Below are 72,089 nucleotides of genomic sequence, written 5' to 3'. Positions count from 1 at the left end.
CAAATGTTCCACATAAATATTCTGCGGTTGGTGTTTTTTGTAATGATTTAAGTGACCATTGCGCTGTTGTTGCTGTTAGAAATACGAAGGTTCATAAGACAAACCCACGTTTTATTCATAAGAGAAATTTGAAGTGTTTTAATGAGCAGGCTTTCCTTCATGATTTGTTTTATTTTGACTGGAGCAAGATTGATCTTATCGCTGATGTGGAAACTGCCTGGAAATTCTTTCATGATGGTTTCTTCCAAATAGTAAACAAACATGCCCCATTCCACAGGTTCAGAGTTAAAGGGCAGGAAAATCCATGGTTTTCTTCTGAGCTGTCTTGTATTATTCACAAACGTAATCTAGCCTGGGCTAAAGCAAGGAAATCATGTTCTGATTCTGATTGGCTTATTTTTAGGCAGTTACGAAACAAGTGTTATTTTCTTCTCAGGAAGGCCAAGTCTGAATATTTTATGTCTCTTACCACTGATAACCTGAATGACCCTAGAAAGTTTTGGAAGGCTATTAAGTCTATGTCTGGAAACAGTGATGTTAACGAATTACCGTCATGTGTATTGAAGGACTTTGTTGCTGTATATGACAAAACTGAAATGCTGAATTGTTTCAATGAGCACTTTGTATCGTCTGGTAGGCTGTTTGATTCAGTGTCCTCTGTCTTTGTACAACCCTGTGTGGTTGAACCAGTGAGAGCTGGTCAAACTTTTAGCTTTTTGCCATTCTCAGTGCAGGTGGTACATAAAGCCCTGAAATCCTTAGATTAGAGAAAGCCTGCAGGTCCTGATCTTCTGGATCCCTGCTTTTTAAATCTGGCAGCTGATTTCATAGCTGAACCACTTACATATTTGTTCAATCTAATCCTGGAATGTAATGAAATTCCAAAGATATGGAAATCAGCATTTGTCCTACCACTTTTAAAAGGGGGAGATCCAACTCTTTTAAATAATTATAGGCCAATCTCAAAGCTGTCACACCTGATAAAAATACTTGAAACCCTTGTGAGTGAACAGCTAAAAGAGTTTTTATTTACTAACTCTATTTCAACAATGTACCAATTGGGCTTCAGGAACAAGCACAGCACAATTACAGCAGCCATGAAGGTTTTAAATGATATCACTGAAGCCCTTGACAAAAAACAGCACTGTGTCTCACTTTTTATTGATCTCTCTAAGGCTTTTGATACAGTTGATCATGCTATACTAAGGCAGAGATTGTCGAGTGTAGGTCTTTCGGAGCATGCAGTTGCATGGTTTGCTAACTATCTGTCTGATAGAACTCAGTGCACTCAATTTGATGGGCTCATGTCTGTTAAATTGTCTGTCTGTAATAGTGTGCCCCAAGGCTCTGTACTTGGTCCTCTCTTATTCACTATTTATATAAATAATTTAGTCAAAAATGTCAAAAATGTGCAACTTCATTTTTATGCTGATGATACTGTTATTTACTGTTGTGCCTCGTCTCTTACAAAAGCTTTCCAGTACCTGCAAACTGCTTTTTATACTGTTCAACATACCTTGTGTCAATTGAAGCTTATCCTCAATACTGACAAAACTAAACTAATGGTGTTTTCTAACGCAGGAAATAGACCTCTGAACTTTTCACCTATTATTACCTGTCAGGGCAATGAGATTGAGACTGTAACCTCTGTCACGCCTTGACCATAGAGAACCTTTTTATTCTCTATTTTGGTTAGGTCGGGGTGTCACTAGGGTGAGTGATTTAGTGTGTTTATTTCTATGTTGGCCTGGTATGGTTCCCAATCAGAGGCAGCTGTTTATCGTTGTCTCTGATTGGGGATCATATTTAGGCAGCCATTTCTCCACTGTGTTTTGTGGGATCTTATTTTGAGTTAGTGCATGCTGCACCTCTTATGTTACGGTTCGTTGTTTGTTTCCTTTTTGTTTTGTAAGTTTCACAAAAATAAAGATGTGGAACTCAGAGCACGCTGCACCTTGGTCCGTCTCTCCACACAACCGAGACAGAAGATCGCACCACAACAGGACCAAGCAGCATGCCCAGGAGGAGATGGCCTCCTGGACTTGGGAGGAAAACTTGGCAAGATACGAAAGCCTGCCGTTGAAGCCAACGCAAGGAGAGAAGGGAGGAAAGAGACGACGCCGGGGTTCGCGGCCACAAAGACAGCCCAAAAGACAGCCCACATGTTTTTGGGGGGGGGGGCACACGGGGTGGTCGGCGGAGCCGAGGAATGAGCCAGAGACCGTCAGGGAGTCGAAGGAGGAACTCGACGAAAGATTCCGGAGAGAGGTGGTGGCAATGAGAGAGCTGCAGCGCGGGCATGCTGAGGACCGTGACACCAGTCCGGTGTCATCTGCACCGGTTTCACGCATCTGGCCTCCAGTGCGCCTCCCCAGTCTGGTACGTCCTGTGTCTCCTCCACGCACTCGCCCTGAAGTGTGTGTCACCGTTCCGGTGCAATTTGTGCCGGCTCTACGCACCAGGTCTCTAGTGCGCCTCCACAGTCGGATACGTCCTGTACCAGCTCTCCGCACTAGCCCTGAAGAGCGTTGTCACCAGTCCGGTGCAACCTGTGCCGGCCCCACGCATCAGGCCTCCAGTGCGCCTCCCCAGTCCGGTACGTCCTGTGCCTGCTCCTCGCACTCGCCCTGAAGAGGGTGTCACCAGTCCGGTGCAACCTGTGCCGGCTCCACGCATCAGGCCTCCAGTGGACCTCCCCAGTCCGGTACGTCCTGTGCCTGCTCCTCGCACTCGTCCTGAAGAGCGTGTCACCAGTCCGGTGCAACCTGTACCGGCCCCACGCATCAGGCCTCCAGTGCGCCTCCCCAGTCCGGTACGTCCTGTGCCTGCTCCCCGCACTCGCCCTGAAGAGCGTGTTACCAGTCCAGTGCAACCTGTGCCGGCTCCACGCATCAGGCCTCCAGTGTGCCTCCCCAGCTCAGTACGTCCTGTGCCTGCTCCTCGCACTCGCCCTGAAGTGCGTGTCACCAGTCCAGAGCCTCCGGCGCCGGTCCCCAGTCCAGAGCCTCCGGCCCCGGTCCCCATTCCAGATCTTCCGGCGACGGTCCCCAGTCCAGAGCTTCCGGCGACGGTCCACAGTCCAGAGCTTCCGGCGACGGTCCACAGTCCAGAGCTTCCGGCGACGGTCCACAGTCCAGAGCCTTCGGCGACAATCCACAGTCCGGAACCTCCTACGACAATCCACAGTCCGGAACCTCCTGCGACGGTCAACATTCCGGAGCTTCCAGGCAAGGCGTCCAGTCCCACTCCATGGCAGGAGTCTTCTTCTGCACCGGTGCCCAGTCCAGGCACAGCATCCAGTCCCGCTCCATGGCAGGAGCCTTCCTCTGCGCCGATACCCAGTCCAGGCACGGTGTCCAATCCAGCTCCAAGGCCTGAGCCTTCCTCTGCGCCTATGCCCAGTCCAGGCACAGCGTCCAGTCCTGCTCCATGGCAGGAGCCTTCCTCTGCGCCGATGTCCAGTCCAGGCACGGCGTCCAGTCCTGCTCCATGGCCGGAGCCTTCCTCTGCGCCGGTGCCCAGTCCTGGCACGGCGGCAAACTCAGCTCCATGGCCAGAGCCTTCCTCGGCGCCGGTGCCCAGTCCGGCTACGGTGTCCAACCGAGCTCCATGGCCGGACCCGTGGTCTGGGTGGGGGAAAAGTCCTGCACCAGAGCCGCCACCGATGCTGGCGGATCCGCGAGCGGAGTGGGTACTTTGCCCTGCACCGGAGCCGCCATCGACGCTAGACACCCACCCAGACCCTCCCCTATTGAGTCAGGTTTTGCGGCCTGAGTCCGCACCTTTGGGGGGGGGGGGGGGGGGGGTACTGTCACGCCTTGACCATAGAGAGCCTTTTTATTCTCTATTTTGGTTAGGTCGGGTTGTGACTAGGGTGGGAGATCTAGTGTGTTTATTTCTATGTTGGCCTGGTATTGTTCCCAATCAGTTGTTTATTGTTGTCTCTGATTGGGGATCATATTTAGGCAGCCATTTCCCCACTGTCACGTCCTGACCCTTGTAACAGGGGGGTGTTTTGGGTGTGTTTTTGGGTTTCTGTTTCATTGTGGGATTTCTAGATTTCTATTTCTATGTTTTCCTTTTCTATGCGTTGGCCAGGTATGGTTTCCAATCAGAGGCAGCTGTCTATCGTTGTCTCTGATTGGAAGCCATACTTAGGTAGCCTGTTTTCCATGTGTGGGTGTGGGTTGTTCATTTTTGAGTAGTGTTTGCCTGCTCTGCGTTACGGCTTTGTTGTTTTGTTGTTTAAAGTGGTTGGTGTATTACATCCAGTTTCACAATTAACCTCTCTAGGGTATGTGGGACAAAATAGTCCCACCTACTCAACAGCCAGTGGAATCCCGTGGCGCGATTGTCAAATACCTTAGAAATGCTATTACTTCAATTTCTCAAACATATGACTATTTTACACCATTTTAAAGACAAGACTCTCGTTAATCTAACCACACTGTCCGATTTCAAAAAGGCTTTACAACAAAAGCAAAACATTAGATTATGTCAGCAGAGTACCCAGCCAGAAATAATCAGACACCCATTTTTCAAGCTAGCATATAATGTCACATAAACCCAAACCACAGCTAAATGCAGCACTAACCTTTGATGATCTTCATCAGATGACACTCCTAGGACATTATGTTATACAATACATGCATGTTTTGTTCAATCAAGTTCATATTTATATCAAAAACCAGCTTTTTACATTAGCATGTGATGTTCAGAACTAGCATACCCACCGCAAACTTCCGGGTGAATTTACTAAATTACTCACGATAAACGTTCACAAAAAACATAACAATTATTTTAAGAATTATAGATACAGAACTCCTTTATGCAATCGCTATGTCCGATTTTAAAATAGCTTTTCGGTGAAAGCACATTTTGCAATATTCTGAGTAGATAGCCCGCCATCACGGGCTAGCTATTTTGACACCCACCAAGTTTGGCCCTCACCAAATTCAGATTTACTATAAGAAAAATTTGATTACCTTTGCTGTTCTTCGTCAGAATGCACTCCCAGGACTTCTACTTCAATAACAAATGTTGGTTTGGTTCAAAATAATCCATAGTTATGTTCAAATATCCTCTGTTTTGTTCGTGCGTTCAAGACACTATCCGAAGGGTGACGAAGGGTGACGCGCCCGACGCGTTTCGTGACGAAAAAATTCAAAATATTCCATTACCGTACTTCGAAGCATGTCAGCCGCTGTTTAAAATCAATTTTTATGCAATTTTTCTCGTAAAAAAGCGATAATATTCCGACCGGGAAACCCTGTTTTCGTTCAAAGACTAAAAAATAAAAACATGGTGTCGGCTTGTGCACGCACCCCCAGTCTCATTGTTCTCTGATCGACCACTATCCAAATGCGCTACTGTTTTTCAGCCTTGGCCTGCAAAGTCATCATTCACCGTTCTGCTGCCTTTTGAGAGCCTATGGGAGCCGTAGGAAGTGTTACGTTACAGCAGAGATCCTCAGTTTTCAATAAAGAGAGTGTAGAAGGCCAAGAAATGGTCAGAGAGGGCACTTCCTGTAAGGAATCTTCTCAGGTTTTTGCCTGCCATATGAGTTCTGTTATACTCACAGACACCATTCAAACAGTTTTAGAAACTTTAGGGTGTTTTCTATCCAAATCAAACAATTATATGCATATTCTAGTTTCTGGGCAGTAGTAATAACCATTTTAAATCGGGTACGTTTTTTATACGGCCGTGCAAATACTGCCCCCTACCCTAGAGAGGTTAATAAAAAGATGTGGAACTACAAACACGCTGCATTTTGGTCAGATCCTTTCGAGAGCCGTGACAGAACACCCCACCAAAAAAGGACCAAGCAGCGTGGGAGGAAGTATCTGGAGTCATGGACTTGGGAGGAAATCCTGGATGGGAAAGGACCCTGGAGCCAGGCTGGGGAGTATCGTTGCCCGAGGGAGGAAATATTCTCCATGAGGCAAGGTGGAGAGGCAGCCCCCCAAAAAATGTTGGGGGGGGCATACGGGGAGTTTGTCGATGTCAGGGGGGAGCCCTGATCTAACTTCCCGTGCTTATCGGAGAGAGCCGTGGAGTAAACCGGAGCCAGTCAGGGAGTCAAGTGCGGAGCTCGACGCAATATTCCGGAGAGAGGTACTGGCGGAAAGGGCACTGCGGAGCGGGCGTGCTGAGGGGCGAGCAATGGGTTATGGTGTGATGTGCACTATATCGCCCATACGCACTCACAGCCCGGTGCTCCTCACCGGTGTAGGGCAAAGATGGTCATTGAGCCAGGAAGGAGTAGGCCTGCTCAGCATGCCCGGTCTCCAGTTCGCCTCCATCATCCGATATGTCCTGTGCCTCCTTCCCGCACTCGCCTTGAGGTGCGTGCTACCAGTCTGGCGCCACCTAGGCCAGTTCCACGCATCAGACCTCTAGTGCGCATGCCCAGTCCGGAGTGTCCTGTTCCTGCTCCCTGCACTGGTCCTGAGGTGAGCATTACCAGTCTGGCGCCACTTAGGCCAGTTCCACGCACCAGACCTCCAGTGACGCTCCCCAGTCCGGAGCCTCCAGCGACGCCTCCCAGTCTGGAGCCTCCAGCGACGCTCCCTAGTCCAGAGCCTCCAGTGGCGGTCTGCAGCCCAGAGCCTTCAGTGGCGGTCTGCATCCCCGAGCCTTCAGCGGCGGTCTGCATCCCCGAGCCTTCAGCGGCGGTCTGCATCCCCGAGCCTTCAGCGGCGGTCTGCAGCCCAGAGCCTTCAGCGGCGGCCTGCAGCCCAAATCCTCCAGCGGCGGCCAGTAGGTCGGAACCTCCAGCGGTGGTCGGCAGCGCAGTGCCTCCGGTACTGAGCTACAGTCCGATTTCTCCGATAATGATCCACAGGTCGGTAATACGGAAGTGGAGGGATCTGCGGGCGGAACGGAGGTTACGCCCTGAGCCGGAGCCACTTCCGTTGCTGGAGGATCGGAGGGAGAGGATGGTTCTGGGTGTAGTACTAGAGCCGCCATAGACTTTTGTCACCCTCCCTACCCTCCCTTTGTGTTTGGGGTTGTTTTGTTGGGTTTTGTTTGTGTGCAGTCGGGGTCTGCACCTTTGGGGGTGGGGGGGTACTGTCACATCCTGACCCTTGTAAGAGGTCCTTTTCCATAGTAGAGTGGTCAGGGCGTGACAGGGGGGTGTTTTGGGTGTGTTTTGGGGTTTCTGTTTCATTGTGGGGTTCCTAGATTTCTATTTCTATGTTTTCCTTTTCTATGCGTTGGCCAGGTATGGTTTCCAATCAGAGGCAGCTGTCTATCGTTGTCTCTGATTGGAAGCCATACTTAGGTAGCCTGTTTTCCATGTGTGGGTGTGGGTTGTTCATTTTTGAGTAGTGTTTGCCTGCCCTGCGTTACGGCTTTGTTGTTTTGTTGTTTATTAAAGTGGTTGGTGTATTGCATCTAGTTTCACGATAAATAAAAAGATGTGGAACTACGAACACGCTGCGTTTTGGTCCGATCCTTTCGACAGCCGTGACACCCACTGTGTTTTGTGGGATCTTATTTTGAGTTAGTGCATGCTGCACCTCTTATGTTACGGTTTGTTGTTTGTTTCCTTTTTGTTTTGTAAGTTTCACAAAAATAAAGATGTGGAACTCAGAGCACGCTGCGCCTTGGTCCGTCTCTCCACACAACCGTGACAACCTCATATAAATATCTTGGGATTTTAATAGATGACGGCCTCTGTTTTAAATTGCATATTCAACAACTTACAAAAAAATTGAGCCTGAAATTGACATTTTATTTTAGGAATAAGGCCTGTTTTTCTTTTGAAGCCAGATGGAGGCTAGTATCAGCTACATTTTTGCCTTTACTAGACTATGGGGATATTTTATATATAAATGCTTCCGCTCAGTGTTTGAGATCAATTGACACCCTTTACCATGGCACTTTGAGATTTATTTTAAACTGCAAAACCCTTACGCACCACTGCACTTTGTATACCAGGTTTGGCTGGCCTTCTCTATTCACTCGTAGGCTCCGTCACTGGTATACTTTTATTTACAAAGCCATTTTGGGTTTACTACCTTTTTATTTGGCCATTTTTATTGTTCAGAAATGTGGTGGGTACTCTCTTCGTTCGCTGGTAAAAGGGCTTTGGTAAAAGGGCTTTTATGTACACATCTTGGAACGCTTTACGCTGTCCCGATTTGGTATTTTTAAATCACTGATGAATGATTTTGAGACTGATTCCCTGACCTGTCAATGTTTTTCATTTGCTGTTTTTGATTTTGTTATACTCTTTGAATTCTATAGTTTTTACTAGATTACTTGTAGTTTTTCATGTTTGTCTGTAATTTTTGTAATGACTTAGGCTGCACTATCTTGGCCAGGACGCTCTTGAAAAAGAGATTTTAAATCTCAATGAGCCCTTCCTGGTTAAATAAAGGTTAAATAAAATAAATAAATAAAAGAATTACACCAGATATAACAGACTGACCCTAGCCCACCGGCACATAGCCTATTGCAGCACAGATACTGGAGGCTGAGACCGGGTGGGTTGGATCACAATGGCCTCGTCCAACGATACCCCAGGACAGGGCCAAACGGGCAGGATATAACCCCACCCACTTTGTCAAAGCCCCGCCCCACACCACTAGAGGGATGTCAACAGACCACCAACATACTACCCTGAGACACGGCTGAGTATAGCCCACGAAGATGTCCTCCACAGCACGAGCCCGAGGGGGCGCAAAACCAGACGGGAAGATCACGTCTGTGACTCAAACCCACTCAAGTGACGAACCCCTCCTAGGGACGGCATGGAAGAGCACTAATAAGCCAGTCACTCAGCCCCTATAATAGGGTCAGAGGCAGAGAATCCAGCTGTTTGCTTTGAAGTTCTAGGGACAATAAGGAGGCCTGCATCTTGTGACCGTAGCGTACGTGTAGGTATGTATGGCAGGACCAAATTGGAGAGATAGGTAGGTGCAAGCCCATGTAATGCTTTGTAGGTTAGCAGTAAAATGTAGGTTACTTGTCATGGTGGCAGGCCGGGAATGGCAGCATGGCGTCACTGGGGAGTCTTGCACCACTGCTGCTGCCCTAATTTATTATTCTTGTGCACCTACACTATTCAGGCAAATGAAGTAAAAGCTGTTACAAATGTGTTTTGAGTACTGTTTTCAGAGCTGCAACTATTTTGATTATAAATCTGTCAGTTATTACTTTGATTATTCAATTTGTTAGAATTTTGTTTTTAAACTGTTTTGCTGCCTGAATATAGGCTGAGAGTTTTATCAAATATTGAAATGTTTACAGTGCATTACAGTGCAAATATCAACAACAGACAAACTCAAACTTGGTTATTTTGTGACAACTTCCATTAAAGTGTATTTCCACATGAGACAGGAGCAGTGTCAGCTCAAGACGATTTGGAACCCGAAGTGAGATTTGATTTTGGTGCCCCTCCGATAGAAGTTGATGGCCATGCTTCCCTGGGACACTCAAGTCTTCTCATATCACTAACATTTGTCTTACCTCTCATTATTGAAGGTCTGCAACAAAGCCCTGATGAGGGGGTTCAAAAGGTGGAAGGGTTTCCAAATTGGATCAAATTCTCCACGGAGATTGGTGGTGATAGATGAAACCTTTCTCGCACAAGAGAGAGGTATAAAATTTGCCATTTTGTAGTAGTAACATTCATTATCTGGGCTTGGGAACTGAGAGATAATTTGTTGATATATTTCACTTATGGTAATCAGTTGCCTTTTTACATTACTCCTCAGTAGATACACTGATATGGATAAAAATAGAGAGCTTACCCATTTCATATACTGAATTATTTTGTAAATACATCTCTGTATCTCTCGTCATTTCCGGTCACAACTTGTAGACTTGTTTACGTGCTGCTGTGCGTTTTGGTGCTAACCTTACTTTGCTACCTGCCAACTTTACGGTTTTTACTTTTTTATTTACTATTTATATTTTTAGTTTTTCCCTCACTCAACTTTTTTCATTCAACTTTTTCACTCCGGATGCTTTATCTGGACGTGGTTTGTCAGGACCTCCACCAGCCGAAGCTAAGTAGTAACATTAACCTCTATGGGCTAGGTGGGACGCAAGCGTCCCACCCGTGGTGCACTCCATCAACAGCAGGTGCATTTCAAGAGCGGCAAATTTGAATCCAAATAAATGTCAAAATTCAAATTTTTCAAACATACAACTATTTTACACCCTTTGAAAGATAAACATCTCCTTAATCTAACCACGTTTTCCGATTTCAAAAAGGTTTTACGGCGAAAGCATAAATTTAGAGTATGTTAGGACAGTACATTTACAAGAGTTGTGTGTAATGTTGTGCCAATTCAAAGACAGGCGTCACCAAAACCATAAAATCAGCTAAAATTATGCACTAACCTTTTACAATCTCCAACAGATGACACTCCTAGGACATTATGTTAGACAATGCATGCATTTTTAGTTCTATCAAGTTCATATTTATATCCAAAAACAGCGTTTTACTGTGGCGTTGATGTTCAGGAAATCGTTTCCCTCCAATAACCGGCATTCAAGTCAGCACCACAAATTAAATAATTAAAATTAGAAAACATTGGTAAAATATTATATTGTCATTTAAAGAATTATAGATTTACATCTCTTGAACGCAATCAACTTGCCAGATTTAAAAATAACCTTACTGGGAAATCACACTTTGCAATAATCTGAGCACTGCGCCCAGAAAAATACGCGTTGCGATACAGACTAGCCGCCATGTTGGGGAGTTCTAAAATCGAAAATACTATGTAAATAATCCATTACCTTTGATTCTCTTCATCAGATGTCACTTCCAGGTATCACAGGTCCATAACGAATGTAGTTTTGTTCAAAAAAGCTCATCATTTATGTCCAAAAATCTTCGTCTTGTTAGCACATGATCTAAGCCCGCCGGACTTCACTTCATGAACGAGGGGAAAAAATATATTTACGTTCGTTCAAACATGTCAAACGTTGTATAGCATAAATCATTAGGGCCTTTTTTAACCAGAACATGAATAAAATTCAAGGCGGACGAATGCAAAATCTTTTAAAACGTATTGGAACGAGGGTACCCAGCATGACCTAGCGCGCCAGGTGTCTAATGGGCCATCATCATTCCATGGCTCTTGTTCGGTCAGATCTCCCTCCAGAAGACTCAAAACACTTTGTAAAGGCTGGTGACATCTAGTGGAAGCAATAGGAAGTGCCAAAATATTCCTCAGCCCCTGTGTTTTTCAATGGCATAGGTTTAAAGGTAATACAACACATCAGGTATCCACTTCCTGTCAGAATCTGTCTCAGGGTTTTGCCTGCCAAATGAGTTCTGTTATACTCACAGACACCATTCAAACAGTTTTAGAAACTTTAGGGTGTTTTCTATCCATATATAATAAGTATATGCATATTCTAGTTACTGGGTAGGATTAGTAACCAGATTAAATCGGGTACATTTTTTTATCCAGCCGTGCAAATACTTCCCCCTAGCCCTAACAGGTTAACATGATGCCTTCTAATTGCAGTCGCTGTACTCATAATATACAGGAGAACGATCGCCTTACGGCGAGGATAGCTGTGCTGCAAGCCCAGCTTCAGACGCAATCGTTAGGCAAGGGTCATTTAAGTGTAAGGAAAGGATGAAACAGAGTCTGTGCCACACAGTAAGTACAGATAGTAGTATAAATCCCCTTGCACAATCCCCGCAGCCAGACAACTTTCTCATGGCTTCAGAAAGGAAATGCTGTAGGAATGCTTAACCGGTGTCGCTTATTCAGCCGCCAGAAACGTTCAACCGGTTCTCCCCATCAAGCAGTGAGTTGGAGTCAGAGGCCGAGCCTTCTCTGGTCTCTACTCCTCCCGTTACGGGGTCTGAGACACTGAAGCCTCCCACCATTAGCTCTGACAAATTGAAAACCCTAGTCATTGGCGACTCCATTACTCGCAGTATTAGACTTAAAACGAATCATCCAGCGATCATACACTGTTTACCAGGGGGCAAGGCTACCGACATTAAGGCTAATCTGAAGATGGTGCTGGCTAAAGCTAAAACTGGCGAGTGTAGGGATATTGTTATCCACGTCGGCACCAACGATGTTAGGATGAAACAGTCAGAGGTCACCAAGCGCAACATAGCTTCAGCGTGTAAATCAGCTAGAAAGATGTGTCGGCATCGAGTAATTGTCTCTGGCCCCCTCCCAAATAGGGGGAGTGATGAGCTCTACAGCAGAGTCTGCCCCTCCCAAAAGATAGAATTTGTAGATAATTGGCCCTCTTTCTGGGACTCACGCACAAACAGGACAAAGCCTGGCCTGTTCAGGAGTGACGGACTCCATCCTAGCTGGAGGGGTACTCTCATCTTATCTACGAACATAGACAGGGCTCTAACTCCCCTAGCTCCACAATGAAATAGGGTGCAGGCCAGGCAGCAGGCTGTTAGCCAGCCTGCCAGCTTAGTGGAGTCTGCCACTAGCACAGTCAGTGTAGTCAGCTCAGCTATCCCCATTGAGATCGTGTCTGTGCCTCAACCTAGGTTGGGTAAAACTAAACATGGCGGTGTTCGCCTTAGCAATCTCACTAGAATAAAGACCTCCTCCATTCCTGCCATTATTGAAAGAGATCGTGATACCTCACATCTCAAAATAGGGCTACTTAATGTTAGATCCCTCACTTCAAAGGCAGTTATAGTCAATGAACTAATCACTGATCATAATCATGATGTGATTGGCCTGAAAGAAACATGGCTTAAGCCTGATGAATTTATTGTGTTAAATGAGGCCTCACCTCCTGGTTACACTAGTGACCATATCCCCCGTGCATCCCGCAAAGGCGGAGGTGTTGCTAACATTTACGATAGCAAATAAAAAATAAAAAAATAATGACATTTTCGTCTTTTGAGTTTCTAGTCATGAAATCTATGCAGCCTACTCAATCACTTTTTATAGCTACTGTTTACAGGCCTCCTGGGCCATATACAGAGTTCCTCACTGAGTTCCCTGAATTCCTATCGGACATTGTAGTCATTGCAAATAATATTTACATTTTTGCTGACTTTAATATTCACATGGAAAAGTCCACAGACCCACTCCAAAAGGCTTTCGGAGCCATCATCGACTCAGTGGGTTTTGTCCAACATGTCTCTGGACCTACTCACTGCCACAGTCATACTCTGGACCTAGTTTTGTCCCATGGAATAAATGTTGTGGATCTTAATGTTTTTCCTCATAATCCTGGACTATCGGACCACCATTTTATTTAGTTTGCAATCGCAACAAATAATCTGCTCAGACCCCAACCAAGGAGCATCAAAAGTCGTGCTATAAATTCTCAGACAACCCAAAGATTCCTTGATGCCCTTCGACTCCCTCTGCCTACCCAAGGACATCAGAGGACAAAAATCAGTTAACCACCTAACTGAGGAACTCAATTGAACCTTGTGCAATACCCTAGATGCAGTTGCACCCCTAAAAACGAAAAACATTTGTCATAAGAAACTAGTTCCCTGGTATACAGAAAATACACAAGCTCTGAAGCAGGCTTCAAGAAAATTGGAATGGAAATGGCGCCACACCAAACTGGAAGTCTTCCGACTAACTTGGAAAGACAGTACCGTGCGTATCGATGAGCCCTCACTGCTGCTCGATCATCCTATTTTTCCAACTTAATTGAGGAAAATAAGAACAATCCGAAATTTATTTTTGATACTGTCGCAAAGCTAACTAAAAAGCAGCATTCACCAAGAGAGGATGGCTTTCACTTCAGCAGTAATAAATTCATGAACTTCTTTGAGGAAAAGATCATGATCATTAGAAAGCAAATTACGGATTCCTCCAAAGCTCCATTGTCTTGAGTCTGCACAACTCTGCCAGGACCTAGGATCAAGGGAGACACTAAAGTGTTTTAGTACTATATCTCTTGACACAATGATGAAAATAATCATGGCCTCTAAACCTTCAAGCTGCATACTGGACCCTATTCCAACTAAACTACTGAAAGAGCTGCTTCCTGTGCTTGGCCCTCCTATGTTGAACATAATAAACGGCTCTCTATCCACCGGATGTGTTCCAAACTCACTAAAAGTGGCAGTAATAAATCCTCTCTTGAAAAAGCCTAACCTTGACCCAGAAGATATAAAAAAATATCGGCCTATATCGAATCTCCCATTCCTCTCAAATTGTTTTTTGAAAAGCTGTTGCGCAGCAACTCACTGCCTTCCTGAAGACAAACAATATATACGTAACGCTTCAGTCTGGTTTTAGACCCCATCATAGCACTGAGACTGCACTTGTGAAGGTGGTAAATGACCTTTTAATGGCGTCAGACTGAGGCTCTGCATCTGTCCTCGTGCTCCTAGACCTTAGTGCTAGTTTTGATACCATTGACCACCACATTCTTTTGGAGAGATTGGAAACCCAAATTGGTCTACACAGACAAGTTCTGGCCTGGTTTAGATCTTATCTGTCGGAAAAATATCATTTTGTCTCTGTGGATAGTTTGTCCTCTGACAAATCAACTGTACATTTCGGTGTTCCTCGAGGTTCCGTTTTAGGACCACCATTGTTTTCACTATATATTTTACCTCTTGGTGATGTCATTCGGAAACATAATGTTAACTTTCACTGCTATGCGGACGACAGACTGTACATTTTGATGAAACATGGTGAGGTCCCAAAATTGCCCTCCCTGGAAGCCTTTGTTTCAGACATAAGGAAGTGGATGGCTGCAAATGTTCTACTTTTAAACTCAGACAAAACAGAGATGCTTGTTCTAGGTACCAAGAAACAAAGAGATCTTCTGTTGAATCTGACAATTAATCTTGATGGTTGTACAGTCGTCTCAAATAAAACTGTGAAGGACCTCGGCGTTACTCTGGAACCTGATCTCTCTTTTGACAATCATATCAAGACTGTTTCAAGGACAGCTTTTTTCTATCTACATAACATTGCAAAAATCACAAACTTTCTGTCCAAAAATGATAAATGAATCCATGCTTTTGTCACTTCTAGGTTAGACTACTGAAATGCTCTACTTTCCGGCTACCCGGAGAAATCACAAAATCACCGCCTGGTACGGCAACTGCTCCGCCCACAACCGTAAGGCTCTCCAGAGGGTAGTGAGGTCTGCACAACGCATCACCTGCCCTCCAGGACACCTACACCTCCCGATGTCACAGGAAGGCCAAAAAGATCATCAAGGACAACAACCACCCGAGCCACTGCCTGTTCACCCCGCTATCATCCAGAAGGCGAGGTCAGTACAGGTGCATCAAAGCTGGGACCGAGAGAGTGAAAAACATCTTGGCCATGTTCTGTTATAATCTCCACCCGGCACAGCCAGAAGAGGACTGGCCACCCCACATAGCCTGGTTCCTCTCTAGGTTTCTTCCTTGCTGGCTGTTTGGGGTTTTAGGCTGTGTTTCTGTACAGCACTTTGTGACATCAGCTGATGTAAGAAGGGCTTTATAAATACATTTGATTCGATTTGTGCTCTTCGACACATCCTCAGTGATGTTTCCTAGGTCATGTTTCAGGTCTTTCAACATTATACAGCTTATCCCATCAGACCTTAGCTTATGTCATAAGTGACATTATGCTCGTTCCCATGGATTTACTGATCCCTGCTATTTCAAGGCACGACTAACCACTGGCCAACTTCCTGTCACAAATAAACAATATGCACTTGTTCCTATCTTTCAGTGCAATCGTGGAATGATGAGGCCAACGTGGAGAAGACAGGGTTGGGTGTTTGGGATGTTGGAGGTCAAACACAACAGACGGCGCCAGTTCTTAAAATGGTGGAAAACCGTACACAGGAAACTTTAATCCCTTTCATCAGACGACATGTGCGAAGAGGTTCCACCATTCTGAGTGACTGCTGGAAAGCGTATGTCAGGTCTCTGAATAGTCTGGGTTACAATCACCAAACAGTCAACCACACAAACAACTTTGTGGATCCTCACACAAGATGTCACACACAACACATTGAAAGAGCGTGCCAGACAATAAAGGGACAGGTCTGGAGGCTAAGAGGGAATCGGACCAAAAAAAGTTTAAACAAGCATCTCCATTTTATTGAGTGGATGTACTGGTTGGGTAAAGAAAATAATAAAGGAGTACTCTCTCAACTCTTCAAACACATCCGATAAGTATATCAGCTGTAGGATTTTCACTCGTAGTATGCACCCCCTAGAGGAAATGTATTGTCAAGACCATTCCAAGCTGTAAGATCAGACATTGTTTGTCACATAAGTGTTATCTTTCAAAAAAAGAGCTTAATGGGTCCCGTGTGGCTCAGTTGGTAGAGCATGGTGTTTGCAACGCCAGGGTTGTGGGTTCGATTACCACGGGGGACCAGTACGGGGAAAAAATTTATGAAATGTATGCATTCACTACTGTAAGTTGCTCTGGATAAGAGTGTCTGCTAAATGACGTAAATGTAAATGTGATGAACTATCCGAGTTGTAACTGAGACCTTTCCATTTCAATGTGAATAGAATACTTACAGATGAGTTGTTTGTTGCACAGTGCCTCAAAAAGGACATTCAGTTCCAAATATTTTGTGATTTTTATAAAATAATACATATAAACATCCAACCATCACTAATTTCAAGTGGGGTTGCATTTGTAAAAACATGCCAAATACTTGCCAGAAGGAGCCGGGAGTACCCGGTGCCGGGAACTTTGCTGCGTCAATTTAAATAGCGGTCAATACCGGCCCTTTAAATGCACGTAACCCCTGCAAGCTCTATTTTACTGAAAACAACAGAATCTAAACTTTTCATTTATATCAACCAATACGATGTCTTTGGAACTACGATACTACAGCAAATTAATGTGTTTCATTCTTTTGACAGAGTTATAAGCATGTTTTGTTGCTTCTGTGTTTTTTGGGGTCATTGTTCGATCAACAGGCTATGCACCAAGCCTCAAGAAAGTGTATTACCAAACATCACCTACTATAATCAAAAACACGTTGTAACGTAGTAACTACATATTAATTACATGAGTAAATAAAGTGTTTCACTTTACACTAAGTTGCTTGTTCCTGTGTAGAAACATTGTAGTTATGACACTTTTCTTTAAAATTACATAGTAATAACAAATGTTGATATACCCTGCAAAATGCTTAATAGTATTGAAAGAACATAATAATTACACTTAAGGTTGCTGTAACAACATTTTTCCTAGATTGAGATGGATTCACATTGATCACAACTACAAGTACTGTATTGGGTGTCTGCCTAAGTTGTAGTAGAGTAAGTACATAGTAATTACATGAGAAATTCACTTTACATTAAGTTGCTTGTTCCTGTGTAGAAACATTGTAGCTACGATACTATTCTCTAAACAGCATAATAATAACTGACATTTGGATATATCCTGTGAAATATGTGATTGCATTGAAAGTACAGTGTAATTACACTTACAGGTGCTGTAACAACATTTACTCTACATTGACGTGTATTTTCCCATTGATTGTAATAAAAAGGTTTACCCTACTGTGTTTCATTTGACTTAAAGCTGCTTGCTTATGAGTAGATTAACATTATACATTACATTATTTTGAACAACATTAAATTTACATTACACCTTTGAAGCCAGGGAAATAAACCATAAATCCTTTTTCAAAGGCAGGTACATAGTATTTACAGAATACTATGTATTCTCTTATTTACACCTACTCATTCAAGCCTTTGAGCCAATCAGTTGTTTTGTGACAAGGTATTTACATTTTTTTATTTAACCTTTATTTAACTAGGCAAGTCAGTTAAGAACAAAGTCTTATTTACAATAATGGCCTACACCGGCCAAACCCAAACCCGGATGACCCTGGGTCAATTGTGCGCCGCCATATGCGACTCCCAATCACGGCCGGGTGTGATACAGTCTGGAATCGAATCAGGGTCTGTAGTGATGCCTCTAGCACTGAGACGCAGTGCCTTAGGCTGCTTCGCCACTCCGGAGCAGTAGTATACGGACGATAGCCCTATTTGGTAAAAGACCAAGTCCATATTATGGCAAGAACAGCTCAAATAAGCAAAGAAAAACAACAGTCCATCATTACTTTAAGACATAAACGTCAGTCAATCAGAAAAAAAAGTTTCTTCAAGTGGAGTCTCAAAAACCATGAAGCGCTATGATGAAACTGGTTCTCACGAGGACCGCCACAGGAAAGGAAGACCCAGAGTTACCTCTGCTGCAGAGGATAAGTTCATTAGAGTTACCAGCCTCAGAAACTGCAGCCCAAATAAATGCGTTTTAGAGTTCAAGTCACAGACACATCTCAACATTAACTGTTCAGAGGAATCAGGCCTTCATGGTCAAATTGCTGCAAAGAAACCACTACTAAAGGACACCAATAAGAAGAAGAGACTTGCTTTGGCAAAAGACAAGAGCCATGAGCAATGGACATTAGACCGGTGGAAGTCTGTCCTTTAGTCTGATGAGTCCATATTTTTGATTTTTGGTTCCAACCACCGTATCTTTGTGAGACGTAGAGTAGGTGAACAGATGATCTCCGCATGTGTGGTTCCCACTATTAAGCATGGAAGAGGAGGTGTGATGGTCTGGGGGTGCTTTGCTGGTGACACTGTCTGTGATTTATTTTGAATTCAAGGCACACTTAACCAGCATGGCTACCACAGCATTCTGCAGCGATACGCCATCCCATCTGGTTTGCGCTTAGTGGGACTATCATTTGTTTTTCAACAGGACAATGATCCAACACACTTCCAGGCTGTGTAAGGGCTATTTGACCAAGAAGGAGAGTGATGGGGTGCTGCATCAGATGACCTGGCCTCTACAATCACCTGACCTCAACCCAATTGAGATGGTTTGGGATGAGTTTTGTATTTGTATTTATTATGCCAAGGCAGCAGCTCCTCTTCCTGGGGTCCAGCATAACTAAAGCAGTTTATACAATTCTAAAAACATTACAATACATTCACAGATTTCACAACACACTGTGTGCCCTCAGGCCCTAACTCCACCACCACCACATATCTACAGTACTAAATCCATGTGTATGTGTGTGTATTGTACGTATGCTATCGTGTGTGTGTGTGTGTGTGTGTGTGTGTCTGTGCCTATGTTTCTGTTGCTTCACAGTCACCACTGTTCCATAAGGTGTTTTTTTTTAATCTGTTTTTTTAAATCTAATTTTACCGCTTGCATCAGTTACTTGAAGTGGAATAGAGTTCCATGTAGCCATGGTTCTATGCAGTACTGTTCGCCTCCCATAGTCTGTTCTGGACTTGGGGACTGTGAAGAGACCTTTTGTGGCATGTCTTGTGGGGTATGTATGGGTGTCCGAGCTGTGTGCCAGTAGTTTAGATAGACAGCTCGGTGCATTCAACATGCCAATACCTCTCATAAATACAAGTAGTGATGTAGTCAGTCTCTCCTCTACTTTGAGCCAGGAGAGATTGACATGCATATTATTAATATTAGCTCTCTGTGTACTTCCCAGGACCATTTGGAAATTGCTCCCAAGGATGAACCAGACATGTGAAGGTCTACAATTTATTTTCTGAGGTCTTGGCTGATTTCTTTTGATTTCCCCATGATGTCAAGCAAAGATGCACTGAAAAAAAGGTAGGAGGACCAAGGCACTCATCATATAATTAATTAAAATGCCTTTATTTGTATGGCATGTTCAATAGAAACAAGGTTTTAAAAATCCGACGCGTTTCGGCTACATGGCCTTTGTGAGGGAGTACAAAGAAATAATACAATGTCCTCTTTTGAACAGCTTTTCAATCAATTTTGTAACCACTCCCTCTTCAAATTAGGGCTAATTGGAAAAGCTGTTCAAAAGAGGACATTGTATTATTTATTTGAACTCCCTGACAAAGGCCATGCAGCCGAAACGCGTCGGATTTTTAAAACCTTGTTTCTATTGAACATGCCATACAAATAAAGGCATTTTAATTAATTATATGAAGAGTGCCTTGGTCCTCCTTTCTTTTTGATGACCAATTCACCCCTTTACCAAAGAGCACCTTCTGTCTACCAAAATGTACTATTGTGTACCTTAGTAGCGCTTCCCTTCCTCCTCTTTCTACAAAGATGCACTGAGTTTGAAGGTAGGCCTTGAAATACATCCACAGGTACACCTCCAATTGACAAAAATGATGTCCATTAGCCTATCAGAAGCTTCTAAAGCCATTACATCATTTTCTAGAATTTTCCAAGCTGTTTAAAGGCACAGTCAACTTAGTGTATGTAAACTTCTGACCCACTGGAATTGTGATACAGTGAATTATAAGTGAAATAATCTGTCTGTAAACAATTGTTGGAAAAATTACTTGTGTCATGCACAAAGTAGATGTCCTAACCGACTTGCCAAAACTATAGTTTGTTAGCAAGAAATGTGTGGAGTGGTTGAAAACAAGTTTTAATGACTCCAACCTAAGTGTAATTGCAAAAGGGTTATCTAATGATCAATTAGCCTTTTAAAATGATAAACCTGTATTAGCTAACACAACGTGCCATTTGAACACAGGAGTGAAGGTTGCTGATAATGGGCCTCTGTACGCCTATGTAGATATTCCATAAAAAAATCTGCCGTTTCCAGCTGCAATAGTCATTTACAACATTCTGATCAATTTGATGATATTTTAATGGACAAAACATTTACTTTTCTTTGAAAAACAAGGACATTTCTAAGTGACCCCAAACTTTTGAACGGTAGTGTATATCCAGACAAAGGTGTTTGAGTGTATATGGTGGGCATATTGGATTCCTTACATAGTTAAAGTAAACAAAAATGGTGTTGAGTACAGGTCATAAGTACAGTACACAAATCTGAAACATTTCTCATTAAAAATGTGTACGTATACAGTTGATTAAACCACCATTTAGTGGTAATATGGCAGTCATATTGGATTTTGAATGTCATATTGGATTTGGAGTGAAATCTAGGGGGCCCCTAACGTAATTGCATGAGTAGGGGTTAAACATATAAAATCCACAGAGGAACATTTGGCTGGAAAAATGAGTTTTCAGTGTCTGAGCCCACTTGTCTTATAGATGAATACAATAGCCACAACATTTTTTTTAAATGTACTTGGAAAGTTGTCTATTGGACAGTTACCGTACCAAAAAGTGAAGTTCATCATCATAATTCATCATAAATATGAATAGTTGATATTTCTACCTATTGTATCTGTGTGTTTACAGGTCTATATTTCCAAGCTGTATTAACATATCCTAATGTTGTTTATCTGTGTATGTAGGGCAGCTAACCGACGACTTGTATTCCACATTCTAGCAATATCAGAGCCTGGCAATACTCTGCACTGTTTTAGTTTAGGGGGTGCTTTAGAGCAAATTACAATAGCCACTCATCAAAAAACATGTTACTGCATTTATTTTTGTCAGGCATGACCATACAGAACTGATTTAGATCACAGATGACTTAAAAGTTACCAAAAGGAAAACCTGGTAAATATTTTTATACAACCCTCTATTTCGTATATAGGAGACCTTAGAGATATGTTAAAATATGGTTGTGCTTTGTTATACCTCGGGTAGGGATATCTCAAAAACTAAAGCCCTGTTTGAGGATTGGTCACTAGCCTAGCAAACTGGAATACAACCAGATGAGGTTTGAGGAAGTGAAAACGAAATAGAGCTGTCGATTGCAGAGGCGTAGCCGTAGACCAATGAGCACGACTTCCGTGCTCCAGAACCCCTTACGTACAACGCCATCTATGTCCAGGGAACGTGAAACGAATATATCGGGAGGGGATTTCCACGCAAAGCACTTCCTTTACTTGTTTTGCTTTCGATCTGGACACTGAAATAGGCTAATAGTTTTCATTTTGGTACACAAAATCACACACTACACGGGGATAACTTTGCGACTGGCAAGAGGACCTGAAGTTGAATAGAACACTTTATCGCAGGTAACGTTTCCGCATGTTGTTTTTGCTGAAGAGTTATGTATCCATAGAATCATGAAGCGACAACGTAAACCCTAATCGAAAGTAATAGAACGTTGATCCGATCACGGGCAACCGACAATCCGACATGGAATGAAGTTTATTTTCACTTTTGGGTTGACATGTCAGCCAGCTTTCTGGTAAACTTGAACAGCTGTCAGTTTTGGCCACAGCGTGACTTTGCGAGACGGGTGCAATGCATATTTGTTGCCAACTGTGGCGCATAGCGCACCAGAATGTCGACAAACCATTGAAGTAACCATTTATCGGTAGTTGTCTTTTACATTGTGTATTTTATTATCAGCCTCAGAAAGAAATTGGAACAAGCTTGGTTCTGGTAAATTACATGACTACTAGGCTACAACTGCAGGGTTGACTAAATAATCACTACAAGTTCGTTATTTTATTGGCTTAATGTTATTAATAGAATATGTATGATAAACCTAAATTGCAAATATATTAATGTAACATTCTCATAACCTGTTACAGTTTATTGGTTTAGGAGTTTGTTGCGTTTTGTTGGAGTGGACCTTGATCAGTAACGTGATTACTCTACTTGCAGCACTAACTAGAGGTCATGGTCATCACAAGCCTTATGTGCACCGTTAACCTATTTTCAAGATTCATTAACACCTTATTACACATCAACAGAGTACAGTTCGACATGTGATATAACACATCTGAACCAATTATTGTGTGTTGTTGTGGCCCCTCTGTATTAGATGTGTTTTGGCACTGGGTTCTGCTCTGTATGAGATCAGATGTTGCTGATAAGCTCAGGGAGTTGTCATCCCCCAAATGGGCCAATTGGTCTCAGATGTTTTCTGATCTGTTGCTGCCTTCAGGAAGTGAAATGAAGGGTTCATTCATTCAATTGACTGTTTATCTCCTCCTTGCTCTGTGTCTGCAGGCCACCATGCCAGTGGAGAGGATGCGAATGCGGCCATGGTTGGAGGAACAGATCAACTCTTGCCTAATTCCTGGGCTGAAATGGGTTAATAGAGTAAGTGAAATGTATCTTTATTGAGACACTGAGTTTGCCTTAGTATGGAAGTTCACCACATTCTAAGTTTATACTGCACCTGGTTTTCAAGCTTTGCTGAAGCAACAATTGTTACCAAACCCACCAACAAAGCCCCTCCGTCATATAGGAACACAAACAGGTATGCACACATCTAAACAGCTAAACACCCTGCATCTTACTATATTATTTAACAACTTTTTTGAGTAGCACTTTATAATAACTCCACATAATAAAGCATTTATAATGAATTAGTAAATAGTTTATTCATCATGTATTAATCATTACTCCATTCCTTAGATGTAATATACTGTAGGTCCTTATAAACCATTTACTAATCATTAGTTAAGTATTTTTGCATCACTTCATCTAAAGTGTGGGCTATTTATATTTTATAAATACTTCATAAATGTGGACATGCCATTGATAGACACTCCAGCATTACCGGATCTTTCTTAAGGTCTCAAAATAGCCTAGAACATATCAATGGTAAAATAATAAGCACACATGACAGGATGTTAAAAGAACTATGTCAAACATTTTATCTACAAAAACTGTTGTGAAGGAACTGTTGCAAGGACTTAAGGAAGAGTTGTAATGTGAATGTTTTGCTGATGTTGTCAACCTCGCAAACGCAAACTAATTATAAAACAGCGAGCTGTAGCCTACATACAACAACGAGCCAGACCGGACAGTTTTTCTTTAGCGGCTTTTTATTCCTTCATTACTACTGATATGTTATTGAGGTAGAAGTGTTACATGTATTATTTTCAGGTAGAAATGTTACTTTACAGTGCATTCGGGAAGTATTCAGACCCCTTCACTTTTTCCACATTTTGTTACGTTACTGCCTTATTCCAAAATGGATTAAATCCCAGTCCACAATCTACACACAATACCCTATAATGACAAACCCTATGAGACTCTAAACTGAGCTCAGGTGCATCCTGTTTCCATTGATTATCCTTGATGTTTCTACAATTGGGGTCCACCTGTGGTAAATTCAATTGGTTGGGCATGATTTGGAAAGGCACACAGCTGTCTATATAAGGTCCCACAGATGTCAGAGCAAAAACCAAGCCATGAGTTCGAAGGAATTGTCCGTAGAGCTCTGAGACAGGATTGTTTCGAGGCACAGATCTGGGGAAGGGTACTAAAAAATGTCTGCAGCATTGAAGGTCCCCAAGAACACAGTGGCCTCCATCATTCTTAAACGGAAAGAAATTTAGATCTACCAAGACTCTTCCTAGAGCTGGCCGCCTGGCCAAACTGAGCAATCTGGGGAGAAGGGCCTTGGTCAGGAAGGTGATTAAGAACCCGAAGGTCACTCTGACAGAGCTCCAGAGTTCCTCTGTGGAGATGGGAGAACATGCAGTACTCCACCAATCATGCGTTTATGGTAGAGTGGCCAGACGAAAGCTACTCCTCAGTAAAAAGCACATGACAGCCAGCTTTGTTGTTTGCCAAAATAAATATAAAGGAATCTCAGACCATGAGAAACAAGATTCTCTGGTCTGATGAAACCAAGATTGAACTCTTTGGCATGAATGCCAAGCGTCACTTCTGGACAAAACCTGGCACCATCCCTACGGTGAAGCATGGTGGCAGCACCATGATGTGCGGATGTTTATCAGTGGCAGGGACTGGGAGACTAGTCAGAATTGAGGGAAGAATGAACGGAGCAAAGTACAGAGAGATTCATGATGAAAACCTGGTCCAGAGCGCTCAGGACCTCAGACTAGGGTGAAGGTTCACCTTCCAACAGGACAATGACCCTAAGCACACAGCCAAGACAACGCAGGAGTGGTTTCGGGACAAGTCTCTGAATATCCTTGAGTGGCCCAGCCAGAGCCCAGACTTGAACCCGATCGAACATCTCTGGAGAGACCTGAAAATAGCTGTGCAGCGACGCTCCCCATCCAACCTGACAGAGCTTGAGAGGATCTGCAGAGAAGAACGGGAGAAACTCCCCAAATACAGGTGTGTCAAGCTTGTAGCGTCATACCCAAGATGAGTCAAGGCTGTTAACGCTGCCAAAAGTGCTTCAACAAAGTAGTGAGTAAAGAGTCTGAATACTTATGTAAATGTGATACGTCTGTTTTTTTTTATATATACATTTGCAAAAAATTCGAAACTTGTTTCTGCTTTGTCATTATGGGGTATTTTGTGTAAATTGATGAGGAAAAAAAACAATTTAATACATTTTAGAATAAGGCTGTAACATAACAAAATGTGGAAAAAGTGAAAGGGTCTGAATATTTATAACCTTCAAATGCTTCCAGTGCTTCAGTCTTTTAAAAACAGTCTATTTTCACATATGACTGTTTGTCAGCACCTTTAATGGGCATTTAAAGGCAGTAACTCTTTAAGCATAATAGGATTGTTCAGCGAAAGAATGTATTCAGATATTTGTTTCCGTACCTCGTAAGCAGTCTATGGACTCATCTTAATCTCTTGTGGAATGCGTAGGAATGTTTGCGTTTTCGTCCCTGATTATTTGGACGTGGGGAGATTAATCATGCAGCTGACCAAATTGCGCAAGATGTGTGCGATGTGTTAGCCAAGTCATAAATGTCTGAATCATTGTTGTAATGAACCTGCAGGAGAAGAGGATCTTCCAGATTCCATGGATGCATGCTGCAAGACATGGCTGGGATTTGGAAAAAGATGCTCCTTTATTCAAGAACTGGGCCATTCATACAGGTACAGTTATGAAAATGAAGTGATAAGAAATGGCCAACAATACACAGTATGTTACATTACCAATGCCACTGTTATGTGTTATGATCAGTGTTATGACTGAAGTTTATGCAGCAGCATAGCCTTCCCATAATAAGTAATTTTTTATATTCAGGAAAATACCAACTAGGGATCGACAAACCAGACCCGAAAACATGGAAGGCCAATTTCCGCTGTGCAATGAACTCTCTGCCTGATATTGAGGAGGTGAAAGACAAGAGCATCAAGAAGGGAACCAACGCTTTCAGGGTATACAAGATGCTGTCTGCGTCAGAGCGCCAGACCAAGAAAGGTAAGTGGTTGCCTCTCTAGCTCTGAGAGAACAATGATTGGGGCTCCCGAGTGGCGCAGCGGTCTAAGACACTGCATCTCATTGGTAGACGCGACACTACAGACACCCTGGTTCAAATCCAGCTGTATCACAACCGGCCGTGATTGGGAGTCCTATAGGGCGGTGCACAATTGGCCCAGCGTCGTCCAGGTTTGGCCGATGTAGGCCGTCACTGTAAATAAGAATTTGTTCTTAACTGACTTGCCTGGTTAAATAAATACATAAAATAAAAGTGAATTAGAAATGGCAGAGACCGAATTAAAGATCAGCTTCCAGAGAGGATAACACTTATGGCTTTATGGTGTAGCTACTAGCCAAGTTAATTTCATATATAATATGTGCTGTAAGCACGGTTTTATATGTTATTAACACTTGATTACGTAGATGCACATTTGTTAATGTTGTAGATATTATTACATTACTGTTAATTAGCAATCAACAGTTTATCTACATGTTCTTCTCACTGAGGCGGTTGCATAGACTTGAAATTGACACACTGAAATAGATTAATTTGTGTCCACCTTTTAACAGTGGAATGTCATGTTGATGTGTTTTCTAGGAAAGAAAAGGAGGGAAAAAGAGGGAAAAAACAAGGTAATAACTAGTGTGTGTTGACACAGAAGACCTCAGTGCATTACTATTCAATTTCACATTCAAACCATTCAAACCATTCTTTGAAATTGATCATTTTACTTGGCAAATGTAAAATGATATTAGCAAGCATGACAGACCTCCAGTCAGGATGGAAAGAGATGCCCACACCTCTCTGCTTCTGTCACCCCAGGAACAGGTGGAGCCCAGGTCCTCATCCATGGAGAGCATGAATGGGTCTGTTGAAGACCATGAAGTGGTGAAGGTAGAGGTGAAGGATGAAGTGAAAGAGGAGTACATTACAGACTGCACAGGTAAGAGCTTTGGCATCAGTGTCTGTGTCCACTACACACATTTAATCAATTGAATTGATGTTGTGTGGTAGACCATTAAGAGAGCACATCAGGAGTAGTGACAAGGAATGTTATGAACGTGTATAGTAGTTACACACTTACTAATGTCTTATGAATATATCTGTGAGTAAATTGCTTAGGCTTTCCACTGGAGGACAAATGTATAACCAGGGATTATCTTGCGCTTCCTCAGAATATCTTCATCCGGGCAGTCGCAGCCCTGGGGATGACCAGCTGATCATCGATGACCTGCCATATGTGTGTCAGACCATCGAGGTGACCACGGAGAATGAGGAGCAGTCGGTCAGCTCCAGTCACCCGTACCCACTCCAGATCTCCCCTGTGTCCTCGTATGGAGGTCAGTCCACACCCCCTAAATCCTCCCACTCCATCCCAACCCATGCCCTAACACAACAGACGGGGTTGCTTGGATCTCACATCAGTACCCATTATAGGTGTTAATAATGGTATAATTCCTATAGTTCAGAGCAGCGATGAAAGAGATGTGAATGATTAGAATGTCACTACAATCACATGGTTATTCTAATGTACTCCAGGTGAATCATTTGATTGGTGATGGGAGGTACCACTATATTTTATAACACCATTGTATGCCTGCGACTTGTAAGGCACACTATCACCTCCATTTTAAAATGCCAAGTAAAATTGAAACATTTGAACCTTTATTCAGTCTAGATAGTATAGTACTGTGGTGTATTGCTTAATGTCTATGAGGGCAATAAGGCTTCCCTGTTGCAAGCCCAAGGCCAGGCCAGTGCTTGTTATCATAAACATGGCTACATCACCAGTGTCATTCAACCTGCTCATGGTATTACTGTAGAATAAGTTAATGTGTTGCTTGGGAGAAGCATTAACACAGAAAGATTTGAACTCAGAATATGAGCTTGTATTTATGCATATTTATACAGTTATTTCTGTATGTGTATGCTTAATATGATACTCTATATGGTACAGTTGATATTGATCCGCCTGATGTGTTACATATAGTATGATACTGTACATATAACTACTCTACTATTCCTGCATGTTTAGTATTTGGTGAAGCATAACATATGATCTCTACAATGATTATGTACAGAAGTTCACTAGAGTTCATCACTGATGGTAGCAGATAAGCCTATTGTCATTTAACTTTTTTAACTCTGACATTCTTTCATATGTCCATCCTTCTCCAACCTGTTAGTCTGGAAATCCCTGAGTTATGGGTTTTCATGGTTGTTCTTTCTGTTCTGCTTTACAGAGAGTGACACAGACAGTGTGCACAGTGAAGAGGACTCTAAGGAGGTAAGGACACTGAACAATTGCGTTGTCCAATTGCATATCTGTATCAGAAGAAAAGCCCATCAGTCAAAAAATTGCCTCCTAACCATTGTTAGCCAAATAATCATTCAAGACAGCTAGATTATTTTGTAAGATTGGAAATTTAGTAAAAATCATGCGCTGACACACAGAAGCCTTTGATTTTGAGCCTGTGTGCCTTTATGGAGTGCTTGCAGCACAAAGCGATAGCTTTGTTTTATGGTGCCATTGTAGCTGGCCTGTTCTCTAAGCCAAGGGAAGTGCACTTAGCTAGCAGAATTAGCTTATTCTAATAGGGCTGAGCGGCATGGCTGGGCCTGCCTGGGTACACAGACACATACTGTACAAACAGCTGAATCATTAACCCTGCCCGATCAAAAGATAAACAAACCTTCACTTGAAACCCACGATTTTGAGTTCATTACGTTAGCCAGTTCTACTGCTTTACAGTAGTAAGAGTACTGTAACTGTAGAATGGTGGTACTGTCCCTTTTACTTCTACCACTAGCCCAGCCCATACTGTCAGTTCCTGTTCTAAAGTGCTCTGACGTAAAGAAAGACAAAAAACAGAAGGCAGCTCTCTGGTGAATACCGGATTCACTTTTGTCTCCTGGCTAATGATTAAACCTCATTTCATGTCTTGAATTGTGCTCAAAACAAGCCCAATCACAAATCAAAGCACATACATACTATTACAGAATTCAACAGAATAGCGTTCTTTATTTCTCAACCGTTGTGCCCTTTTGTGTTGTAGTGTTCTATTGTTTGTAGTGTTCTAATACATAATGACATGCCCATTGGAGAAACAGAGAAAAGTAGTATATAATGCCAAGCTATTTTCTTTGCCCTAGAAAGCCCTGGCTGTCAGCTACTTTCAAAAATGTGGACAAGATGGCTATTGTGGTACTTGTAGAATATCTTGCTACATTGAGCTGGAAGAGGAAATTTGATGCTGCACACACGCACGTGTGTATGTGTCCGTGGGTGAAGAGGGGGGAGATGAGGTTCCTTAGTATAGATGAATCATGCAGCGCTCAACAGCAGGAAGAGCAGTTTACAAGCACGTTAGAAAGTATTAACACATACAGTGCTTATAAACATGTGCATGCCAATGTGTTCAAGTTGCAGTAATAGATTTTCATTGGTAAATATGCCACATGTTTTGCAAGATTTGCTATAGCTAGGTTTCCATCCAATTGGTGACATATTTATATGCGAAAATGCAAAAATCCGCATAAAGAAAACATGCACACAAAATGTAATTTTTCTCTTAAATTTTCATGTACTGAGTAAAAATCTAAAGTTCAACACACAATAAGATCCCACCATGTTGAATGAACAAATGATCTGTTGGCGTTTATAAAATTGTATCGAAACTTCCTATTTCCATCACACGGTATGACTTTAATCGCATGAAAACTGTGGATGGAAACGTGGTTAGTGTCAATGAAATTCCCTCTTCTAATGCTATCAATGATTTATGAAGATTCTACAAACAGTTAAGAAATATGCTAGTGGCCAAATCTATATTCGGATATATCCTGAAATAAGTGTTTGAATGGTTATGGCTGAATTAAACCCACCTTCACTGTGACTTGCAGCATCTTCATGGTGGGCTGTGGGGATCAAGTTTAGCTTCCTCTGTGCTGAGAGTACCATCGTGCTCACTACCCAGCATGGCCACTTTTGTCACTACTGGAAAGGTAACCAACTTCAAAGTCACCAGCACCAGGGACCCCATGCCTCTCATCAGCTACAACAACAGCCCCTGGAAAAGGGACATGCCAGCAGCCCAGCACCCTCCTTCAGAGCAGGCTTCCTCCAGCCAGGCCTCTGCTACAGAGACCCGAGCCAGCGTTATCATGAAGACGTCAGACATCTCTAAGTCCTCTGTCAAGACCTGCTGAAGACCTGGCAGTGCAGTGACTCAAGATATGGGCCAGTCAGTGGCAGGCTTGGCGTGGAAAAGCCCTTGATCACTGCTGGCCTTCTTGTTCGACCAGAGTGCCTGCTGGCCTTCTTGTTCGACCAGAGTGCCTACTCATAGGAATGACTCGGACATACAGTACAGTATAGGGGTATGGGGCTCTGTGAGCTGTAGAATATGGATCGATGCCCAAACTGAACCTCCCAAGATCTCAGGGCCTTTTAGATGCGATGGGAGGGAATTAATCTACAAACTGTGAAAATATTTGTAGGGCATCTCAACCCACTCTTCGCCCACTGTTAATAATGTACATACTAATTTGTCTGCTTAATGGCAAACCGCTTCTGCACCTTATGGAAAGCACTGACAGGGATGTGTCTGGCCACTCTGGGCTGTGTATGTGTGTACACTAACAGCAAAGCTGAAGCCATAGTAGAGGCCTTGCCTATCTAAGGCTCACTTTGCAACCTTGTCTTTGGCCTTCAAGGAGAAGCCATCCATAGGATAAAAGGATGAAGAGAATAAATGCACTTGGTAATTTATCTAGATGCCTTTTAAGGCACTCTCTTTTAAGCACTTATATATATATATATAGTACATTTTAATCTAGGGTGGACAATTATACAATTTGTATATTTTTTCCCCCAAAAGGAAAGATTTCTGATTATTTGTTAGATTACTTTTTTTATTGTTATTTACATGACACATGAGGAAAATATATATTCTCCATCAACATGTCTGCATTTGTGACATCTACTGTATGTGAAATTGTATATGCTTGTAGCTTACTGTATGTGTGTGTGTGTATATACATTACCAGTCAAAAGTTTGGACACACCTACTCATTCAAGGGTTTGTCTTTATTTTTTTATTTTTTTACATTATAGAATAATAGTGAAGACATCAAAACTATGAAATAACACATATGGAATCATGTAGTAACCAAAAAAGTGTTAAACAAATCAAAATATATTTTATATTTGAGATTCTTCAAAGAAGACACCCTTTGCCTTGATGACAGCTTTGCACACTCTTGGCATTCTCTCAACCAGCTTAATCTGGAATGCTTTTCCAACAGTCTTGTCGGAGTTCCCACATATGCTGAGCACTTTTTGGCTGCTTTTCCTTCACTCAGCGGTCCAACTCATCCCAAACCATCTCAATTGGGTTGAGGTCAGGTGATTGTGGAAGCCAGGTCATCTGATGCAGCACTCCATCACTCTCCTTCTTGGTCAAATAGCCCTTACACAGCATGGAGGTGTGTTGGATCATTGTCCTGTTGAAAAACAAATGATAGTCCCACTAAGTGCAAATCAGATGGGATTGAGTATCACTGCAGAATGCTGTGGTAGCCATGCTGGATAAGTGTGCCTTGAATTCTAAATAAATCACAGACAGTGGCACCAGCAAAGCCCCCCCACAATATCACACCTCCTCCTCCATGCTTCACGGTGGGAACTACACATGCAGAGACCATCTACTGTCCGCATCACCTACTCTGCGTCTCACAAAGACATGGCGGTTGGAACCAAAAATCTCAAATTTGGACTCATCAGACCAAAGGACAGATATCCACGGTCTAATGTCCATTGCTCGTGTTTCTTGGCCCAAGCAAGTCTCTTGTTATTATTGGTGTCCTTTAGTAGCAATTTGACCATGAAGGCCTGATTCATGCAGTCTCCTCTGAACAGTTGATGTTGAGATGTGTCTGTGACTTGAACTCTGTGAAGCATTTATTTCGGCTGCAATTTTTTGGTCTGGTAACTCTAATGAACTTATCCTCTGCAGCAGAGGTAACTCTCTGGGTCTTCCTTTCTTGTGGCGGTCCTCATGAGAGACAGTTTTTGTGACTGCACTTGATGGTTTTTGTGACTGCACTTGAAGAAACTTTCAAAGTTCTTGACATTTTCTGGATTGACTGACCTTCATGTCTTAAAGGAAAGATGGATTGTCATTTCTCTTTGCTTATTTGAGCTGTTTTTGCCATAATATGGACTTGGTCTTTTACCAAATAGGGCTATCTTCTGTATACCACCCCTACCTTGACACAACACAACTGATTGGCTCAAACACAAAGCACACCTGTTAATTGAAATGCATTCCAGGTGACTACCTCATGAAGCTGGTTGAGTGAATGCCAAGAGTGTGCAAAGCTGTCATCAAGGCAACTAGTGGCTACTTTGAAGAATCTCAAATAATCAAATATATTTTGATTTGTTTAACACTTTTTTGGTTACTACATGTGTTATTTCATAGTTTTGATGTCTTCACTATTATTCTACAATGTAGAACATAGTAAAAATAAAGAAAACCCCTGGAATGAGTAGGTGTGCCCAAACTTTTGACTGGTACTGTATGTAATTGTGTGTTTTAAATTAGTTGCTATACATTTACACACGTTTGAGTGTGTCACTGCACATTCAGGGGCAACTCTTAATCCTGTGGATAAACATGCAAATCTTAATAAAAATATTGTTTTGTAATCCTGTTGTACTACAATGTTGTAATATTTCCAATATTACACCATAGACTGTTTTTCAAGTTTCAATACAGTGACACAGATTAACAGAGGTCAGCAATGTCCTATAATTTAAGACCACATGTGTGAAACATTTACGCTGTTGTTTGATTCAGCTGTTGGGATTCAGGAGAGATTTGTTTCATTGTTGTTCTGCTCCTACTGTCCTCACTCAACTCTTGAAGTCAGATCTTTACTAAGAAAATAGTCCCAACGGTGAGTGTTTTGCCACTCATAGTATTACTTGTTTGAACAGGAATGAATGTAGTGATATTCAAGCTATTGCATAATGGCTCTGCAAAGCATTATTATCCTTGCACAAATACTAGTGATTGTGAAATAAAACATTCTTAGTATTTTTTTCCCCAGTTTCCTCATAACAATCCTCCTTTCAGATTCTATTGAAAAACAAAGGAGGGTAGTTGTTGAGCTCCAGTCCTCTGCAGCACACAGTAATCCCACATGGGCCTGCTTTGGCTCATGCTCTAGCTGCCTTTTTGGTTTTGGTTGCTGTTCTTAGCCGCTCAACTTCCTGTTTGCGCCTGAACACAGCCAATTGGTGCCTGGGTTGCTGTGACACCTATACACCAGATATGCCATTAGTCAATCCCAGAGTAAACAAAGTCTCAACCTCTGCCTCAGGATAGTCCAGAGCACATTATAACAGCTTGAAAATGCCAAGCAATATGAAAAGTCATTGAAGTTATTGCACATGAGTTAGAGGACTAGCCCGTCAGACATCTCCAAATCTTACATGCTGCAATACATTATATTTTCATTTACCATATATTTTAATTTAGTTTAGACTCATTCAAGTCCTGGTTTGGTTGAATAGTCGTTGTACAAATGTAAATGGTCAAGTTCATGACATTACTGTAGTTTTCATGCAAGTCTGAATACATTGCACCAGCTAGTGGCTGTAGTAATAACTAGAATGTAATTCAATAGTTTGATGTTTGAACTCACAATAAAGCAATTAAGGTCAAATCGCATACACAGATTTAAAGATGTTATCGCATGTGCAGTGAAATGCTTGTCTTTGTAGCTCCAACAGTGCAGTAATACCTAGCAATAAAAAACAATAAACATATATTCCCAAAAGTTAAAAGAAATAAATTAAGAAATATCAGAATGAGCAATGTCAGAGTCCGAAATATAAATATATATACACTGAGTGTACAAACCATTAGGAACACCTTTCTAATATTGAGCTGCACCCCATTTTGCCCTGAGAAAAGCCTCAATTCATTGGGGCATGGACTCTAGAAGGTGTCGAAAGCATTCCACAGGGATGCTGGCCCATGTTAGCTGGATGTCCTTTGGGTGGTGGACCATTCTTGACCACTCTACACACAGGAAACTGTTGAGCAAGAAAACACCAGCAGTGTTGCAGACACACTCAGACCGATGCACCGGGCAACTACTACAATACCCCATTAAAAGGCACTTAAATATTTTGTCTTGCCAATTCACTTTCTGAATGGCACAGGAGAGGGTCGGAAGCAAAACTGTTACACATACACAATACATGTCTCAGTTGTCTGAAGGCTTAAAAATCCATCTTTAACCTGTCTTCTCCCCTTCATCTACACTGGTTGAATTGGATTTAACAGGTGACATCAATAACGGATCATAGCTTTCACTTGGATTCACTTGGTCAGTCTATGTCATGGAAAGAGCAGGTGTTCCTATTGTTTTGTACACTCAGTGTACGTATAAAGTGGGTTAAACCGTATGTAAACATTAAGTGACCAGTGTTCAATGACCATATACCGGGTGGTAGACAGCTAGTGACAGTGTCTGAAGTTCAGAGCAGGGTACTGGGCAGGAATGTAGAAGTTATTTCCATGCATCATGAAAGCTCTCTTTATTCAATTGGACTATGTGAGCCTGGATATTGGGAAATACCTCGTCAATTGTGCAACTGAATAAATTCAACCCAAATGTGTCTTCCGCATTTAACCCAAACCGTCAGATCAGAGAGGTGGGGGGCCTGCCTTAATTGAGATCCACGTCATCTGGACCCAGGGAGCAGTTGTTGTTGGGGATTAACTGCCTTGCTCAATGGCAGATTTTTCCACCTTGCCTGCTCAGCGATTTGAACCAGCGTCATTTCGTTACTGGACCAACACTCTTAACTGCTAGGCTACCTGCCCCCCTAATGATTATTATGATACTGTATGATCAGCCTTTTTCTGTAGAAATGGTTGTCTTGAAGATGAACACATGGTGGCAGTAGAGCACTTCTCAAAACTATAAAAACTAAATTTCTTCATTCATAAATAAATTGTTTAAAGTATTGTAGCGACCTGCATCGATAGCTGTAAATTATGAGTTATGCTGTGTTGTACTTAACCGTACCGTGTTTGCCAGTCAACCTGCTATCTGTTCCGGTACGGAGCATCCTTGTGGTTGGTGGGGCGGCGGGGGTTTGGCAGGGGGGTGGAGCACCGCAAATTTAAGACTACTTAGCCATTGTCTCTCTCTTATGTTTTGTCTTATCAAGAGGAAAGGGGGATACCTAGTCAGTTGTACAACTGAAATGCGTCTTCTGAATCAGAGAGGTGCTTGGGCTGCCATAATCAACATCCACGTCTTCGGCACCAGGGGAACAGTGGGTTAACTGCCTTGCTCAGGGGAAGAACTACAGATTTTTTACCTTGTCAGCTCAGGGATTTGATCCAGCAACCTTTTGGCTACCTGCCAACGGGAGATGGTCAGTGTGTTTTATACTGGGATCCTTGAGTTATTTGAGTTCCTTGAGTAGCCTGTGTTGAGTTGGGTTAATAAACCGGGAATTCCTAAACTCACCCTCTGTCTGGACATTTGTTAATTTATGATCTAGCCAGGTCATTACAGTATTATTAGAGAAATATGTGTATTTTTTTCATGATGCAGATATAAAAAAGAGTGCCACATCCTTGAAATGCAATGTACTTTACTTAATCAGCCTGTATAATAATTAAAAGACAAAAAAAAGTGTAGGATCCCCTTATAATAGTTGAACGATTATCCCTTTTCCCTTTGGCCTCACCCTGATCTTGCGAGTTTACATTCTGTTTCGCTACACAACATCAGGATGGTTCGTACGAGGCTTCCTTCCCTTTGTAACCTTGTAGAATGTTGAAAGGACACTTCTGATTGATTGTTCGACAGTGACCCCTCTCTGACAATTTACCCTGGGGTGTAATCGTTAGTACAAGTATGGAACGCCGTTTGGGTCTTAAAGCACGTGGTCAAAGCGATCTTTTTAATGCAGTTGCACCACAAAAATAAAACGAGAGTTTCTATTGGACAAATTCAGATTGGTTCCTCCTTGTTTCCTTCCGTTTCAGCGTAATGAATATCTGGAATCCATGAGACGTCCATACCCCCCACCACTTCATATTTAAACTTGGGGGGGACGTGACAAAGACGACGTCCAATGGACCCCAGACAGCACCAATGATGCCAATTTAGCAATTTTGTTGCTAGATTTAGCAACTTTTCAGACTACCCTGGCAACTTTTTTTCAAACAACACCTAGCAACAAATTTAGCTACTTTAAAAATGTATTTGGAACTTTTAGCAACTTTTGAAAAGTGACTCAAATGCTAAAATGCAAGCATTTTCCCTCTAAATGACACAAAAACGATTTCTCTGTCTCACACTCAGTCACAACACACATGCCTGGCTGCAAAAGTGCATTGTGAGTGACGTCAGCAGCATGCCAGCAGCAATTTCAGCAAATTGCAAGTCATTGTTGGCTGACTGCAGCAGCAGTAGTACGGGTTCGACGAGCCAAACCCAGTGAATATAGTTTGATCTTGAATGTTTGATCTTGAACATAACTTACAACATTGATCAACATGTCTCAATCAAAATTGTACAGCCAGAAGTACAGAAAATAGTGGTCGTCTGAACCTGAACAAGTGTCAAATCATATTTTGCTCTGAGATGGCCAGTCAATTTGAGTCACTTTATTGTGTATTATACGTAATGACGCAGTTTTACGTTATCACGCAATGACATCACAACGTAATTTAGCAACTTTTAGCAACAAATCAACCTGCCTCTAGCAACTGACCCTGAAAATTAGTTGGCAACACTGGACAGCACGGACCAAAGATAGAGGGCGATCTATAAAAATCCGCCTGCCGTCGAGAACACAGAAATAGGAATTTGACAACCAGAGGCATGTTGATATTTATATATATAAATGATTAAATATAGCGATAAATGTATGTTTCAGGTAGCAATCGTAATAGCTAGCTAACTAATTGCTGGTGAGTGTGTTAGCAAGAATCTTTCTAACGTTAGCTGCAAACGCAACGCTAGCTAAGTTATTTAACGTTAATTCATTGCATTTGGTAGCGAGTTTCATAACCTAACCTAACCTAGTTAGTAGTCTGGCAGCAACAGGCTAGCTAATTTTGAGATAATTTTTTTTACATGAGGCACCAAGACCTTGCTTGATTTACAATGCAAATCTGATGGCAGAGCAGACTAGTTAGGGCCATAGAATGATGTCAAAGCGTAGCCTTTCAAATGGACCTAACGTTAAAAGACTAACAGCCAGTATTTTCTCTAAGCCTGGTCCAATATCGGGGTGCCTTCTCTCCCTAACGGTTTATGCTTATGAATGAAGATCCAACTGCGAGGAACACGAAGCCTGTCCTCTTGTTGGTGTTGAGATGTCATTGACAGCAACATGCATTTTGCCGGCAGGAGCAGCAGCAGCACCGATGCCCCCATCTCCGTCGGTTCATCTTTTCGTTTCTTTGCCTGCCATCAGCATGGGAATCGCCGCAGCATTACTTTTTCAGTTTGGATATGGGGGACTCACCGTAACGTCATTTTTTTCTGAAGATTTGTATTTATATGTCCTTCGCCTTGCTGTGTTTCTTGTTGGGAAGCGTTGGTCTCCTCGTGAAGAAGGGTCCTCCTAAAATCTGCCGATTTTAAACTTCAAAGAGACGGTCTACTTACCTGTTGGACTTGTTTAACTTCTCTAGGGCCAGTGGGACGATTTCGTCCCACCTACGTAACAGCCAGTGGAATCCCGTGGTGCGTTATTCAAATACCTTAGAAATGCTATTACTTCAATTTCTCAAACATATGACTATTTTACACCATTTTAAAGACAAGACTCTCGTTAATCTAACCACACTGTCCGATTTCAAAAAGGCTTTACAACGAAAGCAAAACATTAGATTATGTCAGCAGAGTACCCAGCCAGAAATAATCAGACACCCATTTTTCAAGCTAGCATATAATGTCACATAAACCCAAACCACAGCTAAATGCAGCACTAACCTTTGATGATCTTCATCAGATGACAATCTTAGGACATTATGTTATACAATACATGCATGTTTTGTTCAATCAAGTTCATATTTATATCAAAAACCAGCTTTTTACATTAGCATGTGACGTTCAGAACTAGCATACCCCCCGCAAACTTCCGGTGAATTTACTAAATTACTCACGATAAACGATCACAAAAAACACAACAATTATTTTAAGAATTATAGATACAGAACTCCTCTATGCACTCGCTATGTCCGATTTTAAAATAGCTTTTCGGTGAAAGCACATTTTGCAATATTCTAAGTAGATAGCCCGGCATCACAGGGCTAGCTATTTAGACACCCACCAAGTTTAGTCCTCACCAAAGTCAGATTTACTATAAGAAAAATGTTATTACCTTTGCTGTTCTTCGTCAGAATGCACTCCCAGGACTTCTACTTCAATAACAAATGTTGGTTTGGTTCAAAATAATCCATAGTTATATCCAAATAGCGGCGTTTTGTTCGTGCGTTCAAGACACTATCCGAAAGGGTAAAGAAGGGTGACGCGCCCGACGCGTTTCGTGACAAAAAAAAAATCTAAATATTCCATTACCGTACTTCGAAGCATGTCAACCGCTGTTTAAAATAAATTTTTTATGCCATTTTTCTCGTAAAAAAGCGATAATATTCCGACCGGGAATCTGTGTTTTAGTACAAAGAGAGAGAAAATAAAAACATGGGGTCGACTCGAGCACGAGCCTGAGTCTCACAGTACTGTGACCAGCCACTATCCAAACGCGCTACTTTTTTTCAGCCAGAGCCTGCAAAGCCACAATTCAGGTTTTTGCCGCCTTCTGAGAGCCCATGGGAGCCGTAGGAAGTGTCACGTAACAGCAGAGATCCCCTGTATTGGATAGAGATAATCAAGAAGGGCAAGAAATTGTCAGACAGGGCACTTCCTGCATGGAATCTTCTCAGGTTTTGGCCTGCCAAATGAGTTCTGTTATACTCACAGACACCATTCAAACAGTTTTAGAAACTTTGGAGTGTTTTCTATCCAAAGCTAATAATTATATGCATATTCTAGTTTCTGGGCAGGAGTAATAATCAGATTAAATCGGGTACATTTTTTATCCGGGCCGTGAAAATACTGCCCCCTAGCCATAACAGGTTAAAAAAGGTGAGTGATTTGTGGTAAAAAAGACAACAAATATAGTGCTGCTGAACCATCAGTATGAACTGTGTGGAGTTAGCAGATGCAATCCCATAATACCCCAGGAACAGCTTGTGAAGACAGCAGCTGACTTTCACTTCCTGGTGGAAGAAATATGGGCTTCTTTCTCAATTCATCTTTCCTCGATTCCTTGCATCTTCTCTCATCGCCTCTTTCTCAGAAAGGATTGGAGAAGACACCCTGAAGGGGGAAACCTTGAAATGGCTGAAAGACTGACTAACCTCTACGGATCGGTTTGTCCCTATACCGGGATGGTTGAGCTAATGTCCAATTTACAGTAGCTATTACAGTGAAAAAATACCATGCTATTGTATGAGGAGAGTGCACAACAACAAAAAATGTATCACGACAATTGGTTTGATATATTCACCTCTGAAGGTAAATAATGACCTTGCATTCAGTAATCTTGCTCCCGTCCTGAGTGTCCCAGAAATAAATGTGCATAGTTTTGTTTGATAAAATACATTTTTATATTCAAATGTAGGAACTGGGTTCTACAGTTTGAACCCCTGCTGTGTCTGGCTCCACACCCACCCTGCCCAGCCATCTAGATGTGTGAAAGTTAGTGTATAAGCTAATGACCCATCATGTATGACATTCCTGGCAGTGTGTAAACTTACACCATATACTTTTTGTATGTTCTCTATAGTTATGTACTTGAAAATGTATCAATGGACCAATTTGGCACACTTCATGTAAAATATTGTCTAGTATTGCAATGCTTCACTGGATCAGTATGAAACTTTGCACACATACTGCTGCCATCTAGTGTCCAAAATCTAAATTGCACCTAAACTGCAATATTATGTTAACTTCTATGGGCTACGTGGGACGCTAGCGTCCCACCCACGGTACACACTATCAACAGCCAGTGAAATATCAGAGCGCCAAATTTGAAAACAACAAAATGTCATAATTCAAATTTCTCAAACATACAACTATTTTACTCCATTTGAAAGATAAACATCTCCTTAACCTCTATGGGCTAGGCGGGACGAATTCGTCCCAACTACGTAACAGCCACTTGAAGCCTGTGGCGCGATTTTCAAAACCTTAAAAATCCTATTACTTCAATTTCTCAAACATATGACTATTTTACAGCTATTTAAAGACAAGACTCTCATTAATCTAACCACACTGTCCGATTTCAAAAAGGCTTTACAACGAAAGCAAAACATTAGATTATGTCAGCAGAGTACCAAGCCAGAAATAATCAGACACCCATTTTTCAAGCTAGCATATAATGTCACAAAAAACCAGAAGACAGCTAAATGCAACACTAACCTTTGATGATCTTCATCAGATGACAACCCTAGGACATTATGTTATACAATACATGCATGTTTTGTTCAATCAAGTTCATATTTATATCAAAAACCAGCTTTTTACATTAGCATGTGACGTTCAGAACTAGCATACCCCCCGCAAACTTCCGGGGAATTCGCTAACATTTTACTAAATTACTCACGATAAACGTTCACAAAAAGCATAACAATTATTTTAAGAATTATAGATACAGACCTCCTCTATGCACTCGATATGTCCGATTTTAAAATAGCTTTTTGGTGAAAGCACATTTTGCAATATTCTAAGTACATAGCCCAGGCATCACGGGCTAGCTATTTAGACACCCGGCAAGTTTAGCACTCACCATAATCATATTTACTATTATAAAAGTTTGATTACCTTTTGTTGTCTTCGTCAGAATGCACTCCCAGGACTGCTACTTCAATAACAAATGTTGGTTTGGTCCAAAATAATCCATCGTTATATCCGAATAGCGGCGTTTTGTTCGTGCGTTCCAGACACTATCCGAAATGGTAAAGAAGGGTCGCGCGCATGGCGCAATTCGTGACAAAAAAATTCTAAATATTCCATTACCGTACTTCGAAGCATGTCAACCGCTGTTTAAAATCAATTTTTATGCAATTTTTCTCGTAGAAAAGCGATAATATTCCGACCGGGAATCTCCTTTTCGGCAAACAGAGGAAAAAATCACAAAGACGGGGGCGGTCAGGTCACGCGCCTAAGCCCAGAGTCCCTTGATCGGCCACTTGAGAAAGGCGATAATGTGTTTCAGCCTGGGGCTGGGATGACGACATTCAGGTTTTTCCCGGGCTCTGAGCGCCTATGGACGACGTAGGAAGTGTCACGTTAGAGCAGAGATCCTTAGTAAAAGATAGAGATGGCAAAGAAGTTCCAGAAATGGTCAGACAGGCCACTTCCTGTAAAGGAATCTCTCAGGTTTTGACCTGCCATTTGAGTTCTGTTATACTCACAGACACCATTCAAACAGTTTTAGAAACTTTAGGGTGTTTTCTATCCATATGTAATAAGTATATGGATATTCTAGTTACTGGGTAGGAGTGGTAACCAGATTAAATCGGGTACGTTTTTTATCCAGCCGTGTCAATACTGCCCCCTAGCCCTAACAGGTTAATCTAACCACGTTGTCCGATTTCAAAAAGGCTTTACGGTGAAAGCATAAAGTTAGATTATGTTAGGACAGTACATAGACAAAACATTACACACAGCCATTTTCAATGCAAGAACAGGCGTCACCAAAAGCAGAAAACCAGCTAAAATGATGCACTAACCTTTGACAATCTTCATCAGATGACACTCCTAGGACATTATGTTAGACAATACATGCATTTTTTGTTCTATCAAGTTCATATTTATATCCAAAAACAGCATTTTACAGTGGCGTGTGATGTTCAGAAAATATTTTCCCTCCAATACTGTCGGTGAATCAGCACAACAAATTAAAAAATACTATTCATTAACGTTGATAAAATATTAAACTGTTATTCAAAGATTTATAGATTAACATCTCCTGAATGCAATCGCGTTGACAGATTTCAAAATAACTTTACTGGGAGAGCACACTTTGCAATAATCTGAGTACTGTGGTCAGAAAAAAACAGCAGGCAATTATAAACACCGGCCATCTTGGAGTCATCTAAACGCATAAATAGCATTATAAATATTCACTTACCTTTAATAATCTTCATCAGAAGGCACTTCCAGGAATCCCAGGTCCACAATAAATGTTTTGTTCGATAAAGTTCATGATTTATGTCCAAATAACTCCATGTTGTTCGCTCGTTCTGTAGGCTACTCAAAATGTAGGGCGAGGGAAACAGTGACGACGGAAGTCAAGAAAAAGTTCTATTTACGTTCGTTCAAACATGTCAAACGTTGTATAGCATCAATCTTTAGGGCCTTGAGAACGTGAAACTTCAGTAATATTCCAACCGGACGTTTGCATTGCCTTGAAAAACCTTATGGAACGCAGTGGATTTCTCACATGAACGCGCCTTATGAACTGATGTGATTTTCAGGGCACCTGCTTACCAGCGTTCTCCTTCGGTCTGTGTTTACCGCAAAAGGCTCAAACTACTTTCTAAGACTGTTGACATCTAGTGGAAGCCTTAGGAAGTGCTATTTGAGTCCTAACTCACTGTGTGTCAGAAAGGCAAGGACTTGAGAAAACTACAGGAACCAGATTTTCATTTCCTGCTTGGAATCTTCTCAGGGTTTTGCCTGCCATATTCTGTTTTACTCACAGACGTCATTCAAACAGTTTTGGAAACTTTAGAGTGTTTTCTATCCAAATCTACTAATAATATGCATATCCTAGCTTCTGAGTTTGAGTAGGAGGCAGTTTAATATGGGCATGTATTTCATACGAAAGTGACAATACTGCCCCCTAGCCCCAACAGGTTTTTAAGGCCTTTGTATTGCGTTTCAAAGATGATTAGAATTTATTTTTTTAAAACATGTTTTTTGTTTGTATTATTTTTTACGTGATCTAATGTGTTATATTCTCCTACATTAATTTCACATTTCCACAAACTTCAAACTGTTTCCTTTCAAATGGTATCAAGAATATGCATATCCTTGCTTCAAGTCCTGAGCTACAGGCAGTCAGATTTGGGTATGTTGTTTTAGGCGAAATTTGAAAAAAACGGTACGATTCTTAAGAGGTTTGAGACACGCAGTGGCCTTTCCCTCTTTCCAGACTGTGACAGAGAATGTGATGTTTTGAAACACATCAAAATATATGAACCATGCTCATTTGAGCTACAGATTGGGAGAGATGACCGATAGGGGCGAGAGAGAACAATTGTGCGATTAAATCTTATGTCACAACCTGCCCTCTAAATACACCTCTGCTGTCTTCAACCAGGATCTCAGCGATCATTGCATGCGTCCGTAATGGGTCTGCGGTCAAACTACCACCCCTCATCACTGTCAAACGCTCCCTAAAACACTTCAGCGAGCAGGCCTTTCTAATCGACCTGGCCCGTGTATCCTGGAAGGATATTGACCTCATTCCATCAGTAGAGGATGCCTGGTTATACCATCTGTAGCGCATTACGGTCAGATGCCGAGCAGTTCCCATACCAGGCGATGATGCAACTGTCAGGATGCTCTCAATGGTGCAGCTGTAGAACCTTTTGAGAATCTGGGGACTCATGCTAAATAATTTACAAAATAGCCTCCAACACTCTACTCAGCAAACTGGATGTAGTCTATCACAGTTCCATCTGTTTTGTCACCAAAGCCCCATATACTACCCACCACTGCAACCTGTATGCTCTCGTTGGCTGACCCTCACTACATATTCGTCACCAAACCCACTGGCTCCAGGTAATCTATAAGTCTTTGCTAGGTAAGCCCCGCCTTACCTCAGCTCACTGGTCACCATAGCAACACCCACCCGTAGCACGCGCTCCAGCAGGTATATTTCACTGGTCATCCTCAAAGCCAACACTTCCTTTGGGCGCCTTTCCTTCCAGTTCTCTGCTGCCAATGACTGGAACGAACTGCAAAAATCACTGAAGCTGGAGTCTTATATCTACCTCTCTAACTTTAAGCATCAGCTGTCAGAGCAGCTTATCGATCACTGTACCTGTACACAGCCAATCTGTAAATAGCACATCCAACTACCTCATCCCCATATTGTTATTTATCCTCTTGCTCTTTTGCACCCCAGTATCTCTACTTGCACATCATCATCTGCACATCTATCACTCCAGTGTTAATGCTAAATTGTAATTATTTCGCCTCTGTCCTATTTATTGCCTTACCTCCCTACTGTTCTACATTTGCACACACTGTACCTCGATTTTTCTATTGTGTTTTTGACTGTACATTTGTTTATGTGTAAATGTGTTCTTTTTGTTGCACTGCTTTGCTTTATCTTGGCCAGGTCATAGTTGTAAATGAGAACTTGTTCTCAACTGGCCTACCTGGTTAAATAAAGGTGAAATAAATAAATAAAATGAACTTTGTAGTCTCCTAATGTGCTCTGTTAATTATCCTAACCTGCTGCGTAAATTCTCCTAACATGCTACAAAAAAAGGATCTGGGTTGGTGTTGATATTTTGTTTTTGCTGATAAAGAAACAAACAATATCCATAAATGTAATGTTGTACTGCTCTAATCCTCTCATCCACATAGATACAGTAGAAAGGGTAAGAATACCATTCATCTCTCTTGACAACGATACAATATATACAAAATATCGTCAAAATATTATAAAAAAAACAAAAACACATCACATACCTGATAAAGAAACAAACATCTATAAATGGAATGTTGTGCTGCCCTTATGCACCAACTGCTCTCTAGTACAATTAACAACAAAGAGACATGAATAGCCATGCTAGCCCAATGACGACATGTACAGAGAGAAGTACAGTTACTAGCTAGCATGTACAGCATTCACAAATCAACAGATAAAAAGTTAAATGGATTAAATGCATTAATATCACAATATACTGGTAGAACACCATAGTATTACAATGTCAGTGACAATCTAAACTCAGTATCTGTTTTAACATATAGGATTGATTATGATTTTCTTGGCAACATTTTTCAGTAACATACCTCTTCCACATAGATACAGTAGAAAGGGAATAGGAGGAATACCTCATAATGCCATCTATTTTGTGAAGTGCACCAGTCCCTCCTGCAGCAAAGCACCCCGACAACATGATGCTGCCACCCTCGTGCTTCACAGTGTGAGATGGTGTTCTTCGGCTTGCATTCCCCCTGAATGCAGAAGGAGAAGGAAGTGTGCGACATTAAAAAGGTCACTTACAACAACAAAAGGAATGTATAATATCAGTCATGGGCACTATTCAGATTTTGTGTAATTATACAACAAGAAATTCAACAGTTGTTACAGTAGCATGGGGAAATATTGTCTTGACACTTTTCCAGGGGAGATGGAGTTTATAGATAGACTGGCTGGGCTGTGGGACAGTGGATGACCATTGATAAATCGAATTAAATCCGTTAACAGGCATTACCCATGGAATGCAGGGAATGAGGTGCTACAACTCCCTGCTATCAACCAATCAGCATCCAGGAACCAAATAATCCATTATATAAATTATAGTTGAACCATGTTTTGAGGCTATACAGTGTTTTACATTTACTTATTTGAGGTTCTGATGGGGTAAGACTAAGAAAGCTCATGAAGCATTTTCTTCAAGAATCAATGGTACAGTTGAAGTTGGAAGTTTACATACACCTTAGCCAAATACATTTAAACTCAGTTTTTCATTATTCCTGACATTTAATCAGAGTAAAAATTCCTGTCTTAGGCCAGTTAAGATCACCACTTTATTTTAACAATGTGAAATATCAGAATAATAGGAGAGAATGATTTATTTCAGCTTTTATTTCTTTCATCACATTCCCAGTGGGTCAGAAGATTACATGCACTCAATTAGTACTTGGTAGCATTGCCTTTAAATGTTTTAACTTGGGTCAAACGTTTCGGGAAGCCTTCCACAAGCTTCCCACAGTTGAATTTTGGCCCATTCCTCTTGACAGAGCTGGAGTAACTGAGTCAGGGTTGTAGGCCTCCTTGCTTGCACACGCTTTTCATTTCTGCCCACAAATGTTCTGTAAGATTGAGGTCAGGGCTTTGTGATGGCCACTCCAATACCTTGACTTTGTTGTCCTTAACTTCTATGGGCTATGTGGGACGCTAGCTAGTGGCAAATTCATAAACAACAAAATGTCATAATTCAACTTTCTCAAACGTACAACTATTTTACACCATTTTAAAGATACACTTCTCCTTGATGTAACCACATTGTCCGATTTCAAAAAGGCTTTACAGCGAAAGCAAAACATTAGATTATGTCAGGAGAGTACCCTGCCAAAAATAAATCACACAGCCATTTTCCAAGCAAGGACATGTGTCAATAAAACCCAAAACACAGCTAAATGAAGCACTAACCTTTGACGATCTTCATCAGATGACACTCCTAGGACATCATGTTACACAATACATGTATGTTTTGTTTGATAAAGTTCATAATTATCCAAAAACAGCATTTTACATTGGCACGTGATGTTCAGAAAATGTATTCCCACCAAAACTTCCGGTGAATGTGCGCATCAATTTACAAAAATACTCATCATAAACGTTGACAAAATATATAACAATTATTTAAAGAATTATAGACTACTCCTGGTGTCAGATTTTAAAATCGCTTTACGGAGAAAGCACATTTTTCAATATTCTGAGTACATAGCTCAGCCATCACAGCAAGCTATACAGACACCCGCCAAGTTCGGGGCCACCTAAACTCAGAATTACTATTAGAAATATTCTCTTACCTTTGCTGATCTTCGTCAGAATGCACTCCCAGGACTGCTACTTCCACAAGAAATGTTGTTTTTGTTCGAAATAATCCATATTTATGTCCAAATACCTCCGTTTTGTTCGTGCGTTCAGAGCACTATCCAAAGGCATAACGCGCGAGCACGGTACCAGAGATGAAAAGCAAAAATGTTCCATTACCGTACTTAGAAGCATGTCAAACGCTGTTGTTTAAAATCAATCTTTATGGTATTTTTAATGTAAAATTGCGATAATATTCCAACCGGACAATAGCGTATTCATTCAAGGAGAAATAGATGGAACAGCATGCTCGCGGGACCGCGCATATCCAATCCCTTTGTTGCCAGGCAGTCCACTCAGTAACTGAGCTCCTATTATCTGCCCAGTGACAGGAGAATGCTGAAACAACTTTCTGAAGGCTTTTGACAGCCAATGGAAGCCTTAGGAAGTGCAACGTAACCCCACAGATACTGTAGTTTCGAAAGGGACTAGAAAGAAGAACTACAATTCTCAGATCCTCCACTTCCTGGTTGACTTTTTCTCAGGTTTTTGCCTGCCATATGAGTTCTGTTATACTCACAGACACCATTCAAACAGCTTTAGAAACTTCAGAGTGTTTTCTATCCAAATCTTCTAATAATATGCATATTCTAGTTTCTGGGCCAGAGTAGTAACCTGTTTAAATTGGGTACGTTTTTCATCCGGCCGTGAAAATACTGCCCCCTACACCCCAACAGGTTAAGCCATTTTGCCACAACTTTGGAAGTATGCTTGGGGTCATTGTCCATTTGGAAGACCCATTTGCGACCAAGCTTTAACTTCCTGACTGATGTCTTGAGATGTTGCTTCAATATATCCACATCATTTTCCTACCTCATAATGCCATCTATTTTGTGAAGTGCACCAGTCCCTCCTGCAGTAAAGCACCCCCACGACATGATGCTGCCACCCCTGTGCTTCACAGTTGAGATGGTGTTCTTCGGCTTGCAAGCCTCCCACTTTTTCCTCCAAACATAACAATGGTCATTATGGCCAAACAGTTCTATTTTTGTTTCATCAGACCAGAGGACATTTCTCCAAAAAGTACGATCTTTGTCCCCATGTGCAGTTGCAAACCGTAGTCTGGCTTTTTTATGGCGGTTTTGGAGCAGTGGCTTCCTCCTTGCTGAGTGGCCTTTCAGGTTATGTTGCTATTGGACTCATTTTACTGTGGACATAGATACTTTTGTATCTGTTTCCTCCAGCATCTTCACACGGTCCTTTGCTGTTGTTCTGGGATTGATTTGTACTTTTCGCACCAAAGTACGTTCATCTCTAGGAGACAGAACGCATCTTCTTCCTGAGCGGTACGATGGCTGCGTGGTCCCATGGTGTTTATACTTGCGTACTATTGTTTGTACAGATGAACGTGGTACCTTCAGGCATTTAGAAATTGCTCCCAAGGATGAACCAGACTTATGGAGGTCTACAATTTATTTTCTGAGGTCTTGGCTGATTTATGTTGATTTCCCCATGATGTCAAGCAAAAAGGCACTGAGTTTGAAGGTAGGCCTTGAAATACATCCACAGGTACACCTCCAATTGACTCAAATGATGTCAATTAGCCTATCAGAAGCTTCTAAAGCCATGTCATAATTTTCAGGAATTTGTCTTAGCGTTTGTAAACTTCTGACCCACTGGAATTGTGATACAGTGAATTATAAGTGAAATAATCTGTCTGTAAACAATTGTTGGGAAAATTACTTGTGTCCTGCACAAAGTAGATGTCTTAACCGACTTGCCAAAACTATAGTTTGTTAACAAGAAATTTGTGGAGTGGTTGATTAACGAGTTCTAATGACTCCAACCTAAGTGTATGTAAACTTCCGACTTCAACTGTATATCATGAATTTAAAATAGATGTAGCAATGGCAGATTGACCCTTTGTGACAAATAGTGGCCTCATGATGTGTGTTGTTCCTCAGGGCCAGATTCAAGAGCTCAGAGAGGAAAACACGACCTGGAACCAGAGGCTAAAAGCAGAGGAATACCGGAGGAGTGAGATGCAGAGAGAAATCAGGTAGACCTACTGCCAACACACAACACCTCTCTCACTATTCACTCTTATCTTACAGACCACTAGACTGTGCATTGTTACATCTGTAACTTCACTCCAATTTCAAAAGTGAATACTACTGTTTATTGTAGCTTTTCATGACAATTACGCTTGCATTGAGTGACATGCTACGTGGTCAATGTGAGTGCTCCCTACTCTTGCAAGAAAATCTGACGCCATTGACGGGTGTCTCTCGATGTGATTTGGGCTTTAATGACGCTAAGCAACAGCACTGCCCTATCCTTCTCCCTCCATAATATAACATATGCCATAGCAGATGCTTTTATCCAAACAGACTTAAGCATGCATACTATTTACATATGGATGGTCCCAGAAATCAAACCCACAGTCCTAGCATTGCAAGCGCCATGCTTTACCAACTGAGCCATACAGGACCTCCAGAATGTATAGTGTGGTTTTTTTGCATCCAAAATGACACTCTATTTCCCAGTGGTGGAAAATGTACCCAATTGTCGTACTTGAGTAAAAGTAAATATACCTTAATAGAAAACGACTCAAGTAAAAGTGAAAGTCACCCATAACTACTTGAGTAAAAGTCTAAAAGTATTTGGTTTTAAATATACTTAAGTATCAAAAGTAAATGTAATTGCTAAAATATACTTAAGTATCAAAAGTAAAATTACAAGTACAAGTATAAATCATATTCAAATTCCTTATATTAAGCAAACCAGACGTCACCATTTTCTTGTGTTAAAAATGCACGGACAGCCAGGGCCAAACTCCAACACTCAGACATCGTTTAGTGAGTCCGCCAGATCGGAGCCAGTAGGGATGACCAGGGATGTTCTCTTGATAAGTGGGTGAATTGGACCATGTTCCTGTCCTGCTAAGCATAAAAAAATGTAAAGGGGGAAAAAGTATGGAGTAAAAAGTACTTTTTTTAAAAGTCTGCTTTTGGTCATAACCAGTGTTAAGTGGGTGCCCTTTTCTCTCAGCATTCTAACAATGTACACAAGGGGATTGAGATAACGACCCCTGTACTACCCTGCCTGCCACTCTAGTGTATCACCAGGATAAACCCAGTGACCCACAGCCTGCTTGTGACTGTGGGAGTCATGGTGTATAGTTAAAATACCACACAGTGTATAGTTTTATAGCCAATGATTAATTTTAATGCGCCCCTGCTGTGCGGTTCAAGGCATTTACCATTTATGACATGTGTTTTGTGATAGTGCTTACAGTGTGGTGTTTCTGGCACCTACGTATGGCGCCCTCTGTTGATTGATTATGGATTTATGGTTGTATAACACTTATTATTATTTTTTAAATTAACCTTCATTTAACTAGGCAAGTCAGTTATGGGCAGAGGCAAGCCTCATCTGGAATTATCACACTCATACTGGCTGAAGAAATAGGATTAGAAGTGAGATGCTACTATATTTGCCTTACATATATTTGATAGTTTACTACAATGACTTTACATATTCTCTACATATGTTTTATAGTTTAATGAGTCTTATTTAGACGTTAAGTGTTACTCGCCCTCTTGTTGTGCCATTCCAGAAAGACTCCCTGTATCTGGAGCAGGAGCTGGAGAACCTCAAAGTAGTATTGGAGATCAAGAACAAACAGCTGCACCAACAGGACCACAAACTCATGCAGATGGACAAACTTATGAGCACCATAGATACCCCACCCATTTACTGTCAATGACATATAGTTCACAGACATCCATTTTAAGACAGAAACAATGTTGATTTCATCTGGCATGTTTAATGTTTTTGTTGTTTTTGTAGATAGAGAAAAGCGTTAAGATGGACAAATGCCTTAAAGGTCCAACAGGAGAATGAGGACCTGAAAGTCCGCATGGACAGAAATTCTGCTTTGTCAAGGTAAAATAACTCCTCATTCTCTCTTTCTCCTCTGTTCTTAAATCAATCTGGGACTGGTTTGTCTATGGGCTTCTATGGATCTACTGTATGTGTGTTTTCTCCTCTCTAACTCGTCTTGACATCCCTTTCCAGACAACTGCCCACAGTGCAGGTGATGCTGCATGAGTCTCTCCACAAGGAATCCAAGGTGAACAAGCGGCTGTCAATGGAGAACGAGGAGCTCATGTGGAAGCTGCACAACAGGGACCTGAACAGCCCCCACAAGATGTCCCCCACCTCCCCCTCGCACCACTCCCTCAAGCTCCAATCACCTCGCAGCTCTGCCTTCTTCACCAGCCCCATCCAATCACCTTGCAACTCTGCAGTCTTCTCCCGTCTCACCCAGATAACAGCGACCCACTGCTTTCAGAAAGCAGACACTCTCTCGCTCTCCTGTGATTGGACATAGTCCAGGAAGCAGCCTCTCTCTCTCCTTTCTTATTGGACCGAGTCATCCCTCCATACTGAAGAGCTTTATTAGCTGACATGGTACCCAGAGTTGACTACGGTAGTATTCCTGAATTGATCTACTTTCTGTTCACACTTACTGCAGATCAATGACTCTATGAGAAAAGACTGTTGCGCAGAAGCACTTACTGAGTGAGGCCACCCCTTGTTTTCACTTTGCCTTTCTTGTCTGATATTATAGGTGGAAAAAAAGAAATCTCAGGACCTGTATATAATGATACACTATATTTGCTACTCTTCTTTCTCAGTGGTCGTCACACACACAAACACACCAGTGCCATTGGAAAGAGACACAGAACCGGGAAGATGTCTTGGGGGGGGGGTTGCTGCAATGTTTTTTGGTCGACGGTGTAATATTCATATGTGAATACATACTGAATTATAATTGGATGCATTTTACCGCCGTATCATACTGTGCGGTGATTGGTTAAGACCACCCAGACGGTTAGGTCATGGGCAGTTGATCGTGGTTGGAGATAGGCTAACATGTAGTTGTAACTAGTTAATAAAGAGTTATGTTAAGAAACATCCTGTGGTTCTGCGTTTTATTATTTTGTACAAAGCGTACAAAACAAGACAGACGGGGGGGCAGATTACATTTTTGGGTCGCTACAGACGGCTATATCGGTCCGCTAATACAGGACTAGTAAATGCCCTGTGCACTACTTTTGTGAAGATTAAAAAATGTATATATATTCATATATTCTTTTCCGATTTTTCAGGGGGTGCTGCAGAATGATGCATCTTGCCATAGAGATCTTGGTATTTACAAAATTACATTGATTGGCACAAGATGGGAGCTATAGTAAATAACTGAAAGGTGTGAGTCAAACCAGAGAGGAAGAAGCAAAGCGTTTTTGTATGGAGGTCAATGAGTGTCGAATTTGATTAACAAAAATTTAATGGCTTATTTGCTACGTGTGGCTTAATTGATATAATACAGGTTGTTACGAGTGTACTGATGAGCAGGACATGTGACATTTTAAATCGGACTTGTGCCTGTTGTTCACACGCGTATCTGCCCTCACACTGGCTATAATGGTCCCACAGAAATGTGTTAGTCACACGTAATATCTCAGTTGGCCCAAGGGGGTCGCTGCATCATTCGTGGAGGATGAAATGTTTACTGTTGCCTTGCTTATTTGGATCACCATCTGCTTTTGCAGAATCATCAGTTACTCTTCCTGGGGTCCACAAAAAAAACTAAACATGAAAAAAGTAACAAAACACTGATAGACAAGGACAGTCACACAAATGTAAAATATAAAAATATACATACAATACAACAACAAAAATGATACAAACCATAAAATGAAAAAAGTATGTGTGTGTCTGTGTGTGTATGTCCCCTCACAGTCCCCGCCGTTCCATGATATCTGTTTTTTAAAGGTAATGTTTATGGTCATACTCTTTATGCCAACTGGCGGCTCACGGGCTGAATTTGGCCCCTGGGTGATTATTATAGTTTTATTACATTAAAGACATTAAAAACACCAGCTCCAATTGATTGTAATTTTGAAAATCTGTTCCAAAGTATTTTAATGCATAAAAGAGAGATTATGTACGAAAAAGTATGAAAAATGTATGCACTCAATAGTGGATAAGAGCAGCTGCTGAATTACTAAAAATACAAATGTAAATATGTTATCGTATACAAATGATAACAAATATGATATACAGTACACACAAGAGTGTGCAAAGCTGTCATCAAGGCAAATGGTGGCTACTTTGATGAATCTAAAATATATTTTTATTTGTTTTACACTTTTTTGGTTACTACATGATTCCATATGTTTTATTTCATAGTTTTGATGTCTTCACTATTATTCTACAACGTAGAAAATAGTACAAATAAATAAAAACCCTTGAATGAGTAGGTGTGTCCAAACTTTTGACTGGTACGGCATGTTTGGGCTTCTTGTGGTCAATTTGCAGTCATCGGCCAGCGGCTGAGTCTAGTTGATGATCCTCAACTCCAGTTGAGGTTTAACTTTTAGAGAATGTTTGGAACCAAATGCAATGCTTTTAGTTGTAGATATATTTAAGACCAGTTTATTATTAATCACCCATTCTGATAATGACTGTAACTCCTTATTTAGAATTTCAGTGAGCTCACTGGCTTTGGGTGCTGACATGTAGTGTGTGGAATCATCATGGTCATTCTAGCTTTAAAACACGTTTCTGTCCTGTATGTTGCGAGCGTTACTGTACCCTTTTCTCACGGTTGGCTGTTATTCCATCTGGTTGTTTTTAATCATGTAATCTGTATAGTAATACAGGATGCATTTGCATAAATATGAACATAAATCCTTCTACAACACATACTTCTCAATACCATTGTAATCACTTCTCATAGATAATTCATGAGAGCTTTCTCTGTAGGAATGTTGCTTTCAGCGATGTATCCACCACATGCATGGTATCCTTCATAAATTGGATATTGAGAATCATTTCCTGTGTATTTTTAATGTTGATGGTCTTTACTGTAATTACTCATTTACAGGTCATATAGACCTCTAACTGTTCAGTACTACAGGTTGGTGGCCTGAGGACTCAAAGCTGTGTGTTTTCAATTATGTTTTTTTGTTGGTTTGTTTGTTTCACCATTGGACCAATTCAAACCACTGTTTGTGCATGTTTGATGACTTGTTGTCTAGCACACCTCCCTCACCCAATCCTCCTACTGCAGCTTTAAAGTTGTGGTGTTTACAAAGATGTCACTACAGTTAAAAATGATGGATGGGATACATGTCACAAAATAACTTGCTTGGATGTTGAAATTATAGGTGTGTTGAAAAAACTGTTGATATGCAATTAACCTGTTGGGGATAGGGGCAGTATTTGCACGGCCGGATAAAAAACGTACCCGATTTAATCTGGTTACTACTCCTGCCCAGTAACTATAATCTTCATATAATTGTTTGATTTGGATAGAAAACACCCTAAAGTTTCTAAAACTGTTGGAATGGTGTCTGTGAGTATAACAGAACTCATTTGGCAGGCCAAAACCTGAGAAGATTCCAAACAGGAAGCGCTCTCTCTGACTATTTCTTGACCTTCTTGATCATCTCTATCCAAAACAGGGGATCTCTGGCATAACGTGACATTTTCTAACGTTCCCAAAGGCTCTCAGAAGGCGCCAGAATGTTGAATGGTGACTTTGCAGGCCATGGCTGAAAAACAGTAGCGCATTTGGATAGTGGTCGATCTGAGAACAATGAGACTGGGGGCGCGTGCACGAGTTGACACCATGTTTTTATTTTTTCGTCTTTGAACGAAAACAGGGTTTCCCGGTCGGAATATTAACGCTTTTTTACGAGATAAATCGCATAAAAATTGATTTTAAACAGCGTTTGACATGCTTCGAAGTACGGTAATGGAATATTTTGATTTTTTTGTCACGAAACGCGCCGTGCGCATCACCCTTCTTTACCCTTCGGATAGTGTCTTGAACGCACGAACAAAACGCCGCTATTTGGATATAACTATGGATTATTTGGAACCAAACCAACATTTGTTATTGAAGTAGAAGTCCTGGGAGTGCATTCTGACGAAGAACAGCAAAGGTAATCCAATTTTTCTTATAGTAAATCTGAGTTTGGTAAGTAGCAAACTTGGTGGGTGTCAAAATAGCTAGCCCGTGATGGCCGGGCTATCTACTCAGAATATTGCAAAATGTGCTTTCACCGAAAAGCTACTTTAAAATCAGACACCGCGATTGCATAAAGGAGTTCTGTATCTATAATTCTTAAAATAATTGTTATGTTTGTTGTGAACGTTTATCGTGAGTAATTTAGTAAATTCACCGGAAGTGTTCGCAAGCGTCCCACCTAGCCCATAGAGGTTAATAAAGTCCTATATGAAATCAAAAGCAGATCATTATAGGGATTTATTGTTCTATGTTGACACACTTTCTTAGTTGGTTTCCATGTTAACCTATTTTGGATAGGGGGCAGTATCTTCACGGCCGGATAAAAAACGTATCCGATTTAATCTGGTTACTACTCCTGTCCAGAAACTAGAATATGCATATAATTAGTATATTTGGATAGAAAACACTCTAAAGTTTCTAAAACTGTTTGAATGGTGTCTGTGAGTATAACAGAACTCATATGGCAGGCCAAAACCTGAGAAGATTCCATTCAGGAAGTGCCCTGTCTGACAATTTGTTCTCCTTCTAGGGCATCTCTATCAAAAATACAGCATCTCTGCTGTAACGTGACATTTTCTAAGGCTTCCATTGGCTCTAGGAAGGCGCCAGAAAGTGGAATGAGAGCTCTCCAGTCTCTGGGCGAAAAGCAGGTGTTTTTGTGAGTGGTCCTTCTGAGAACAATGACACTGAGGCGCGCGTGCACGAGACGACTCCATTTTTTTCTTTCAGTGTTTGAATGAACACAACGTCGCCCGGTTGAAATATTATCGCTATTTTACAAGAAAAATAGCATAAAAAATTATTTTAAACAGCGTTTGACATGCTTCGAAGTACGGTAATGGAATATTTTGAAATGTTTTTGAATATAACTATGGATTATTTGGAACCAAAACAACATTTGTTGTTGAAGTAGAAGTCCTGGGAGTGCATTCTGACGAAGAACAGCAAAGGTAATCCAATTTTTCTAATAGTAATTCTGAGTTTAGGTTGTCCCAAACTTCAATTTCTCAAACATATGAATATTTTACACTATTTTAAAGACAAGACTCTCCTTTATCCTCTCTAGGCTAGGCGGGACGAATTCGTCCCACCTACGTAACAGCCACTGCTATCCTGTGGCGCGATTTTCAAAACCTTCAAAATCCTATTACTTCAATTTCTCAAACATATGACTATTTTACAGCCATTTAAAGACAAGACTCTCGTTAATCTAACCACACTGTCCGATTTCAAAAAGGCTTTACAACGAAAGCAAAACATTAGATTATGTCAGCAGAGTACCAAGCCAGAAATAATCAGACACCCATTTTTCAAGCCAGCATATAATGTCACATAAACCCAGAAGACAGCTAAATGCAGCACTCACCTTTGATGATCTTCATCAGATGACAACCCTAGGACATTATGTTATACAATACATGCATGTTTTGTTCAATCAAGTTCATATTTATATCAAAAACCAGCTTTTTACATTAGCATGTGACGTTCAGAACTAGCATACCCCCCGCAAACTTCCGGGGAATTCGCTAACATTTTACTAAATTACTCACGATAAACGTTCACAAAAAGCATAACAATTATTTTAAGAATTATAGATACAGACCTCCTCTATGCACTCGATATGTCCGATTTTAAAATAGCTTTTTGGTGAAAGCACATTTTGCAATATTCTAAGTACATAGCCCAGGCATCACGGGCTCGCTATTTAGACACCCGGCAAGTTTAGCACTCACCATAATCATATTTACTATTATAAAAGTTTCATTACCTTTTGTTGTCTTCGTCAGAATACACACCCAGGACTGCTACTTCAATAACAAATGTTGGTTTGGTCCAAAATAATCCATCGTTATATCCGAATAGCGGCGTTTTGTTCGTGCGTTCCAGACACTATCCGAAATAGTAAAGAAGTGTCACGCGCATGGCGCAATTCGTGACAATAAAATTCGAAGTATTCCATTATCGTACTTCGAAGCATGTCAACCGCTGTTTAAAATCAATTTTTACGACATTTTTCTCGTAGAAAAGCGATAATATTCCGACAGGGAATCTCCTTTTCGGCAAACAGAGGAAAAAATCCCAAAGGCGGGGGCGGTCGGGGTCACGCGCATAAGCCAGTGTCTCTTGATCGGCCACTTGAGAAAGGCGATAATGTGTTTCAGCCTGGGGCTGGAATGACGACATTCTGTTTTTTCCCGGGCTCTGAGCGCCTATGGACGACGTGGGAAGTGTCACGTTAGAGCAGAGATCCTTAGTAAATGATAGAGATGGAAAAGAAGTTCAACAAATGGTCAGACAGGCCACTTCCTGTAAAGGAATCTCTCAGGTTTTGACCTGCCATTTGAGTTCTGTTATACTCACAGACACCATTCAAACAGTTTTAGAAAATTTTGGGTGTTTTCTATCCATATGTAATAAGTATATGCATATTCTAGTTACTGGGTAGGAGTGGTAACCAGATTAAATCGGGTATGTTTTTTATCCAGCCGTGTCAATGCTGCCCCCTAGCCCTAACAGGTTATCTAACCACATTGTCCGATTTCAAAAAGGCTTTACAATGAAAGCAAAACATTAGATTATGTCAGGAGAGTACCCTCCCAAAAATAATCACACAGCCATTTTCAAAGCAAGCATATATGTCACAAAAACCAAAACCACAGCTAAATGCAGCACTAACCTTGTGATGATCTTCATCAGATGACACTCCTAGGACATTATGTTATACAATACATGCATGTTTTGTTCAATCAAGTTCATATTTATATCAAAAAACAGCTTTTTACATTAGCATGTGATGTTCAGAACTAGCATACCCACCGCAAACTTCCGGTGAATTTGCTAAATTACTCACGATAAACGTTCACAAAAAAACATAATGATTTTAAGAATTATAGATACAGAACTCCTTTATGCAATCGCGGTGTCAGATTTTAAAATAGCTTTTCGGTGAAAGCACATTTTGCAATATTCTGAGTACATAGCCCGGCCATCACGGCTAGCTAATTTGACACCCACCAAGTTTGGCCCTCACCAAACTCAGATTTACTATAAGAAAATTTGGACAGGTTAAGTCATTCCACAGATTCTCAATTAGATTGAGGTCTTGGCTTTGACTAGGCCATTCCAAGACATTTAAATGTTTCCCCTTAAACCACTCGAGTGTTGCTTTAGCAGTATGCTTAGGGTCATTATCCTGCTGGAAGGTGAACCTTTGTCCCAAATCTCTGGAAGACTGAAACAGGTTTCCCTCAAGAATTTCCCTGTATTTAGCAGCATCCATAATTCCTTCAATTCAGACCAGTTTCCCAGTCCCTGCCAATGAAAAACATCCCCACAGCATGTTGCTGCCACCACCATGCTTCACTGTGGGGATTGTGTTCTCGGGGTGATGGGAGGTGTTGGGTTTGCGCCAGACATAGCGTTTTCCTTGATGGCCAAAAAGTTACATTTTAGTCTCATCTGACCAGGGTACTTTCGACCATATGATTGGGGAGTCTCCCACATGCCTTTTTGCAAACACCAAATGTGTTTGCTTATTTCTTTCTTTAAGCAATGGCTTTTTTACATTTATATTTACATTTTAGTCATTTAGCAGACGCTCTTATCCAGAGCCACTTACAGTAGTGAATGCATACATTTCAATTCATTTCATTAATTAAAAAAAAATATAATTCCCCCATACATTTTTCTGGCCACTCTTCCATAAAGCCCAGCTCTGTGGAGTGTACGGCTTGGATAGATACTCCAATCTCCGCTGTGGAGCTTTGCAGCTCCTTCAGTGTTATCTTTGGTCTTTTTTTTGCCTCTCTGATTAATGCCCTCCTTGCCTGGTCCATGAGTTTTGGTGGGCGGCCCTCTTTTGGCAGGTTTGTTGTGGCGCCATGTTCTTTCCATTTTTTAATAACAGATTTAATGGTGGTCCGTGGGATGTTCAAAGTTTCAGATATTTTTTTTATAACCCAACCCTGACCTGTTTGGAGGGCTCTTTGGTCTTCATATTGCCGCTTGCTTGGTGGTGCCCCTTGCTTAGCGGTGTTGCAGACTCTGGGGCCTTTCAGAACATGTGACACTTAAATAAAGTCCACCTGTGTGCAATCTAACTAATGTGTCTTCTGAAGGTAATTGGTTGCACCAGATTTTATTTAGGGGCTTCATAGCAAATAACAAGTTATTTTCTTTCATTTCACTTCACCAATTTGGACTATTTTGTGTATGTCCATTACATGAAATCCAATTAAAAATCAATTTAAATTACAGGTTGTAATGCAACAAAATAAGAAATACACCATAAATACTTTTGCAAGGCACTGTACATATCTACCTTCATCACTCCAGTATCCCTGTACATTGTAAATATGGTATTGGAACTGACCTTTCATATAGTATAATTACTTACTATGTTCTTCATATTTCTCATGTGTTTGTTCTAGTATTACATTGTTATTGCATTGTTTGGTTTTGAGTTCGCAAGGCATTTCACTGTACTTGTGCATGTGAGATTAAAACATTAGGAGTAAGGCAGGGCACACTGCTCCGCTATAAACTATAATTTATTCTTCACACCAGAGTGACGGAGAAGAAGCATCTCTCACATGATTGTTGACATCCTTTTTAGACCTATCAAATCCCCCAACAAAGCATGCATTAAATTGTAGTATGTATTTCCCCACAGAAGTGAAAGTATGGGCATCCAGATACATCTGTCCTGCAGGTACCTTTGCCCAAGAAGAGGTGCACCATATTTTGGAGAGGATTGAGTAAATGTGCATACATACCCCGGATACATTCAGAATTTGACTGGATAACAGACCTAGTCAGATTAACTCTGTGGTTTTGTAATAGCTAAACTAGTATACTCCCTGTGCTTGCTTTACTGGTCAAGCAACCTCAGCAGAGCGGCAACATAGTTGAAATCTGCTCAAGCCGCAAGATGGCTAATGTTAAAATTGTTATTGCCACCAAAGTGATGTTGCCTATACAGGTAATAAGTCTTCTCTCCTGCTCTGTCTGGCTAGTAAGAGTTGACGCTGGTGGCCACTGCGGTCTCCCCGTGCTTGTTCTTCGCTCTGCAGATGTATCTCCAGGTAATCTACGGCCATGATGCTCTGGGAGATGCGGGTGATGTGTCCCATTCCTCTGTTGATCAGCCTCCATGAGTCATGCACACTAATAGGACGGAGGTCCTGAACAGCGCACAGAGAATGAAAGAACTGGGTCAGAATTATACCTCCAAAAGGAGATTGATTGAGCCATTTCCCAGGCGCGAGATAACAAAAGGAGGGTGAAATGTAGAGTAAGGAAAGAATTTATTAAATGTGTTATTCTTTATTTAACCAGGAAGACACCATTGAGGTCAAAATACCGCTTTCACAAGCTGAAGAGATGAAGCATCACTGAGAAAAGGTGACCTCCAGTTTACCTGGCCAGGATAGGTCCATGTGAAGCTGAGATCCACCTCTGGTTCCCCCAGGACAGTACAGGTGATGTTGATATTGTCTCTTCTCGCAGAGGAAAAGGAAGCTTCAATGGTAACGTAGGGTGGGCCACTGGGCACTGTCAACAGAGTTAATGAACGACAAACCACAGAATTAAATAGGACATTTAATATAGGATCTCTATGGGACAAACCATTTTATTGACCAAGTGCTGTCCAGATGTGGTTACAGCTGTCACCGACGGTTTTAGGACAGAACACATTTCTAGTTGTCAGTAATCGTTAAAGTAAGACAAAAAAACACTGTACTTTCTATAGTAAAGTATATTTTTTATCTCTAGGATTGGAAACTTACTTGGTCAACCTTAATCCTATTTTCTACCTGCCTGTCAAAGCTGAAGTGAGAGATTTGATATCACCTGACACACACCATTTCATAAATTCACCACTGATCGAACACACTTAAAGCAGCCAAAGCGAGTCCATGTTTCCACTGCCATAGGCACAGGTCCAATTAAACAAAGAGCCGTACCGTATCATGGAATCGTCTTTCGATAACTCAGTGAAAAACACTATTCCTGGAAGCCGATGATGTACAGACAAAGTCTGCGTCCAAACTGGCAACCTATTTCCTTAATAGTTTTTTGACCAGGGCACATAGGGAGGTAAACCTGTAATCAATTCCAAATCAAATTTTATTTGTCACAGGAACCGAATACAACAGGTGTCGGTAGACCTTAGTGAAATGCTTACTTACAAGCCCTTAATTTTTCTTAACCTCTCTGGGGTATGTGGGACACACTATTCAACAGCCATGAAATAGCAGGGCGACAAATTCAAAACAACAAAAATCTCATAATTCAAATCTCAAACATTCAACTATTATATCCCATTTTAAAGATACGCTTCTCGTTAATCCAACCACATTGTCCGATTTCAAAAAGGCTTTACGGCGAAAGCAAATTTTGCAATAATCTGAGTACAGCGCTCAGATATGAAAACAAGCCATACAGATACCCGCCATTTTGGAGTCAACAGAAATGACAAAATTACATTATAAATATTCACTTACCTTTGATGATCTTCATCAGAATGCACTCCCAGGAATCCCAGTTCCACAATAAATGTTTGTTTTGTTCGATAAAGTTCATATTTATGTCCAAATACCTCCATTTTGTTCACGCGTTTAGTCCACTACTCCAAATGCAGGAAGCGTGCGCAAAATGTCACGACGAAAAGTTAAAAAAAGTTATATTTACGTTCGTAGAAACATGTCAAACGATGTATAGCATCAATCTTTAGGATGTTTTTATCATAAATCTGCAATAATATTCCAACCGGACAATTCCAATGTCTTCAAAAAAGAAAAGGAACACAGCTAACTCTCACGGGAGTGCGCGCCACTGGACTCATGTCATTCTCTCAGTCATCTGACTCCAGGACCTCTTATTCTCTCCCCAGTCACAGTAAAAGCATGAAACAACGTTCTAAAGACTGTTGACATCTAGTGGAAGCCTTAGGAAGTGCAAAATGAAGTCACTGTATACTGTATAGGCAATCACTTGAAAAACTACAAACCTCAGATTTCCACACTTCCTGGTTGGATTTTTCTCAGGTTTTTGCCTGCCATATGAGTTCTGTTATACTCACAGACATCATTCAAACAGTTTTAGAAACGTCAGTGTTTTCTATCCAAATCTACTAATAATATGCACATCCTAACTTCTGAGCCTGAGTAGCAGGCAGTTTACTACGGGCACGCCTTTCATCCGGATGTCAAAATACTGCCCCCTACCCTAGAGAAGTTAACTGCATTGTTAGTTAAGTGTTTAGTAAAACAATAGATGAGTAAAATGTTTTAAAATAACAGTAACAAATAATTAAAGAGCAACAGTAAAATAAAAATAGCGAGGCTATATACAGGGGTACCGGTACAGAGTCAATGTGCGGGGGCACAGGTTAGTCAAGGTAATTTGTACATGTAGAGTTAAAATGACTATGCATAGATAATAAACAGCAGCAGCAGTGTAAAAGAAGGGGGGGGGGGGCAATGCAAATAGTCTGGGTAGCCATTTGATTAGAAGCCTCGTGGACCTAGACTTGGCGCTCCGGTACAACTTGCCGTGCAGTAGCAGAGAGAACAGTCTATTACTAGGGTGGCTGGAGTCTTTGACAATTTTTAGGGCCTTCCTCTGACATCTGCCTGGTATAGAGGTCTTGGATGGCAGGAAGCTTGGCCCCAGTGGTGTAATGGGCCGTATGCACTACCCTCTGTAGTGCCTTGCGGTCGGAGGCCGAGCAATTGCCATACCAGGCAGTGATGCAACCTGTCAGGATGTCAGTCAGGATGCTTGCGATGGTCCAGCTGTAGAACTTCGAGGATCTGAGGACCAATGCCAAATCTTTTCAGTCTCCTGAGGGGGAATAGGCCTTGTCGTGCCCTCTCCACGACTGGCTTGGTGTGTTTGGACCATGATAGTTTGTTGTTGATGTGGACACCAAGGAAATTGAAGCTTCTCTACCTGCTCCACTACAGCCCTGGCGATGAGAATGGGGGCGTGCTCGGTACTCATTTTTCCTGTAGTTCACAATCATCTCCTTTGTCTTGATCACGTTGAGGGAGAGGTTGTTTTCCTGGCACCACACGGCCAGGTCTCTGACCTCCTACCTATAGGCTGTCTCGTCGTTGACCAGGCCTACCACTGTTATGTCATCAGAAAACTTAATGATGGTGTTGGAGTCGTGCCTGGCCATTCAGTCATGAGTGAACAGGGAGTACAGAGCACGCGCCACTGAGGGGCCCCCATGTTGAGGATTAGCATGGCGGATCTGTTGTTACCTACCCTTACCACCTGGGGGCGATCCATCAGGAAGCTTAGTGATGAGCTTTGAGGGCACTATAGTGTTGCACGCTGAGCTGTAGTCAATGAATAGCACAGGTCGGCAGTCATTTAGGCAGGTTACCTTAGTGTGCTCGGGCACAGGGACATGATGGTCTGCTTGAAACATGTTGGTGTTACAGACTCAGTCAGGGACAGGTGGGAAATGTCAGTGCCAATTGATCAGCGCATGCTCGGACTACATGTCCTGGTATCTGGCCCTGCGGCCTTCTGAATGTTAACCTGTTAATTTGTTCTCCTTCTGTGGCATCTCTATCAAAAATACAGCATCTCTGCTGTAACGTGACATTTTCTAAGGCTTCCATTGGCTCTCAGAAGGCGCCAGAAAGTGGAACGACGTCTCTGCAGTCTCTGGGTGAAAAACAGCAGGAGTTTTTGTGAGTGGTCAGGCAGGGAACAATGACACTGGAGTGCGTGTCCATGAGAGGACTCCATGTTTTTCTTTCAGTCTTTGAATGAATACAACGTCGCCCGGTTGGAATATTATCGCTATTTTACGAGAAAAATCGCATAAAAATTGATTTTATACAGCGTTTGACATGCTTCGAAGTACGGTAATGGAATATTTTGAAATTTGTTGTCACGAAATGCGCTCGCGCATCACCCGGATAGTGACCTCAACACACAAACAAAACGGAGCTATTTCAATATAACTATGGATTATTTCGAACCAAAACAACATTTGTTGTTGAAGTAGAAGTCCTGGGAGTGCATTCTGACGAAGAACAGCAAAGGTAATTCAATTTTTCTTATAGTAAATCTGAGTTTGGTGAGGGCCAAACTTGGTGGGTGTCAAATTCGCTAGCCATGATGGCTGGGCTATCTACTCAGAATATTGCAAAATGTGCTTTCGCCGAAAAGCTATTTTAAAATCTGACATCGCGATTGCATAAAGGAGTTCTGTATCTATAATTCTTAAAATAATTGTTATGTTTTTTGTGAACGTTTATCGTGAGTAATTTAGTAAATTCACCGGAAGTTTGCGGTGGGTATGCTAGTTCTGAACATCACATGCTAATGTAAAAAGCTGTTTTTTGATATAAATATGAACTTGATTGAACAAAACATGCATGTATTGTATAACATAATGTCCTAGGAGTGTCATCTGATGAAGATCATCAAAGGTTAATGCTGCATTTAGCTGTGGTTTTGGTTTTTGTGACATATATGCTTGCTTTGAAAATGTCTGTGTGATTATTTTTGGCAGGGTACTCTCCTGACATAATCTAATGTTTTGCTTTCGCTGTGAAGCCTTTTTGAAATTGGACAGTGTGGTTAGATTAACGAGAGTGTTATCTTTAAAATGGTGTAAAATAGTAATATGTTTGAGAAATTGAAGCGTCCCACCTTGCCCAGGGAGGTTAAAGGTCTTACTCACATCTGCTACGAAGAGCATGATCACACAGTCGTCCAGAACAGCTGATGCTCTCATGCATGTTTCAGTGTTACTTGCCTCAAAGCGAGAAAATAAGTAATTTAGCTCATCTGGTAGGCTCGTGTCACTGGGCAACTCACGGCTGTGCTTCCCTTTGTAGTCTGTAATAGTTTGCAAGCCCTGCCACATCTGACAAGCGTCTCAGCCAGTGTAGTACGAGTCAATCTTAGTCCTGTATTGACGCTTTGCCTGTGTGATGGTTCTTCGGAGGGCATAGAGGGATTTCTTTTAAGCTTCCGGGTTAGAGTCACGCTCCTTGAAAGCGGCAGCTTTACCCTTTAGCTCAGTGCGTATGTCACCTGTAATCCATGGCTTCTGGTTGGGGTATGTACAAACAGTCACTGTGGGGACGACGTCGTCCATGCACTTATTTATGAAGCCAGTGACTGATGTGGTTTACTCCTCAATGCCATCGGGAAAGAATCCCGGAACATATTCCAGTCTGTGTTAGCTAGCAAAACAGTCCTGTTGCTTAGCATCTGCTTCATCTGACCACTTTTTTATTGACTGAGTCACTGGTGCTTCCTGCTTTAGTTTTTGCTTGTAAGCAGGAATCAGGAGGATAGAATTATGGCCATATTTGCCAAATGAAGGGCAGTGGAGAGCTTTGTACCCGTCTCTGTGTGTGGAATAAAGGTGGTCGAGTTTTTTCCCCCTCTGGTTGAACATTTAACATGCTGGTAGAAATTAGGTGAAACAGAATTAAGTTTCCCTGCATTAAAGTCCCCGGCCACTAGGAGTGCCGCCTCGTTTTCTAGTTTTTTTATGACCGTATACAGCTCAGTGCCAGCATCGGTTTGTGGTGGTAAATAGACAACTACGAAGAAAATAGATGAAAACTCTTGGTAAATAGTGTGGTCTACACCTTATCATAAGATAGGCGAGCAAAACCTTGACTTCCTTAGATTTCGTGCACCAGCTGTTTACAAATATACATAGACCGCCACTCCTTGTCTTATAAGCTGTTGTTCTATCCTGACGAAAAAAACATAAAACCCGCCAGCTGTATGTTATTCATGTCGTCGTTCAGCAAAGACTCAATGAAACAAAAGGTATTACAGTCCCGTTGGTAGGATATACGTTTTCATAGTTCTTCTATTTTATTATCCAATGATTGTACATTGGCTAAAAGGACCGATAGTAAAGGCAGATTACTCACTTGCTGTCGGATCCTTACCAGGCACCCACACTTACGTCCCCGATATCTCCATCTCTTTCTCCTGTGAATGACGGAGATGAGGGCCTTGTGTCTGGAGTAAATCCTTCGCGTCCGACTCAAAGAAAAAAATCTTCTTCCAGTACGGGGTGAGTAATCATTGTTCTGATATCTAGAAGCTATTTTTGGTCATAAGACACTGTGGCTGAAACATTATGTACAAATAAGTTACAAAGCGTAAATAAAAACACAATTGCACAATTGGTTAGGGGACCGTAAAATGGCAGCCATCTCTGGCACCATTATCATTGAATTGTGGTAATTGTGAAATGGCTTTGCCTTTCAGTTATTGTTTAACATAATTCAAATTAGATACATCACATTCCCATCTGTTGGGCTATAATGTACATTATCATTAATTTTTTTACTTTTGGGGTTTACTGACAAGCAACTTATGTTAGTGTGAGCACAAGTATTGTGATCTATTGTGGGGTGGCTTTGGTCACGGCCTTACAGTAAAACACTCCCTGGTGCTCTGGACTGGGGTTCTGGAGGATGAAGCCCTTGGTTGGGTCATAGGAGACAAGCATCCCGTCCACCTCCATCTCCTCTGGGGGGACCTCTTTGTGACACCTTGGCCAGCTGACTGCTCACACGACAGGGTATAACAGCAGGCCTGTCCGTACGCAGATAGATGATCTCAAAGTGGATGGCAGAAGGGACGAAGAGTTCGTCCTTGTCTGGTTGGAGGGGAAGGGGGGGACGAGGGTAGAGATGATTTTTTGAAGTGAGTTAATTCAAGAATTTTAATATAGTCTGAATGGCAGCGATAACATTCTTATATAGGTTGTTAGGTTAATCAAGTATAAACAGTAAATAGTGTTACAGTAGAGGCACCCTGCTCACCTGTGAAGTAGATGTAAGTGCTGGAGGTGCGGTCATGGTCTTTGAGACACTCAGATCCATCACAAAGTATGACCCAGCAGCTGTACGCCCCTGTGTCGGCTGCAGATATCTGACGTCAGGATCAACTGGCTGTACTTGTCACTCTGCTTGATGCTGAATGTTGGGAGTGAAAGAAAGGGAACACTAACATTACAGATCATTGTTAGGTTACTATCAGCTGGAGGCATAGTGATTTGACACTGAACAAGTGATCTCTTAATGGCTCCATCCCAAATGGCACACTACTTTTGACCAAAGCCCTAGGGAGCCATTTGGGACCCATCCTTCAGGTCACCCGAGTCGGGAGTCATTGAAGGTGTCCAGGTAGGTAGGGTAGGACCAGCCGATGTTACTGCCTTTACAACGTAACTCTATGTCCAGACCTCAACCACTCCAACTCACATCTGTCTGTAGTCTATTCCATTTAGTTTGATAGATAGTTTGGTATAAATTATGGATATGTCGATTCTGTTATTTAGGGGTTGGTTTAACCTGTTTAGGATAGGGGGCAGTATTTTCACGGCCGGATAAAAAACGTACCCGATTTAATCTGGTTATTACTCCTGCCCAGAAACTAGAATATGCATATAAGTGTTTGATTTGGATAGAAAACACCGTAAAGTTTCTAAAACTGTTTGAATGGTGTCTGTGAGTATAACAGAACTCATTTGGCATGCCAAAACCTGAGAAGATTCCAAACAGGAAGCGTTCTCTCTGACTATTTCTTGGCCTTCTTGATCATCTCTATCCAAAACAGGGATCTCTGGCATAACGTGACATTTTCTAACGCTCCCATAGGCTCTCAGAAGGCGCCAGAACGTTGAATGGTGACTTTGCAGGCCATGGCTGAAAAACAGTAGCGCATTTGGATAGTGGTCGATCTGAGAACAATGAGACTGGGGCGCGTGCACGAGCCGACACCATGTTTTTATTTTTTCGTCTTTCAACGAAAACAGGGTTTCCCGGTCGGAATATTATCGCTTTTTTACGAGAAAAATCGCATAAAAATTGATTTTAAACAACGTTTGACATGCTTCGAAGTACGGTAATGGAATATTTTGACATTTTTTGTCACGAAACGCGTCAGGCGCATCACCCTTCTTTACCCTTCGGATAGTGTCTCGAACACACGAACAAAACGCCGCTATTTGGATATAACTATGGATTATTTGGAACCAAACCAACATTTGTTATTGAAGTAGAAGTCCTGGGAGTGCATTCTGATGAAGAACAGCAAAGGTAATCCAATTTTTCTAATAGTAAATCTGAGTTTGGTGAGTACCACACTTGGTGGGTGTCAAAATAGCTAGCCCGTGATGGCCGGGCTATCTACTCAGAATATTGCAAAATGTGCTTTCACCGAAAAGCTATTTTAAAATCGGACACCGCGATTGCATAAAGGAGTTCTGTATCTATAATTCTTAAAATAATTGTTATGTTTTTTGTGAACGTTTAATTTAGTAAATTCACCGGAAGTGTTCAGTGGAAATGCTAGTCACATGCTAATCACATGCTAAATGCTAATGTAAAAAGCTGGTTTTTGATATAAATATGAACTTGATTGAACAAAACATGCATGTATTGTATAACATAATGTCCTAGGAGTGTCATCTGATGAAGATCATCAAAGGTTAGTGCTGCATTTAGCTGTGGTTTGGGTTTATGTGACATTATATGTTAGCTTGAAAAATGGGCGTCTGATTATTTCTGGCTGGGTACTCTGCTGACATAATCTAATGTTTTGCTTTCGTTGTAAAGCCTTTTTGAAATCGGACAGTGTGGTTAGATTAACGACAGTCTTGTCTTTAAAATGGTGTAAAATAGTCATATGTTTGAGAAATTGAAGTAATAGCATTTCTAAGGTATTTGAATATCGCGCCACGGGATTCCACTGGCTGTTGAGTAGGTGGGACGCAAGCGTCCCACTGGCCCAGAGAGGTTAACAAATAAAACATTTCACAAAATGTGTGAACTAGGCCTTTATTACTCCTGTAGGAGCTGAGAAAATTACTCCTCAGCAAAGCGGAGAATTGCAAACACTCATGCAAGCCACATCAAATACAGGTAACTGCCAAAGTAATGGAAACACTTGAGTAGATGAGGGAAAGAAAGTGTATTGAAAGCAGGTTCTTTGACACAGGTGTGGTTCCTGATTTAATTAAGGAATTCATTATTTGGCTATTTCTGCTTAAAGTCTTGTGTGATATCTAAAATCACTGCTGTAACTATCTTATCCTTTAGGTAAATGGTATTCACAGACTTTGCCTCTCCCCCACACTCCCATCACTGTGGTACTAAGCTCCAATATTAACTCAGATTTGACAAAACTATGATATTATCCCAAATGCTGCTCTCAGATTACAGCAAAGCAGTTAGGGTGGAATTAACTTATATCACTGTGTATTCAGACTCTGAAAAACTTCAAACGCAAAGAAGGAGCAGCCATGTAGGAGAGACATTGAGGATCAGAAAGTTACTCACCATTTTGGAGCTCCACCCAGAAGATGGCGAGAGTTAGGAAGACCCAGCAGAGCTTCATGGTCAGCAGACGGGACTGAGCGGCAGGTAAGGGGGAAGCAAGGGGGTCAAGAGGGACACTATAGGGCCAGAGGAGCAGCGAGGGACCCAGCAGCAGAGAGAGATCAGACGCTGTCTGGAACTCTGCAGCATTGTTTAGATTAGCAGCTCCATCCTCCTTCCCAGTGAAAAAAGGAAAAGCAAAGTAAGAAAAAAGGGGAAGTCTCTCCTGTCCTTATTTCTCTCAAGCACAGTGAAGATATAGTACATGCTCTGATGCCCTCTGGTGGGCTGAGGGGAACACTATCACTGTTTATAAAGGAGATGTAATGAGGTACACACATCCCTATTGGTTTTTCTTGAGAGAGAACCACAAATAAACATATTGCCAAAAGTTGTAACAACCATTTACAACAGGCAGACAAGCAACTATACTGTATATCCTCCCCTCACTAGGTGACTGTGCAATGTCTGACAATGTGCGGAACACACAGAATACACACACAAACTGGTCTTAAATACATTTTTTGACAGTGTACTTAACAGAAACAATTGAAAACTATGTCACCGTTAAATGGGTACATTTACAGAGGCTCATTCTGAAGTTATTTTAATAAGTTACAACACTAGCTACCTATGTCTACAACCCTGATCTCGGTGCTCAGGGAGACAATGTCCTCTCCCCTTTTGTTCCATGTTTAATTAACCTAACGCATCTTAAAATTGATTAAATATAATTGTCACATAAAAAACATGATATTGCAGTAAACTACAAAGACAATATGTTATCAAGCTCAGCCACTTATCTTTCAATCATCTAATGTAAACTAATGTATCAATACCAGAGGATGAGGTAGAACTCTGATCATCATCAAACCACAGGTCTAAGAGCTCCATCAGTGGATAAACTGCAATTGAACACCCTAAAATATTTCTCTAACTACCCACTGGGCACAGATGACCATTACATTTCTAGTTTTGATTTTCAGTTTTGTTTGAGTTGTCAACTAACATGAATTCAATGTGAAATCAACAAAAATTCTGGTCAAATTTGGGTGAACAAAAAAATGGGAAATGCCCTTAAATTGATGACTTGGTTTTGAAATTACAGATATTCCAGAAATCCTTGTTGGAGGATTCCAGATTTCCTGCTTATTCCCTCCTGATTCATGGAATTTTCTAAATGTTACCTGATTTTTGCAGCTCTATCCCTAACAGATACTACCATTCATGAGAGAGACAGATTACACATCAATTGCCTATGCTGCTCCAAGACAAGAATCTTAAAAAGGAATATCTCACTGTTCATCCTTATAAGACCCCAGAAATTGGTTATGAAAGCAAGGTAGAGTTACAAAGTAGACATAATAAACCCTTGGCACACAAAACTAGAAGACTAATACGAAAAGAGGAGAGGCAACCTTTAAACACTGATCAAGCACAGACTTGGACTAGAATATTAATGTAAAAAGACATTGAATGAACAGTTTAATTTGTATCAATTGAGAGAAATGTCATTACTCTCACTAGGGTACTATCTTGAAAAACATGTATGGTACATTTTGTGTGTGATGCTAAGAAACTATTCAAAAAACAATGCAGGGACTAGCTTCAAATGAGAAAGGCTAATCTAGCCTGACCATACTGCTAAAGGCTACAATTGTATTCATTCCGCTGTTGTTCCTAGTTGAGCAAAGGGTATTAATTTATAATAGATTCAAGAATGGTGTCAGCCACGGACGGCAAGGGTATTTATTCACTGTCTTCAATCAGTATTCCTCTGTGTCTGCCCTCCTCACACTCCCTACCAATCTGTGATTCAGGCAATATCCTGGCATTAGCGTGCTGCCAGGCCAAGAGGCAACAATGTTTAGAAACTTGCCATCTGGGTCACAAATGCCTTGTACGTTGGAGTGGTAGTTCTTTCTATTGACATAAGTCACTTCATGGTCCATGGGATTGCTCCCATCAATTGCTCCACAGACTCGTGGGAACCTTCCTATGCTGTACCAAGGATGTTCTGTTTGGCTTGGGTGGGAAATCTGATGAACCTCATCTTCTGAAGGTTTTCGTGACTCTGTCCACAACTCTACACACAGATGACTTGAGGACATGAAATACTTCACCCATCACTGACTGGAAACTTCCTGTAGTGAAATAACACAGGGACATTAAAACCTGTAGAACTGGCAGCAGTGCATGGTTCCTTGTTTTTGCTTCTAGGTTTTCCTGTAGCATTTCTGTTATTGCGCTTCTGTCGAAACGGTAGTTGGCCATCAGACATTATCCATGGAATTGTATCATTCCCTAAATAGGGAAAGGGGGATACCTAGTCAGTTGTGCAACTGAATGCATTTAACCGAAATGTGTCTTCAGCATTTAACGCAACCCCTCTGAATCAGAGAGATGCAGAGGGCTGCCTTAATTGACATCCTGGGGAACAGTGGGTTAACTGCCCTGCTCAGGGGCAGAATCAGATTTTTACTTGTCAGCTCAGAGATTTGATCCAGCAACCTTTTGGTTACTAGCCCAAAGCTCCTACTCGCCACTCTACCTGCCACTAGACAAATGCTCTTTGAACATTTTCCGCTGTTCTTCATCAGACATGATATATTCAGCAATGGTCTCAAAATGTAGCTAATAGTTAAGGGAGCTCAGAAGGGACCTTAAGTTTATTATGTCAAATTTTCCCAAAGTGTTTTTCAAATTAGTTAAGGGTAACCT

At 41.5% G+C, this 72,089-nt stretch overlaps 1 protein-coding gene and 1 pseudogene across 4 annotated transcripts; one reads left to right on the top strand and one right to left on the bottom strand.

The window, feature by feature from the left end:
- Window positions 1-21,653: 21,653 nt before the first annotated feature.
- Window positions 21,654-51,150, top strand: LOC106586054 (interferon regulatory factor 2). 3 transcript variants are annotated; one of them, XR_014382604.1, is made up of 11 exons: window positions 21,654-21,880; window positions 22,827-22,919; window positions 25,541-25,640; window positions 25,792-25,968; window positions 26,567-26,601; window positions 26,792-26,912; window positions 27,145-27,309; window positions 28,213-28,256; window positions 48,836-48,930; window positions 50,491-50,819; window positions 50,952-51,150. XR_014382604.1 is itself a non-coding variant. In XM_014172874.3 (10 exons), exons 2-10 carry the CDS (start codon window positions 22,833-22,835, stop codon window positions 30,154-30,156), a joined length of 1,065 nt encoding a protein of 354 aa, XP_014028349.1. In that variant the 5' UTR covers window positions 21,654-21,880; window positions 22,827-22,832; the 3' UTR covers window positions 30,157-32,681. The 3 variants fall into 3 exon arrangements, 2 of the variants coding, with proteins under 2 accessions (XP_014028349.1, XP_014028350.1); XM_014172874.3 differs by lacking the exons at window positions 48,836-48,930; window positions 50,491-50,819; window positions 50,952-51,150 and adding exons at window positions 29,123-29,174; window positions 29,873-32,681; XM_014172875.3 differs by lacking the exons at window positions 48,836-48,930; window positions 50,491-50,819; window positions 50,952-51,150 and adding an exon at window positions 29,873-32,681.
- Window positions 51,151-59,100: 7,950 nt separating this feature from the next.
- LOC106586051 (platelet-derived growth factor receptor-like protein) lies at window positions 59,101-67,159 on the bottom strand (annotated as a pseudogene). Its single transcript, XR_014382687.1, has 5 exons — window positions 67,128-67,159; window positions 66,810-66,962; window positions 66,391-66,643; window positions 60,398-60,603; window positions 59,101-60,161 (listed from the first exon to the last, which is right to left on the bottom strand). The product of XR_014382687.1 is annotated as a platelet-derived growth factor receptor-like protein (transcript).
- Window positions 67,160-72,089: the final 4,930 nt, after the last annotated feature.

This window comes from Salmo salar, chromosome 25, assembly GCF_965601325.2.
Source record: "Salmo salar chromosome 25, fSalSal1, whole genome shotgun sequence".
NCBI lineage: Eukaryota > Metazoa > Chordata > Actinopteri > Salmoniformes > Salmonidae > Salmo > Salmo salar.
Note: the sequence above shows the minus strand (reverse complement) of the source record. Positions and strands in the feature narration are given on the sequence as shown.

Coding starts and splice junctions, on each gene's coding strand:
- LOC106586054 (XM_014172874.3), top strand. CDS start 22,833: ATGCCAGTGGAGAGGATGCGAATGCGGCCATGGTTGGAGGAACAGATC. Junction 26,913..27,144: donor GTACATTACAGACTGCACAG/GTAAGAGCTTTG, acceptor GCGCTTCCTCAG/AATATCTTCATCCGGGCAGT. Junction 27,310..28,212: donor CCCTGTGTCCTCGTATGGAG/GTCAGTCCACAC, acceptor TCTGCTTTACAG/AGAGTGACACAGACAGTGTG.